Source organism: Enhydra lutris, unplaced genomic scaffold (assembly GCF_002288905.1).
Source record: "Enhydra lutris kenyoni isolate GAN:26980312 unplaced genomic scaffold, ASM228890v2 scaffoldscaffold21, whole genome shotgun sequence".
In the NCBI taxonomy this organism is placed as follows: domain Eukaryota; kingdom Metazoa; phylum Chordata; class Mammalia; order Carnivora; family Mustelidae; genus Enhydra; species Enhydra lutris.
Window position 1 is genome coordinate 27,289,623 of NW_019154105.1, and position 71,654 is coordinate 27,361,276.

Genomic DNA, 71,654 nt, shown 5'->3' on the forward strand with positions numbered 1-71,654 from the left:
CTCTACCCTTTATATGCTACTCTGCCTGGAAGTTTCCCATGAAGATGCAGCTCACATTTCCATTCCCAGCATCTAGCACAGAGAGACATATCATAAACTCTGCAAAAATATTTTGTTGAATGAATTAGTTAATCAGTAAAGGTACATTGCCAAAAGTGGGCGCCTGGGTGGCTCAGTGGGTTAAGGCCTCTACCTTCAGCTCGGGTCGTGATCCCAAGGTGCTGGGATCGAGCCCACATTGGGCTCTCTGCTCAGCAGGGAGCCTGCTTCCCCTCTCTCTCTCTCTGCCTGCTTCTCTGCCTACTTGTGATCTCTGTCTGTCAAATAAATAAATGAAAATCTTCAAAAAATAAATAAATAAATAAAAGTACACTGCCAAAAGCGTACATATAGAATGTCTAGGCCAAAGGTTCACACAATGCAGAAGTTAAGTAACAGTTTATTGAATGAATTATTAAGCCCTTAAAAACTGGCTCAGTTCTTGGTTGAACAAGAAGAGATTTTCTATGGCCCTTTTGTCAACATTCTCAGTAACCACACAGGAGGAAAAACAATTCTGAAAGTTACATGTTTGTACCAAGCTGTCCTTGAACAGCCAATGCAATCCAAGGTTTAAAGACCAAGTAATACAATACTTCAGCTTTTCTTTAATAACTAAAAGAAAGTGAATTTGCAATGTTTGCTTTTGTTTTTATTGTGTTTCTCTAGCAAGGTTTGGAAAAATATCCCTTCTTGGAGTCATTTTAAATAAATAAATCTTTTTAAAAAAATCAAGCAAATAGTGGTTTTGTGTAGGGCCCAGAAGATTGCTAGATGTTGTAGGATTAAAAACTAGCCAACAAATAAAAAACAAAGGCTTTGGGGCAGAAAATTACATTTTTTTAAAAAATTTACTGTGTCTGACAACATACATAGGACACAAGGAAAAGAGTGTTGGTGGACAGATTAAGGCAGAGGAAATGGGAAGCCCTATGAAGGAAATTAAGAGAAATAAAAAAAATTAACTAAGATCTATTAATCCCAATAATGACTCATTTAAAGGAAAATGAAAATTTTGCATTGTGTTTTAGAACTAATCTGTTCAAATCATTGATCTTTTTCACTGAAAATAACTTTTTCCTAAGGAGATAACTTTAATCACATTCTTAATTCTAGAGTGGTATTTATGGTCTTTTATTTTGCTTGAGTTAACTAGAACTAAATCAATGTGATCACAGTCAGCAAAATCAACTTTCCATAGCAAATATAATTTAAAGCTTTTAATGAATAAACCTCTATAACCAACATTTAATAAACAGTTTGCTACAACTACTCTTCATCTTAAGGTTTCAAGGAAAAAGTCCTCGCAACTATTAAAACAAACTTGCTGTATTACAGAGAACCTCTAAGCCATTGACCAAAACCCACCCTGTAGGCGACAAGTTACTGAAAAAGTCTAGAGGTAACCTTAATTTTGGTAGGTGTATATACATATTTTCTTATCCTCTCTCTTTAGCTACACATACATACAGAAACACACACACACAATTAAAAACACTTGTACACTCTCAATTGTGCCCCTACTTGGAAATCATGGCTTTGGTTTCAAATCAATTTTAATAAAGGCTGAATTAAAGATATTTGGGGATCACCTTTAATTCTACACTGGATATGAGGTTTTAAGAAAACAAATGTGTCCCAGAACCCAGGTGTGTGGGAGAATGGTGGTGGCGTTCAGTCAGTCATTATTTAATTGAACAATTTCTAGGAGGCACACATTATTCTAAGTGCTGGGAATACAGAGATAAGCAGAAAAGGGAGAACTCTCTGCCCTCTGGAGCTTACATTTTAGTGGGAAGAGAGGGAGGAAAGATTGACAATAAAATAAAAGAATGAGTAAAAATAAGAAGATGCATTTATTACAGAAGAAACAAAGCAGAGAAGGGACACAGTGTGCCAGGGGCAGGGGTAGGAGATGGCAGTTGTGAACAGGATGGTCTCTCCTGAGAAGGTGATATTTAAGCACACTTGAAGGAGGATAGAAAGCAAAGCTGTTGGTAGCTTACTGAAATACCCACAGGCAAAAGTTTTCCAGGCAGAGAGGAACAAGAAGTGAAAATGCCCTGAAGCATGAGACCAGCTGATGGGCTCTAGACTCTTCTGCCCAATAGAGTAACCACTAGTCATATGTGACTATTCAAATTTAAATTATTTAAACTTAAATGAATTTTAATTTTTTTAATTTAAATGAAATTTAAAATTCATTTAAATTTTAAATTTAGGGGCGCCTGGGTGGCTCAGTGCGTTGGGCCTCTACCTTCGGCTCCGGTTGTGATCCCAGGGTCCTGGGATCGAGCCCTGAATCGGGCTTTCGGCTCAGCAGGGAGCCTGCTTCCCACCCACCCACCCCCCACCCCCGCTCTCTGCCTGCCTCTCTGCCTCCTTGTGATCTCTCTCTGTCAAATAAACAAATAAAATCTTTAAAAATAAATAAATTTAAAATTTAAAATTCATTTCTCAGTTTGTACTTACCACAACTCAAGTACCAAATAGCCACCATATTGGACAATGCCTGTATAGAACAAGTCCGTCATAGAAAGTTCTACTGGACAGCTTTGCTCCAGAAACAGCAACTAGATCAGTATTGCTAGAGTAGATTGAGGAAGGGAGTAACAGATGAGGTCAAAGTTTAAAGGAGCACAATTGTGTAGGACTTTAATGGCCATTGTAGGAACTTTGGCTTTTATTCTGAGTGGGACAGAAGTCTGAGGACTCTATCAGAGAAGTAACTTCATCTCACTTGACATTTAGAAGAATCTCTCTGAAATATGTTTATATCTAGATGAACAATGATGGAAGATGGACAAGGATGGTTACAGCATAGGTGGTGAAAGGGTTCTGTGTGAATTTCGAAGTAGGTACCAACAGATTCAGCTGGTGAAAAGGTTGTGGGGTGTGTCATGCTGAAAACAGTGAAGGAAAGAAGGAGGCCAGTGTTCACGGCACGGGCGTAGCTAAGGTTAGGTTTTAGACTGATTTGACTTCAAGATGATGATAGTACAACTAAAAATGTCTAATGGGCAATCAGAGAAGTGAGCTCAAATGAGAAAATGTCCTGAATATAGATATGAGATTCGTGGACATATGTGTAAGAGAGAAGCAAGAATGGAGGCCCCAGAGAAGATTCCTAAAGTCTTAAAGAACTGCCATAGAAGGAAAGTGGGTAAGGCAAGGAGACCAATTATTTGAGCCTTAGAAGAATAGAGATGTCAACAGTCAAAGGCAACAGAAACACTAGATAGTCCAAGAAAATGATTGCATGGGGAAATGGCCACAGATTTTTTTGGAAAGGCATTGGTCTCCAAGACGGCAGTTTCTATGAAGGTGGGGGAAGAGCTTAGCCTGGGGGAGAGAATCTAGACTGGAATGATTTCAGTGACAATAGAGGAGCAGGGGGGTCTACCATTACTGAGAAAGGAAAGTGTAATAAACTTTGGCATTTCTCAATATTATTATACTTGGTCCAGTCAAATGTTAGTGTGATTTGTGTTAAACCCTGTCTTGTGACAAACTGAATATACATTTTGTAAAATATATATATATATATTTTTTTTTAAGTCATCTCTACAGCCAATATGGAGCTCAAACTTACAATCCCAAAATAAGGAGTCCCATGTTCTACCAACTGAGCCAGTCAGGCACCCCCAAACTAAATATCCTTTTTAACATTCAGAGTTTATTTAGGCCAAGGGGTAATAATGAAAGGAAGAGGGTGGGGTGGGAGGAAGGAAGGAAGGAATGGGGGAAGGGGAAAAGGAAGACAGAATAGGCTGTAAGAGGTAGGAAGAGGTAAATTCTAATTTTCCTGCAATCTTGATGGGGAAGGAATAGTCACAGTGCTAATTCTTTAAAGGTGGGCAAAGATAGTAAATATGAACACTACACAGTGGGCAAGGAGAAAGTTGTGGGTGTTCTTTGAGTTCTCCTCCACCACAGGAGCCCTGGTCAAAGGGTGAATGGGAAAGCCTAGAGACTCAGACCGCATCCAGTTGCATTCTTCCTGGTAGGATTTCAGAAACAAGCCAATTTAAATTCCAAAAAAAAATTGAGATCTGGTTGAGTGAATCTGTCCTATTTAGCAGAAGAGGTACTGAGACCCACAGAGGTGAAATAAATTCCCCCAGGGAATTCAGCTGGTACTATCTAGAGCCAGACCCAGAACCCGGGCTCATTCCGGGTCCACGCATGCCCAGCTCTGTCTCCCGGTTCCACTTTATGAGTGGGACCCTCCTATTTAAGACGGACAGATCAAACCCAGCAATTGCAACACCGAGTTGTACTTAATGTGCGGGGCAGGTTAACGCGAGCCGGAGTGGGGGTGGGGATTAATGAGACTTGAGGAGCTCTACGGGTTTGATGACAGAATATTGGCTTCCTACAAATGCCTTGGTAACAGGCCTCCTGAATTCTCTGCCTTGGTGTGGAATTGTGCCTACTTGCCATACTGACCAGCACACAAGTGAAACCCGCAACGTTGACAAGTGTCCATCTCACTGACATCTGAGTAATAACTCCTGGGAGTATTTTTATAAAAATTCATTGTGATACAATCCCTGAGTATCCTGAGACGTGAGGAGAGGCACGACCAGGGGTGTAGTTTAAAAAAAAAAAAATCGAGTTAGGGATAGAGAGGTGGGTTGCTAACGGAGGGGATGGGAGAGAAAGCCACAGGCTGGAGCTCTGGCGGACTGTGGTCTTTGCCGTTGCTAGGGCCGCCAGCGTCCTTGGTTACCGCTGGGCCGAAGGCGCTTTGTCCGCACCGACGCTGAGTCTGCGCTCTGCGAGCCCCGTCCCCCCCCCCCCCACCACCAGCGCCCCCTGGCGCGGAGGGGAGAAAACTGCACCGGCAGGCCCGTGCCCTTCCTCCCTCCCCCGCGATCCGGGTTCGAGACGCTGTCGCGATGAGGAATCTCGCCCGCCGGGGCTTTGCCAAGCGACCGCCCCGAGCCAGCGCTGAGAGGGCTGTGCCAGCAGCTAAAGAGACGGCGAGCCCGGGGCTGTCCCACCCGGACTCACGTTGTACTCCCTCAGCCAGCCGTCTAGCTTGTCGTGCATCAGTCGCAAAGTTTCGCTCGAGACCAGTTTCCTCAGGTTTTCTGCCATCGCTCACTTTTCCGCTCGGCCGCGCTCTGGGAGATGGAGACGTGGAGGGGACGAGGCGGCGGCCTCCGCGGGCCCCTGGGGCGATGCGGCGGGAAGGGTGTTCTTCTCCGGAGGGGCTCAGAGCGCGGCTGCTGCTGCCATCCTCCGCCTCGGGTCAGAGCCGGCAGGGTTCGGCAAGCCGGGAGGCGGGGAGGTGCCCTGGGCCGCAGCCGCCGCGCCTCATCCGCCGCCCGGCGCGGTCTCTCGCTCCCCCGCGGCCGCGCGCAGCCCCCGCCATAAATACCGCGGCGATTATTAAACAAACCTTGACGTGGGCAGGCGGCTGCTAGGGACGCACACCGCGCGCGCCCTGGCAACGCCGGCCTCTGCCGCCCGCCCCCGCTGCCGCCGCCACCCGCCGCGCTCCCGCCGCCCCCGGGGCCGGGCAGCCGCCCCGGAGCGCCCTGGAGCCGCTCCTGCTCCTGCTCGTGCTGCTGCTGCTGCTGCTGCTGCTCCTGCTGGCGGAAGGCGAAGCCGCCCAAGACCCCTGACGCTCGGGATGGGGCCTGGGGCGGGAGGGGCGCAGACCAGCGAGGGCGGCTACCCCATCCCTTGAAGGACCGCGACTCGCCCGCCCTGTGGGATGGGGGCACCCCGCGGCCTCTCGCCCGGAAAAGCGAAGGTGGTTTCTCCACGGACAGTTGGGTTAGGCAGTAGGTAAGCGTCTGACGGCGCCTCCCTTGATGCGTTAACTTCTCAGACCTGTAGGGCTTCATTTGCAGCACCGAGGAGTTGGTGGGCGCCCAAGTCAGGAGATCGGAAGCTCTCGGGCGTTCGCAAACCCGAGTTAATCCTCGGCTTAGACAAGGTTCGGTATAGTGTTGTTGTTGTTGTTGTTGTTGTTGTTTTAGATTTTTAAAAATTTATTTGACAGAGAGAGATCACAAGTAGGCAGAGAGGCAGGCAGAGGGGGGGAAGCAGGCTCTGCTGAGCGGAGAGCCCCATGCGGGGCTCGATCCCAAGACCCTGAGATCATGACCTGAGCCGAAGGCAGCGGCTGGGTGTAGTTTTAGAATCACCGAGCACTCTGAAGCTTCGTTCAAGTCTCATTCTCTAACTGAAACTTGGTGAAAGTTCAGGCCGCGTTTCGCACTATTTCAAAAGGGTGCGTGAAGCTACGGGGATGGTTTCAACTGCTTAAGAAATGAAACAATTTCAACCATCATGAAGCACTTTAGAAGCCCTTATTTTAAATGCATCAAATGATGAGCTGATTGCAGATCATTCTTATCTAGTCGTTAACACAGCAGGAGTGGAGCCCGGCCTCAGCGAGCCAGGTAGCTAGTTTATTTCAGTGCCGTTTCTTTAGGAACTTGAAAATATATGAACTTTGCACATGTCCAAATATGGTAGTATTATCTAATATATGGTAATCTATGGTAATATTCAGAGGTTGTTTCTCTTAATTATGGTGGTTTTCTGTCCTCCAATGAAAATGAGAGGCTCATTTCTGGAGCCTGCGTTGCTACTATCTTCTATAGGCTACAAAATAAGAACTATAGAAGTTCTCATCACAAGAAAAAAAAATTGTGACCATGTGTAGTGATGGATGCTAACTAGATTTATTGTGTTGGTCACTTCACAACATATGCAAATCCTGAATCATTACATCACACACCCGAAACTAATATAATGTTATGCGTCATTTAGATCTCAATAACAACAAAAGGAACAATAAGGACCATAAGGGTACATAACATATTTTATTAGAGTAGTGTATATAGTAAAAGAAAAAAAAAGCAAAAAAAAAAAAAAAAACAAAACCCACTAAGTATTCATTAGACACTTTCTTCCTTTAAAAAATGTGTAAAGAGGGAGGAAGGGAATGGAGAAAAATCCCACAGATTTTTTAATTGGGAGCCAATAATTGCATATTTCAATAGGCAGTTGGAGTCTTTGAGCAGTCCTATTTACTTATCCATAAAAAACAAGTTGGAATATTTGCTTATGTTAGATTAGGGGTTAAATCCTCTTCTTTGCTGTGGACTCTGTAACTGCTACTCCTTGGTTACGCTATCTATAAACAAGAGACAATAGTTCTTACATCACAGGATTATTATGAGACTAAACTAAAAAATTCGTATGGCATTCTCCTTTTTTTTTTTTAAGATTCCATTTATTGATTTGACAGAGAGAGATCACAAGTAGGCAGAGCAGCTCTCGAGGTGGGTGGAAAGCAGGCTCCCTGCTAAGCAGAGAGCCCGATGCGGGATTGGATCCCAGGACCCTGAGATCGTGACCTGAGATGAAGGCAGATGCTTAACCCACTGAGCCACCCAGGAGCCCCTCATGTGGCGTTCTTTTTTTTTTTTTTAAAGATTTTATTTATTTATTTGACAGACAGAGATCACAAGTAGGCAGAGAGGCAGGCAGAGAGAGGTGGGGAAGAAGGCTCCCTGCTGAGCAGAGAGCCCGATGTGGGGCTCAAACCCAGGACCCTGAGATCACGTCCTGAGATGAAGGCAGAGGCTTAACCCACTGAGCCACCCAGGCACCTCTCATGTGGTGTTCTTAACACAGCACTTGGCACGGTGCTTCACAAACGCATGATCATTATTACTACAATTTGGATCACAGTACATTTAGTAGAGATAACAAGGCTGGAAACAATCTAATCTCCAGCCATAGGGTGAAGGTTGAGCAAGTCCTTCAGTGAAATGTTGCACAATAGAAATCCTGTCACTGAAGAGTATCTGTTATCTAGGATTCTCACTGCATAAAGTTAAGTGAAAAAAGCAAGGACACTAAATAATCTACATTGAGTTATATTATACAATATCAACCCAAAGCATGATTATACACTATTTTAGTTTGCTCCTTTACACTTTTTTGATTTTCCAAATTTCTACCATGAACGCTGATTCCTTTTTTGAAAACTTATTCAGAAGCAGAGTTACCCAAAGAGTTACCTTCAGGAAAAGTGTTAGCCAAAATAACAATATTAAGCGGACTCAAAACAAAATGTGCTTTAACCAAACGTCCAAATTACTAATGTAATAGTCTTAGAGTCTTAGGATAGAATGGATCTTTGAAATTACTTTAGAATTTGCTACCTGATATTGTTTATCTCTACATATGCTCGAGTCCCACAGCTGGATTCAAAACCCTAATGGCCTGCAGTCATTTCCGGTACCTCTTGGTGTCCCCAGAACTCCGAAGTGTGTGCTGTGTGTAGCAGGAACCTCACGTTTATCAGTAACAAACCAGCATAGTCATCAATGACTCAAAACAAAGGAAGTGTTCTATGTATTTATTCATTATTTTCTCCCCACTACTTCCAAAAGAAGACCTGAGATAACTTATAGTAAGAGCCTTGTAGAAAATATCATTGTTAGATTAGAAATATTTTTTTAGTGGAAAAAGCAGGTATACCCCCAATTTAAGCTTATGTATGAAATTGAGCTTCATTTAACATTGAATCTGTTCTTTGTGGAAGCCTACACACAAAGGAAAATGACTTTTATGATTATTATTACTTGAGTTTAAAAGTATACATACCACTTCTTTGAGTGAAACACATTTTCCTGCCACCAATTACAAAATATGTTTATCTTTTTCCAAAGAGCCTAGAACAACACAGATGATGGTGTCTTTAATACCTCTTATTAAAAAAAAAATATATATATATATATATATAGAGAGAGAGAGAGAGAGAGAGAAACAATCTTGATATGATTGTTTCCTGCAGTCAGCTTCCATCAATGCCAAGGGGGTAACACTAGAACTCATGTCATCAAAGAGAGGGCCAAGAAACTGACATGCCATTTCTTAGCTCTCTGGTGATGTTGCCTGATACAAGCTTAGAACTTCCATACCTGTAGGAATAAGCGGACATCCTCATAAGTGCCCTTCATAATGATCCCCTCCACAGAGATTTGATGAGTGCTAGACAGCAATCAATTTAAGAGAGAGCTGGAGCCTGGAGTGCAAAATGGTCTGTGTTTCTGATGAAAGAAGAATCCATATGCTTCATATTACAAGCTTGCAGGCAACAAGGTTGAGATTCTATTTTTTAAAGCCTACTTTTTTTATACATATGGAAGAAAACATCAGATTAGTAAAGGCTCTATTTGGACAGCACTTTAATTTTGTCTCAATTTGATTATTTTAGGATCTAATCACTTGGCAACTATTTGTAAAGAAAAGAAAAAATCAATTTTTTCTTTTGTGGTATGTTGAAAAAGTTGAAAGAACAATAAAGTCGGATCATGTTGCACACCCTTGTTTTATCTCACCCTCTGCCAATCAGTGGTTTCTTGTGACTTTACATAGGTCTTTAATGACCCTGAACTTGAGGTTTTTTCCACCTACATAATGAAAAACATAGATTAGATCAGCTCTAAGATCTCTTGCAGTTCTGACATCCTTTAATGCTTTTTAATGCTTCTTCCTTGTTTCTTTTAACATACTGGTTATGGCTCAGATTGAGCAAATCTTGCTCTTTGTTTCAACTTATTTCCCAACCATCACCTTATTTTCAATTTTTGGTTCACAGTTCCGCTTAGGTCAAGTCTTGACTCTGAGAGCATTAGTCAATCACCAAAAGCTGAACATTTTTTCTTGAGTACAATTTATTCTTCAGCCTTGCCAGAATAACTAATACACCTAGCCTCCAGGAAATAAGCAAGTGTTTTCTTTGTAGTTGCACTTTAAATAAATTTAAACCAGCTGAAACTGACAAAATCTTCCCAACTCCCCCCAGGCTCTCAGAGCTCATCGCGACTCTTCTTTATGCTTATTTTCTTTCACTTTTGGACATGCTGATACTGTTGCAGTTATCACAGGACATTAAACTTATTTGTCTGCCTCCTATATGAGCTTCTTGAAGAAAGGGACAAGAGGTTTAAAAGCTTGTTGGACTTGAAGTGCCTGGGTGGCTCAGTTGGTTAAGTATCTGCCTTTGGCTCTAGTCATGATCCCAGGGTCCTGGGATCAGGCCCTGCATTGGGCTCCCTGCTCAGCATGGAGTCTGCTTCTCCCTCTCCCTCTGTAGCTCCCTCTGCTTGTTCTCCCTCTCTCTGCCAAATAAATAAAATCTTAAAAAAATAAAAAAAAAAGTTTGCTGAACCAAACTGTTAATAAAAAGTGGAAGAAAAAAGGAAAGAAGGAAGGAAGGGAGGAGCCCATTGGCTGCTTTATATCTGATGTCATAATCCTGTTGAGGCAAAAGAAAGCAAAGTTTTAATAGCCAGTTGGCGGTTCTTATGGCATCATAATTCTGCCACCCAGCCAGGAGCCACTCGTTCTAGAGAAGTGTCAGGTGACAAACATCTGGATGGAATAGGAAAAGTCCTGACTTGTAGAGTCCTTAACTCTGAAGTTTACATGCATCCCTCAACTGGGGAGATTTTCAGCTGGGGATTTTAAGAAGCCACTGAGAGGTTCACTGAAGCCACTCAGTATAGTGAGAGGTGTGTTGGTGTGGAGTTCCATGCTGCACTAAGCATAAACACATGCGAGGATATACAGTGGCATCCTCGTCATTTTCAGTTCCTCACTAAGGACAGTTGCCCATCCCCCCACCCTTAGCCAGTGTGGCTGAAAGAATGTTCTGCCCAGCTGTGGCCTGGATGCTTTTACAGGTATGCTGTGCTATTCTGTCCAATTGCTTCTTTAGGGTAGGGCCTGGTGCCATCTGAAGAAAATCTTTTAACCTTTTCTCGCCCACTTGCATGAAGCTTCCTTTAAACCCAGTTTCATTGGTGATCTTGCCGGGGTTCTCTGTCTCCATTCACGGGGAGCAAAATGCTCGTTTGTCCATGTACTTCATGTTCTCTAGTCTGAGACTCCGTGTACTCATTTTAGCAACCTCACTGGGTCCTTTTTGTTTTCTGCTACATTGCAGGGAAAGATTTTAAATGATTTTAAAGGGAGAAAAAATCCTCCAGTTGGTTGGGATCTGAGCTGAAGGCAGGTTCCCCCACTGCACAGAAGCAGGGATGCTGTCGCTGTGTCATGCCAATAAGCATTCCCTGCTCACAGCAACAGTTCAGAATGTTTCTGTCAAAGTATTTCATGCCCTTTATTGGTTAAATGACAAAAACAAGAGGAAAATTTTCATATATCACAACTGTATCACCTTAGCACCTAAACAAACTATAGACTTTTTGTAGCAAATACAACTGAAAAGGGGGGGGAGCAATTTAGTGTGACTTTTGAGAGTTACAGGTACCCCTCCTGTCGCAACCCAGGTTTCCATCACCATTGTGATGGAATATTGAGGCATCCCTGCCCTCCATGTTTTCAGCTCACTAGCTAAATGCAATGGCAGATACTTGGCTCTGAAAATGGCCATCGAAGGGGTGCTCTTAGGATACTTGAAGGTGTTGCAGTGTACATGGATTGTGATCTACACTGTAAGATCTCCTTAAACATCCCAGGAGAGGACCTAGGACAGCATGATGGCAGTCCCTAAAATGAAGGGTGTTGAAACAGGTTTTTTCATCACATCTGATAAACATCGACTGAATTGCTAGGTGACAGAAACATCTGCCTTAATCATAAGGCAGGATTAGACTTGGTCTCTGCTCCCTAGCATCTCACAATCTATTCAGAATAAAGAGACATAACCACAGATCAATGTGACAAGTTACAATAGTAAACATAAAATTCTATGGAAACACTAACCAACCCTTCCCTTACTTCCTCCTCCAGCTCCCTGAAGAAAAGATCAAAGGAAATTGTAGAAGAGAGTGCCATTTAGAGCCACATCTGGATGGATAGAGAGGAGTTTCACCAGGAAGAGAAGAGATGATGGAACAGAATGGACAGTAGCAAAGAGGCATGAAATTGCATGGACAGGCGGGAAATGATGAATGCTAGTCCAGAGTGGCTTTAGGAAACTCGGGGAATCAGAGACAAGACTGTGAAGATAGTCCTGGGTTCAACTGCGATAAGTCTTGTAGAGCAGGCTGAAGAAGTTGATTATGACTTTGTAGGTAGTGGGGAAGCAGCAAAGAGCTATAAACAGAAAAAATGATATGTTTGAGTCTCTTTTTTATATTGTGTTGGTGCTCCAAGAGGTGAAATTTGGAGGAGTGATGGACCCAGCAAGAGCACTTACAGGACACAGATTTCAGAGTTAATAAGGTTCTTCTCTGGAGCAATGCATGGTGAGCATTAAAGTGTACATATGTCAGAGACACTCAGATGTAATATTTTTTACCCAATAGAAGAAAATTAATCCAATATTCATTCATCAGTTATTAAGTACCTATTATTTACTTACTTCCTAGTATGTTCAGGAGCATAGAAGTTGTAATGTAAGGGCCTGTTTGGCCAGAGGGAGCCCTCTCCTTGTGGGCTTGGGTTGACCCTGCCCCTCCCAGAGGAACTTGCTTGCAGGCCCTGGATATGGGGGCAGGCCAGGCTGGATGGAGACATCTAATCAGTGGGGCGTGCATATATTTGCTATGGTGAGTTGGAATTCAATTGGCCACCCATATTGCTGACCGAGCATGACTGTGCAGTTTTCCCTGTGTGTTGCAATCCCATTGGCCACCTGTGTGTGGGCCGGGCTCAACCACCTCTATAAAGGTTAGTCTGTGAGGCAGGGGAGGAGTAGTGATAGCATCTGGGCATGGGGGACCTCATCGCTGGGGAGCGGCAGTCGTTGGGTAGGGGAGTCGTAGCCTCTTCGTAAGAGACGGCCCCAACTTGTTGGTTTGATTTTCGATGCTTGGCGCAAAATAAAGCTTTGCTTGACTTTCGCTTTGTGTCAGTCTCGTTCCTTTGAGCACAGACCCTAACAGTAATACATTGCCCCTGCTTTGTAACGAATTTACGGTCTACTCTGGAGCAAGCTATACATGCAGGAAAAGTAAAATAACACAAGATCGTGTATTATTAAGTATCAAAGGGTCATCATAGCAAATCAGGACAATAACAATTACTGAGGGCCACAGAAATCAGAAATTGGTGATGAGGAAAAAAATTAAGAAGGGCTTTCCAGAAGAGATATTCCTTGAGCTGAGTTTTGGTGGCCAAGTAGAATTGCTAGATAAAATACAGAAATAGCCACATCTGCAAAACCACCAAGACATTAAGAACTTGATACATTCAGGGAAACAGTTGAGAACTGCAAATTAGACACATGGCTGAAGTGTAGGAATAGTTTGTGGAAGAGGCAGGAATTAGGCTAAAAAGAGGTAAACGGGGACCAGAAAATATAGAACTTTATGTGCTAATATAAAGAATTTTCATTGCAAGAGTTATTGGAGGATTTTCAAGTTCAGGATGAAGAGTGTCATGATTGGGTTTGTATTTTAGGAAGGTCACACTACAAAGAGTATAGAATAACTCTGAAGGTTGCTAGCCGGATGATGGTGTCATTTACTATGGGAACATGCAAAGAGCAGATTGGGGAGAAGGATTTTAAGTCCCAATTTTTTTATGTGTTGGGCTTGAAGTGTGTGTTAATTTCCTAAGGGCTAGTATAACAAATTTAGTCCCTTCAAACATCAGAAATTTATTTTCTCACAGTTCTGAAGGCTAGAATTCAGAAAATCATTAGGGTTGGTTCCTTCTGGAAGCTTTGAGGGAGAAGCTGATCCATGCCTCTCTCCTAGCCTCTGGTGACAAATCGTGGCATTTCTTGCCTTGTAGAAACATTACTTCAGTCTCTGCCTCTGTCTTCACATTGCCTTCTCCTCTGCGTGTCTTTGTCCTCTCCTTCTCTTTTAAGGACACCAGTCGTGAGATTTAGACCCTAACCCAAATCCAGGGTGATCTTTCTTGAGATCCTTAACTTATTTATATAAGTTAAAACCCTATTCTCAAAACCCTATTTTGAAAAGCCTATTTCCAAGTAATATCACATTTGCAGGTACTGGTGACTAGGACTTGGATATATTTTGGTGGGGGGACACTATTCAATGAAGGATAACTGTCTTCCTCATCTGACTAGTACTCTAGCCTTGGTTTGCACTTCCAAAAGCAAAAGGAAATGCAGAATTAAAGACTGTGTTATGTTGTAGAAAGAGCAAAAACTTTAGCCAGAAGAGGGGCGCCTGGGTGGCTCAGTGGGTTAAGCCACTGCCTTTGGCTCAGGTCATGATCTCAGGGTCCTGGGATCGAGTCCCGCATCGGGCTCTCTGCTCAGCAGGGAGCCTGCTTCCCTCTCTCTCTCTCTCTCTCTCTCTCTGCCTGCCTCTCCATCTACTTGTGATCTCTCTCTGTCAAATAAATAAATAAAATCTTTAAAAAAAAAAAAAAAAACTTAAGCCAGAAGAAACTGGGTTCAATCCAGGCTCTATATTAGCTGAAAACTTAGGTTTTTAACCTCTGAGAGTCTTGATTTCTTTATTTTTAAAATGGGGATAATATGACCTATTATAAAACTGGCAGGGAAATTAAAGACTCATTCCCAGGTGTATGGTAGACCCTACTATTTAAAAAAAAGCTTAAAGATAAGACATTTGGAAATGACCCACATTAAAGATGGGGTTATGTGCGTATAATGTGTGCTCAGACTATAGCAACAGACACGAAGAACGGGGAGGTGACCTGTCAGAGAGATGGACGTCAGCAATGAGGGCTCCCAAGAGAAGGTGACTTTTCAGATAGTCAAAGGGGCATTTGGCATCAAGAAAATCAATTACCAGGTATCTCACCACCTAAGTCAAAGAGAAGTTAGCAAAACAAAGGCAGGGCTTCTAGTCTTAAAAACTGGGGTATCAGGCAGATTTCTAAGATGTTATGAAGTTTCTGTGCTATGCTAGGCATTCCAGGTAAAAGGACAAGTAAGACATGGACCTTAAGATAGAGCTCACCATCTTTCAGATGACATAGACAGGTAAACAAGATAAAATACAATGATGTGCTACAAAAGACAAGCAGAGTTCAAGGACAGACCAGCTAAAAACTGCCTGTGGGAGCCTGGGAAAGCTTTAGAGAGTGTGTGACATTTGGATGGATTCTAGGAGGATGGCTAGAGTATGCTTGCCAGAGAGAAAAAGAGGAGCTCTTTCCAAGCAGAGGAAAAAGAGGCAAAGCGTAGGAAGTAAGGCCTATGGTACCAGAACTGGAGGATCAGTCAGAAGCCCTGGACCAGAGCCAAAGTGTTAACAGACTTACTGCTGACTCCCAACGCTTTGTGCTACAATTTACAGTTATCCTGGTTAAGATGCAGGTTTGTCCTAGAGATCCTAGCAGGACTGAGCACAGAGATGCGAATCAGTAGTCCTAGCATTTGGGAAAGAAGATAAACACATTCATGACCAGTGAGCTACTGACATTAGCCAAAATCAGAGAGAAGGGGAAAGTTTGTGAGGGATTTCTTATGCAACATATGATCTAATTTAAACTTCACAGCCATGTTCTGATGGAAAGCAGGCAGAGCCATGAAATAACAGTTACAGTCATCAAAAAAAGCAAAATTGAGCTGGTTCCTAGAAAAAGAACATTTTTGCCAGCTGGTCTCTTTGCTCTTTCCTGCTGACTTAGGCGGCCCTGGGGCCCAAAGGTGCTTTCTAGAAGTGGTTTCAGCTCCCTGAGAAGCAGCTCTTACACCTCTGTTGCTACCCACCCATTGCATTGAAAACAAACAAATAAGTAAATAAATAAGATCAGCGTTGGGTTCTGGTGTGCAATGAGCATTTGTTAGCTTGGGTTTCCCACAATGTGTACCGACAACACTGTCTCCAATAATAAATGGAAAATCCACCCCCAATACCACCGAAGAAAGCATCAGACTTCACAGGCTCTCCAAAGTTAAGAAGCATCCCTAAAGCGACTTTACGTCCTCCTTGAGCCCTCTCACTTCCCAAGATTTTAGCTGGCTAATCCGCAACGTACTAACTTCCATGCACCAGGTCACCACCCTCGTCCCCATGTGTTCTCCAAAACGCCTCTTCCCACCCTGGCCACGGAGACCCCGGCCCGTAATGCAAGGAAGACGCCACAGCTCGAGACCGCGCCAGCCCTCGGTGATGGGAACCAACGGCGAAAGAAGGGGCGACGTCGTCTTTGAAGCGCCCCTTCGGGAGAATCCAGACGCGGCCGGGGCTCGCGTGAACACCCCCGCGCGGGAAGGCGCGACCGGAGGCCACAGCGCTGGAGGCGGGGGCGGGAGAACTCGCCCGCGGGCAGCGGGAGGACTCGGAGACTTTCCCCCGCCGCAGGGGCGGGGGTGCGGCGAGCGGAACCCCCTCCCCCCCCCACCCCGCGGCCAGGGCGCAGGCGCAGGAGCGCGGGGTGCGGCCGCGCCGGGGAGGGCGGCGGCGCCGGGCGCGGGAAGATGGCGGCAGCGGCGGCAGCGGCGGCGGCCGAGCAGGTCTGGGAGCCATGCTGCAGCCGGGGGCAGGAGGGGATGGGGAGGCCGCGGCCGGCCGGTGGGGACCGCCGTGGGGCGGGTCGGCGGAGGCCGGGACGCGAGGGCGTGTGGGGGCCGCCGCGGGCCGGGCTCGGGGGGGGGGGGGGCGGAGCGGGCGGGAGGAGCTGTCCGCAGCCGGGGATGCTGGCGAGGGCCGGGCGGCACCGCGGGCAGGGGCTCCGGGTCGCTGAGGGGAAGCAGGCGGCGGCCCTCGGTCTGGCCGGCTGCCCCTCGGCGGGGCTGAGGAGGGGTCGCCGCCTGAAGGGCGGGGAGGCGGCCGTGGCAGCCGGGAGCCTGCGCCAGGACGTGCCGGGGACGTGCCGGCTTCGGTGGCCAGCGGAGATGCGGGTAAAAATAGCCTGAGCCCCGGAGCCGGGAGGCTGTCCCGACACCCGCCGACAGCCGTCAGCTGTTGCCGGGATGTCAGCTGCGGCCCTGCCTGTGCCTGCGGTCCCTCAGACGCAGGCCCCGGGTTTCTCCCCACCGCTTTGGTTTTGGAGATTCGGTCATCAGTTTAAAACTGCCTCCGTCCACTTGGTTTAAAATTATTTTTTTAATGCTTTATCAAGTATTTCCTGATCTGAATTGTAAACGTGTACCTCCGAGTAGTTTAAGAGACTATTTTCCCCCAAAAGCAAGCTAAACATACACATACACATACGCATGTTGCGTGCACATACCTAGAGTTGCTGGAGTATTTTGTTGTAATGAAAATAATTTTCATGGTGACTTTTTCCCTTAACTGTTATTTCCCTTTACGAAACCATGACATGAGAGTTTCCTTAGAAAAAGTCTCATTCTACAGCATTGCTGAAAAAATAAATGCAAGTCAAGTTGTCAGCATTCTGTTCTCGGAAAACTTAACTGCTTTGTATGTCACTGGAACAGTCATTCTAAAGGACCCCAAAAATAGAGGAAATCCACCTTCAAGAAGCTTAAAGTCAGACAGCCAAATAAATACAGAGAAATCAGCTAAGAGGGCAAGCTACAGATCATAACAGTAAATTAAAATCTAAAGGAATAAGTAAAAGTAAAAGGAGGCAAAGCTTCTTGGGGTTGTTGAGATTAAAATTGTTCCTTGGCTTCCCTGATTTCCCTCCTGACTTCTCAGCTCTTGTTTTAGATGGTTCTTTTTTTTATCTGCATCCCCTGTTGATGCTCTGGGGGTTCCACCAAGGTTCTATTCTTGCTTTTCACACAAACTGGGCAATCTGGTTCATTCCTTCGTTTCCACTCCAGAGTTAAACATAGGTCTCCAGCCTGAACTGAAATTTCCACAAGCACCCCAAACACAAAAATGTAGAAAACTGGATTGCGTCGTATTTACCATTAAAAGGGCTACAACCATCCGTCCTTGGTTAACGTAGCTAGAAACTTGAGAGCTGGACCCATCTAAAGGAGCTCAAAAGGGACCCACACTTGGTTTGATGTTCTGCTGTTCCAGGTGTGATATTTGAACAAAGGGCCCCACATTTCCTTTTTCCTCTAGACCACACATGAATATAGCAGGTCTCTACCTGAGAGTCATCTTAGATCCCCTCTGGGTCACAGTCACAGCCAATCAATCACCAGGTTCTGTAGTTCTTCCTCTTAATGCCTCTCCCCATCTTCTCTTCTTCTAAAGCTCCGTCAAGCCCTCCTTTGGACTAATATCAACACTTACCTGACAGCTGATATCTTCATCTGTAAACTCTTCTGTTCCAGTTCATCTCTTTTCAGTACAGACTTTGATTTTGCTGTAATGCAAATCTGATTGTATCACTAACCCACTTTAAAATTTTAGTAGTTCCCCATCACCTTTAGGACAAAGTCCATTGTTCTTGACACAGTACTTAGTCCATTCATTTGCTGGCCCCACACCATATCTCAGGCCTTATTTTTTGCACCATTTCTATACTCATCCTCTTCCCATCCACAGAAACTACCAAAATTAGTTCACACTGAGGTAACTTGTATTCAGAGTTTCCATGCTCTTCTCTCTGCCTGGAATGCCTTTTCTGTGATTTTGCCTGGCTTATTCCTATTTATCCTCCCAAGGTTCAGATGAAATCTCAGTCTCTTAAAAACCTTCCCCGGCTGCTTCTGCTTGCTAAGTAGAGCTGCAGTCCTCTTTTGTACCCTTTCAGCATTCTGTTCATTTGCCACCACTGTTGAACTGCCATTGCTAGTGACCCGGTCTGTCTACTCTCCTGGCCTGTCAGGAAGTTCACTGAGGGTAGGTGCTTTGTCTGGCCTGTCTTGGTGATCTGGGGCATTTGGCATATAGTAACTCTTCAATAAATCATAAATGTATCAAATTGAATATAATAATTTACATGAATTGGCAGAAAAGAGTAAAGAATGCATCCCAGGAGGGATCAATTTTGTCTTGTCTCTCTTTGTTGTAGACCTTTTATTCAAGCTCCGACTTTTAAATTGCCCATACCATGTCTGTGACAATTAGAGGAAAGCATATCTCCCTTAAGGTATTCTATGCCTTCTTGCAAAAAGTATCAAAGTGCACACTCCACTCTAAGATGTCAGCAGCATGAGTGTACCCTCACGCAGACACACAACCTACACAATACTCAACAACCTGTTTTGAAAAAAATCTGGTGAGTAGACTGAATTATCTTCTATAGAGCCTTCCTTACTGCTTTGTGGAATTACAAAAATTGTATCTGCTGCATTATTCACAATGATTAGTTCTGTCATTTTCCATTTTCCATAAACCCCTAACCAGCCTGCTACCTCTGCCACCACAGTAAGATTCCAGTAGCCTTCTCCATTCTTTCTTAGCAGATGATCTTAGCTTTCACATCCCAAAGAAAAAGAAGGTTTTCTCTCCTGGGTGTGAACTGTTTCATTAAAGTGGGAAGCCTATACTGAAAGCCTAGTCTTTTCTCATGTACTCATATCACTTTCTTTCCTGCCTCCTGGAGGGTCTCATTTCCTACATTATCCTGCCCTACTGTGAGATCTTCCATCTTTGCCCCTCTTGGCATCTTTCCCTCCATCATCAAACATACAACTCTCACCCCAAATTGGCGGGGGGCAGGGGGAGGGGAGGTGGTTACTTACTAACAGCAACCACGAAAGCACAGTTTTCCTCTGATAGTACATAATTCTTTAGCTATAGTCTTCTCTTTTTTCTTGTCTTCTCTTTCTAGACTGGAAAGTAGATGCATACATGTGATATCTTTTTAGACTGTGCCCAGCTTACTAGTTTGCTTCCCAGAGTTCATCTTTGAAGGTTGAAGCACTTCTTGACAAAGCAGGTTCAGCAACACTACTATCCTTGGTTTTCCTACCATTAATTGTATTTCTCATTTTCCACCATAGCTGCACATTTAAATTTTCCCAAGACTGTGTCCTTGGTCCGTTGTTCTCTTTCCTGTATGCTATTTTTCATAGTACATTTAATTTACCTCGGGGCTAAGCTCTCAGATCTGTATCTCTAGTCCTAACTGATCTAATACCCCATTCCGTCCTTCCCCTTGCCTTTGAGCCATGTGGTTCTCATTTAGTTTAAGTGCGACATATGCAGAATCTTCTGCCTCCTCCATTCCCCATATTTAGCTAGTCACCATTCAGTAAACATGAGATTCTTTGAAGCTGGCTGCAAATTCAGGCAGCTCCTCTCACGAAGTACGTTTTTAATCTTTCCTTTTTCATCCCACGTTAGTTTAGGCCCTCATTACCTCATTACTTCAAACCTCCATTATGACAACATCCCCAGCAGCCTGCTCACTGATAGTCCTGTTACCTCTCTCTCCTACAAGTACCCACACATTTAGCATCTTGAAATGTATGTCATTCGTGTTCAGGAACCTCCAGGGACTCCCAGTTAAACAGACAGAAAGACTAGGATTTGTACCCAGCAGTCCAAGAATTTTCTCAACCTGCTGTACTTTGCCACTGTATGCTCCCTGTGTTGCCCGCTCTGACCCACCTACTTCCTGTTTCCTGGAAAACAAATGCAAAGCCATCCTGTGTCTCCTCCGGTTGGACTCCATGGCCTGAATTGGCCATACTGGCATCTGAACATACAGATTACTTTATTGTATTGCTAACTATTTTATACCCACATCACATTTGTGATATCTAGAGAATAAGGGTCCTGTCCTATATTTCTTTAGTATTCCTATTTGTGGTATTAGTGTTTAAGCATAAAATATTTCATAAGTGCCTATTCAATAAGTAAGTTTTCTCAGAGCTCTAAAATATATGTAAGTTGGGCAGTATCCATTTCTATCCATTTTGCATTCATGACATATTACCAAAAATACCATTCAACCATAGTCTAAGTTAGAGGTCCTCAAACTTTCTGGTCTCGGGTTATTTTTATGCTCTTAAAAGTTACTGAGAATCCCAAAGAACTTTTATTTATGTGAGTTATAGTCATTGATATTTACCATATTAAAAATTAAACCAGAGAAAATTTGAAACACAGGAATACACAAGCACACATTCCATTAGCTGTTAGAGCATTGATATCACATACAGTCATTTAGCCTCTGCAAAACTCCACTGAACATTCATGAGAGAAGAAGAGTAAAAAAGGTAAATAACATCTTGGTATTATTTTGAACACAGTTTTTACTCTCCAGGCTTCTGTAAGAGTTCAGGGAGCTTCTCCTGGTCTCCCTTGCCTATACTTTGAAAACTGCTGATAGAGGATAATGTTAACTTTAGCCAACTGGGGTGATAAATAGCGAAGAGTGTCAGCCTTTCTAAATTTTTTCTTACAAATGAAATAAATAAATATATATATAATGAAACAAATCACTATAAATCATTAAAAAAAAAAGATGAACCATGTGGAATATATATGTCAATTCTTACCCCAGATGAGCTAGCTGTACACTTCAGGTACACTGGAAATGTTCAAAGCAGAGGGTAGAAATGTGTTATCAAGAGTCACACTAAAGGTTCTCCACTACCCCTCTAAGCATAACAACGTCCTGACTTGGAGCCTACAGCTCAACATGACTTCAAGTTTATCCGTGGAAAATATATGATTCAGCAGTTCAGCAGTTTGGCTTTCTTTCATTAGGAATTTGCACTTCATAAATAAATGCATTGAAAAGAGTGGGTATGGCTGTTCCATTGTGTTGCATTTTGTTTTTAGCAAAGTTCCAACGGTCCTGTAAAGAAGTCCATGCGGGAGAAGGCTGTCGAGAGAAGGAATGTCAATAAGGAGCATAATAGTAATTTCAAGGCCGGATATATTCCAATCGATGAAGATCGCCTCCATAAAACAGGATTGAGGGGGAGAAAGGGCAATTTAGCCGTCTGTGTCATTATCCTGTTGTTTATCCTGGCTGTCATCAACTTAATTGTAAGTATGTGGTACAGAATTTTCTTTTTTTAATGACCATGGGGAATTTTTTAGTGAAATCATGGACTTTGTTTCTATAATTTCTTTCAAAACCCTCTTGCCTTCTGCTTTTCAATACATGTTTTCTCACTTTAAGTTTTTCTTAGATGCAGAGTTACCCTTCACAGCATGTGCAAAGAGCCCCTGACTTGCTTACTCTCCAAATATTGTCTAACAGAATCCTGTCTTCCTAATTTCACATGCAACAGTGCCTTTTATCAAATGTTTTTGAAACAGGAGATTCCATCTTTTACACACATAGAAAAGACCCACTGGCCTTTTTTTTAAATTTATTATTGAAGTGTAGCTAAGATACAATGTTATTCTTAGTTTCAGGTGTATAGCATAAGGGATTGGACAGTTCTATACAGTACTCAGGGCTCACTGTAGGCGTAGTCACCACCTGTCACCAAATAGTGTTATTACAGTGTTATTGACTGTATTCCCTATGCTGTGCTTTGCATCTCTGTGACTTATTTTATAAGTCTGTACCTCTTCTTACTGAGTTGCCATAAATATGTTATTTATTTTTAAAAACCTAGTATGCTAGTATTGCCACATGTTAATTTTGTTTAGAAGAAAATGTGCATGGAACATTCCCTTTAAAGAACTTAGCTTTTGGAAGGGTAAAGTCAGCTGGGTAGGAGACACTTGACTGCCTTCACCTCTCCTAAAAAAAATATAATCCTTTCTGTTCTCATTCAGCTTTTCCTAAATTTAGTATTACCTCCTCCACCAGATTTTAAAATCGTAAACCCTTGTTTGATAGCAGAGAGTTATCTTTTGTAGTGTTTCTATGTTGTTATAGACTGGAAGGATCCGGTAGGCCAGTTTACTCTAAGGTGCTGAAGACCTAGTATGTTGCCTTTTCCAAAGAGACTTGCTTTTCTAAAGAAGAAGACTTAATCCAAGGTTGTAACTACCTGAGGGTTAAACTTGAACCCCTCTGGCATGTGCGTAGATGACATATGCCGAGGGTCGTTATTGGTCTACCTGTGACGGATGAACGTGGGCCACAGTGGATCTAAAGAAATTCCATTTATTTTTATTTTTGGCTACTAATACTTTTAAGCCAGTCCTTTATACTTTATGTTCCTCCCAAACCTTTGTGTCTCATTCTTCCCGTACATTGGAAAGAGCTGGTACTATAAATAGTTTTTCTAGGAGCACATGTTCTGAATTTATTTTATTTTATACATTTTCGTTGTTGTTGGAAACTTCTGGTTAAGATGGAAGAATGAAGACATTTTTATCCCCTTCCTCTTTAAAAAGCTCATCGCAAGGTAAATGTCAAGAAACAGAAATACCTTGAAAGAATGTGGGAGGCAACCGAAATCCTAAACCATAATGTATGAAGACAAAAAAGCAGGAGGAGAAATGGCAGTTCACTTACCAGAGAAGGGAACCTGTTCCTTTGTGTTGGTGACAGTGCCTTGCACAATCATCAGGAATTGGAAATACAAGTACCGTGAAAAGCAGGAGTGAGGCAGGAATGGAAAACAGCTTTTCGAGAACCCTGTAGAAGCAGTCAGAGATCCCTAGCCTTCCTCTGCCTTCCAGCCAGCAGTTAGGCAACCTTGCCTTGTAACCCCACACAGCATGTCATGGAAGGGAGAGGATTCTTCCTGCCTGAGGAGGGGAGGGATGCTGGAAGCGGGCAGGTCTGAATCCTGAGTGCTGAGACTCTGTTTCCCAGCTCTCTAGCTCTCTTCTCAGTCTCTTTCTCTAGCTCCCTGGTCCCAGGGGGATGTCCCCCAGGCAGGAGATGAAGTAGCCTGCTCTGGGGAAACTGAAGCATCTGGAGGAAAAACCTGTAGATACTGACACCTGGCAGGTCCCAGTGGAAAAGCCACCTCATCTCCTACTGTGAAGCCTGTCTGTCACAAGCCTCACCCCACACAGAGAACTTTCTGTGCACTTTTTTAAACTTCACTGTTCAATATGAACACTGAGCCACTAGGGATCCATGGATCTCTTGGCAAAGCTCCCAGAATTGAAAAATGATGGAGCCCAAAAACAAACAAACCATGGGGAAAATAGGAATTCAAGGAGATAGAGAAAAATACAATGAATGACAGAAAACTTAAAAAACTAAAACCAATATCTTCAGAGAAAAGAGAGGATATTACATCCACAAAACAAGGATAACATGCCATTAAGAAGGAGCTATTAAAGAATAAGGAAGAACTTGCAAAAATACATAGGGATGGATGGATGGATGGATGGATGGATGGATGGATGGATGGATGGATGGATAGACAGAGAGATTGGAAGATAAAGAAAAGGAACCCTTCTAGAAAGCTCAATAAAATTAAAGAATCCAGGAAGTGTAACATTCTGTTAATAGGAGTTTCAGAAAAAGATAAGAAGGAACACTGGGGAGAAAGTTATCAAACATGTAAATCAAGAAAATTTCCTAGAACAGATTGAAAACTACCATTCTAGGTCCAATGTCATGCATAAAAGACTCACACCAAGGCCATGACTGAAATTTAAGAAAACCAGGGATAAAGAGAAGATCCTAAAATCTTCCAGAGGAGAAATAAAAGCAGGTTATGTATGAAGAACACAAAATCAGAGATGTCAGACCTCCCAAATGCAGCCCTGCCAACCAAACAGCAAGACAGCAAGGGCCTTCAAAATTCGGAGGGAAAATAGCACCAACCCTAGAATGTCTATCAAGCTAGACTAGTAATCAAATGTGAGGGCTTATAGAGACGTTTTTTAACTGTGCACACTCTCAAAATTTCCTTCACGTACATTCTTTCTTTTTTTTTTAAAGATTTTATTTATTCATTTGAGAGACAGAGAGAGCATGAGAGGGGAGAAGGTCAGAGGGAGAAGCAGACTCCCTGCAGAGCTGGGAGCCCCATGTGGGCCTTCAGGATCATGACCTGAGCAGAAGGCAGTGGGTCAACAGACTGAGCCACCCAGGTGCCCACATACATTCTTTCTAAGGAGGAGCTCACTGCCGGAAGGCACTAACTCCCAGAAAACTGAAGGCAGGGATGCAGGAAACTGGGTATCCAGCGCGGGAGAGAGACAGAGAAGTTCCAGCACGAAAGCGAAGGAAAAGTTTGAGGTGACTGCTGTGTCATCGCAGACCTAGGGGGAACAGTCCAGATTGGAGCAAGCTCAGAGTCCCAGCAAGCTTTCCTGAGACAGAAAAATAGAACTCCTAGAATAGATTATCCAAGAGGTTTGGACTTTGAGAACCTTTTACTGAGTGACCTTTTATAAAGACTTTGGAGGTTTTGAAAATTTTCAGTCGGGTTTTCAAAGAAACTAAGCAAATGTGGTCCAGTGCCGAAGAAAGACAAGTATGAAACTCCAGGAGACGCAGAATACAAAAAAGGAACTGCTCTCTTAGTTACAGTATTTGGCTTAGCAATGAACAGTACTTATACAGTTGCAGTACTAAAAATACTGAACCTGGGTCTAGCTAGCATTCGAGACGGGTGCCAGTGGAGAAGAAATATAAATGAGATAAATTCTCATCTGCTAAAGTAAGAAATTAATAGGTAAAACCTTAGATTGATGAGTGAAGAAATAATATACTCACATCACTTAAAAATCTGGAAAAATTCGAGATGAAATACCTAAAATTGTTTGAAAGTAGCTGTCACCGGACAAGATGTGGAGGAAGCAGAAAAAATAAGAAACTGCTCTTCTAGCACTTTGACTTTTAGCTATTTGCCTGTAATACCTTGATCAAATTGAAATGGGTTTAATTTTTAAGTGGAAAACCAGGGGATGTGTTCATGTCACTGGTGAGACATCTTAGGAAGTTTAATCCTTTGGCAATTGTCTTTTCTGTTTGTTTTCTAATTATGTTAAATGTGTGCTACCAATTAACAGGGGGCTTGTTTTCTCTTGTAGATAACACTTGTTATCTGGGCTGTGATTCGCATCGGGCCAAATGGCTGTGACAGCATGGAGTTTCATGAAAGCGGCCTGCTCCGGTTTAAGCAAGTATCTGACATGGGAGTTATACATCCTCTTTATAAGAGCACAGTAGGAGGAAGGCGAAATGAAAACTTGGTTATCACTGGCAACAACCAGCCTGTAAGTTCCCACATCAGTCGAGGGACATTAGAGGAAAATTCTTTGTAAAAACCTAGAGTGGATTATTGGAAATGGATATTTTCCTCGAGAGAATATTCATAAGCATATTTAATAATATTGTTGGTCTTGTAATCTGTAAATATTACATGCTTTCTTAATATCTTAATATGGCAGCATTTTCTGTAATAGATTAATGACTCTAAGAATAGCGTGTTCTTTCTTCTCCATGCAAGGTAACCTGCAAACAGAGCACCTTCCCAGGTTGGAATTCCCTGTACTTTCTAGGAGTCTAGAAGGGAATATGCCAATGGAGTCAGTGGCAGCCATGCAGGTGGCTGCTGTAACACAGGTTTTCAGTGGACCAGAACCTTAAGGAGGTATTCTTATCACCCCCTGCCCGCCTTGGATCTGGGTCCGTCTGTCTGCCCTGTGACCCATGGATTTGTGCAGCATAGTACAACCAAACAAGCGTATAGATCCTCATTTTAAGAACTCTTTTCCCAAGTGGATAGAGAGATGCCATTAAAATTATTGGAAGTTAGTCTGTTGTAAAGTGTTTTTAATAATGTTCTTGATGAATTTTGGGTGCAGCCTCCTTTGAAAACATATTCATGATAAAGTGTTTCTCTGTAGATTGTTTTCCAGCAAGGGACAACAAAGCTCAGTGTCGAAAAGAACAAAACTTCTATCACCAGTGACATTGGCATGCAGTTTTTTGACCCGAGGACGCAGAATATCTTGTTCAGCACAGACTATGAAACTCATGAGTTTCATTTGCCAAGTGGAGTGAAAAGTTTGAATGTTCAAAAAGCATCTACCGAAAGGGTATGATTTCTTTTGTTTGCTTTATTAATGGAAGAGAATTACTCTCTAAAGTTACAAAGCAGGAGGGGAGTTTTGCTGGTTTATAGTGATGTGAAAGAATAAGTTCTGGAACAGTGGGAAGGACTAATTAGTTCTAGATTCGTCATCTGATCATTATCAAGTCACGTCTCTTCATCTCAACCCCTATAAAACGTGACTGAAAATTCTTGCCTTTCATATTCCATGGGTGAAACTCCTATTCCTCTGTCTCTGATAATAATTCTCACTTTAATTTAGAAATGCTTTTTATTACTTTTTTTTTTGTAATTTTCAGATTACCAGCAATGCTACTAGTGACTTAAATATAAAAGTTGACGGGCGTGCTATCGTGCGTGGAAATGAAGGTGTATTCATTATGGGCAAAACCATTGAATTTCACATGGGCGGTAATATGGAGTTAAAGGCAGTGAGTATTTCTTAAGAGTTTTAGAGAATAAGTAGATTCTTGGGCATATAAATTTATATGTGGAACAGTATACAATTATTTAATATGGTAATGTAGTTGTATATTTTTTGACATGGGGAGATGTTCAAAATGGACTCAGAAGTCAAAGACAGTTACAGTTTGTGAAATGTCTTATTTTTATTTTTCAAAACATATGTACATTCATAAAAACCTAGAAGGGTATGCCAGAATGTCAACAATGGTTGACTATGGGTAGCAGGATAACAGATGACTTTAATTTTATTTTTCATTCTGCTTGCCTCTTGTTTTCTAAAAAAAATTTTTACAACATGTTACCTGTATTATTTTAAAAGGCAAAAATAAATAAACTTCCAAAATTCTGGAAGAATTCTCAAAGTAAGAATTATCAAAGTAATTATCCATTCCCTGAAGTTGTTGGGTTTTGGCTTTTTTTTATATGTACAATTTCTTATTTTTTTATTAACATATAACATATTATTAGCTCCAGGGGTACAGGTCTGTGAATCGCCAGGTTTACACACTTCACAGCACTCACCATAGCACATACCCTCCCCAATGTCCATAACCCCATGTTGGGTTTTTTTTTAAATTAAATATTTTTCATGCCCTTTCCCAAGTTTTATATCCAGCGATGTGAAAATCAATTAGCAAATGTACAAAACATATTTTATTTACCCATCTATTATTAACTGCAAAGGGAAAAGATTTTGCCTTTATTATAGCTATTAAAAAGTGAAGTTGTGTTTTTTTTTTAAAAGATTTTATTTATTTATTTGACAGACAGAGATCACAAGTAGGCAGAGAGGCAGGCAGAGAGAAAGGAGGAAGCAGGCTCCCCGCTGAGCAGAGAGCCCAATGCGGGGCTCGATCCCCGGACCCTGGGATCACGACCTGAGCCGAAGGCAGAGGCTTTAACCCACTGAGCCACCCAGGCTCCCCAAAAAGTGAAGTTTTATCCTTCACAGATTATATCTGAACTTCAGTAGGTAACGTATCTCATGTAAGGGAGCCGGAAATCCAAAAACTGTTTACCTGCTTAGTTTTGATCAAAGCATATTTATTCAAAACGTCCTTGGCCACCAGCTATGTGCTACTTAACTAAAGCTAATTAAATTATTTTACCAAGCATCATATATGACAGAAATAAAATTAATCCTAAGAACTTATAAAAATAAAATAATTATTTCCTTTTATTTAAATTTAACTTAGAAAAAATAAGCTTTAAAAATTGAGTTTTCCATTTACATAAATAGCGTTCTCCTCTAAAACACATATTACAATTTCTAAATAACAAAGATAAACACTAATGTGTTTCTTGCCAGAAACTCAATAGCAATACTGAATATGTTTTGCCTGTATTGTAGTAAGAAGCCATTCCTCTAAGAGCATAGTGTTGAGGAACCATCACAGTGGGGCTATTATTCTCAGCACTGGAAACTCAAAGAAGCAAGAGGTGTGATAGCTGGCATATAGCATATGTGATAGCTGGCATATAGCATATAGCCATTAGCAAGTTACCTAAATCTTTTTTTTTCCTACCTGAAAATTCTGCCTGTTGTTGATATGGGAAATATTAAGATACTTTGAAATATATATACATATATACCAGTTTCTCCACAATTAAAGAAAAACAAGGCACCAGTATTGAAAAGATAATTAGCTTTATAATCCAATTAATATCAGTGGTTAGTTTTTAAATGTATAGCTAATTATAAGAAATTTTTTTTATAAAGTAAGAATTTTATCAATTAAACTGCATTTAAAGAAATAACTGCTCTAGCAATTTAAAGAAAGTAAAATTAAATGACCACAAGATGGCAACATTGAAACAAAATTTCAAAATTCATCACAAGGACTCTGTTTATTTCATATGCATACTGACACTACATAGTCAGTTAGCTGTCAACATTTCTTCAAACCCAACTTTGTCTCATTGCTTTGAATGCCTTCTATAACCCAATGACTTGGAACTCCTGCTTTAATCTCTTCTCTGAACTAAGACTCACATACTCAGCTGAGTTCTTCTCCACTCCAGTGCGTAATAGGCATCTCCAATTCAACAGGTCTAAAATCTTCATACCCTCTCTCTCTCCCCAAACATGCCTTTCTTTCAGTGTTCCCATCTTGTTAAATGGTGCCCATCAGTCCGTCAGCAAAGCCTTAAAAAATAGAGTCTGACTGCTTCTCATTGCCTCCACCACCACTACCGATGTTATAAACCACCGCATCCCGCCACACTGTTGGAATGGCTTCCTAAATGGTCTGGCTGCTCTCTCATTCACCCCTGTAGTCAGTTCTCTGTGCAGCAGCCAGAGTGATCCTGTCTCAGAGATCACATCACTTCCACATTCAGACCTCTCCAAATGGCTTCTCATCTAACTAGGGATAAAACTCAAAGTCCATTCCGTTCCCCAACATGTCCGGCCCTGAGTTATTTCTTTGACTCATTTCCTACTAGTCCACTCCCTTGTGCTCTCTGCTTTAGCCACACTGGCTTCCACCTGTTCCTCGAACACCTAGCACATCTTCACACTGGGGCCTTGGCATGTACTGGGTCCTCTGCCTGAAGGGCCCTTCCCCGGTTGCCCACATGGCTTACTCATATCATCTGGTTTCTGCCACACTGTGACCACATCAGAGAGGCCTTCCCTGACCAGCCTGTGTAAATAGAGCCCCTGCCTGGTCACTCTCTCTGCTTACCTTTTTTTCCCAGTGATGTTATATTTATTTTACCTGTTCACCTGTTTATTTTCTGCCACTCTCCATTAAAACGTCAGCTGTATGAGAGCTTGGACTTAGCTCTCTGTTAATTGCTGGATCCTCAGCACCTAGAATAGTATCTAATACATAGTAGACACTGAATAATTATTTGTTGATTGAATGAAAAGAAAAAAAGAAAGAAGGAGGAAAGAAGAGAGAGGCAGGCTTAGGAGTTCCCAAAAATAAAGGGGCTACAGTACAAGAATGTTCCTGAAACAGTACGCATGGAGAAGAGAACCTCGAGGCAGTTTTCTTTGAGTGCCCAGTCTTCAAAATTATCTGGTTTGAATCTTGATTTGTGGTGTGTAAAAACATTAGAAATTAAAATTAATTTTTCTATAGGAGAAAAACAGTGTTTTTCTTCTCGTCATCAGAAACATACCAGTCAGTAATTTTGTAAAAACTCTCTTAAGAAGTAACAATTGAAAATGACCTGTATCAGTCTTACGCACTTAGGAATTTTGATATAATTTTAATAGAGGGTGTTAAAACTGTATTGATACACACTAAAGAGGTCACTAGTTGAATCTTGACATTGGTTTTGTTTTCCCTGTTGTTGTTTTGGTCATGACTTTACTGTTTTTTTTACCACTTATTTTCCTGGTTACTATTCTAAGTTTTGTTTATTAATTTTGTTCTATTTCCATTTGTGGAGGTAAATAAATCATGTTATTATTCTCCTGATAGGAAAACAGCATCATCCTAAACGGAACTGTGATGGTTAGCACAAGTCGCCTACCTAGTTCCTCCAGCGGAGACCAGTTTGGGACGGGCAACTGGGTGCGTTACAAGCTGTGTATGTGTGCGGACGGGACGCTCTTCAAAGTACAAGTGACGGGCCAGAACATGGGCTGCCAGATCTCAGACAATCCCTGTGGAAACACTCACTAGAAGAGCCCGAGAGGTCACCTGCGTGTTCATATCGTGACTTTTTTTAAGAGTGTGCATGCAAGTCATGTTTTTAGAGAGTTTGCGGTAACTCTCACCTACAGAGCACTACCGCACCTATTATGTAATCTCCATATTTAAAAGATTCTCAGCTTAAATTTGAATACATTTCATTAAGTTGCACTGATCTTCAAATTACAGTTCTAAAGTAATTATCAGAAGTGAATACAAGCAAAATTCATCTTCAAAGGATTTTTAAAATCCCACGGTTCCTTGTCTAAAGGATAAAGGGCTGAAGCAACCGTTTATACTCACTGTAAGTACATTTGGTAAATGGGGATACACCCATTTAAGGGGTTTGAAAGGTGGCGCCGTTAGTAAATGTTACATGCTCTGTCTTTTGGCTTCTAAGAGAATGGTCTCAGATTTTTAGTGCATTAATTTTCAGCTGTGTTCTCAATGCAAGTGAAATCATTAAAGAACGTCGCATATGTGATTGGTAAGAAACTAAGGTTTCTTAGTTTTGCACTAGGATGAAAATACTTTGTAATAGAATATTTACTTGCTAAATATTGATGAGTATGAGATGTTCACAATGTGGTAGAAATTGAAACACCAGCTTTGTTAGATCCTGATGACAGCTGTCATTTACATGACTCATTCTAGCCACTGTCCCAGGCACTGCGTCTGTAACATTGCTGATTCATTACAGCTCTGGATGTAGGGGTTATTATCCCAGGTTTTCCCCTTAGGAAACTGAGGATCAGAGGAGTTAAGAGATTTACCTTATGTCACACAGTATAATAACTGCCCACGTTGGGACTGGAGCTCACATGTGATTCAAACCTAAAATGTACCTACTTCCAAATACTGTGTCCTTTTCACTATCTGCACTGAAGTCTTAATATTTAAAAATGGACAGAGACAAATTCAGACTCACCCAAGCAGGTAAGGATCAAATAAAACAGCCATGCTTACTCTAGTTTAAAAAATTAAAAATCAATCTCATGTCAAAAAAAATTGGCCAACTGCTATCAGATTTTAAACTAGCTTGTGCCAATCCAAAATATTATGTGATAGAGAAGTCCAGTTAGCCTAGCTGTAGGCTACTGCAGTTTCCTAACTGATGGGCCTTGGCCCCTGGGGGTACCTGAATTGGGTAAAAGGGTCACTAAGATATTTAGACCCTCAGGGCAACGCAGTGCGAAGCAGGAGGCCGTGGCCCCAGGCAAGTCCGCCCCACTGCGCCATTCAAGGAGCACCCATTGCAGTGTGTGCTGGGCCTGAACAAAGTTGGGCAGCATGGTGTGAAGGGTGCTGATAGAGAAAATTCGTCTTTAAGTAGTTTTGGAGTAAGTATGAGAACTGATCTCTGCTCCTCATATCCCAATCCCAAATCATGACAATCCCATTGTCATGATTTACAACCCTGAAAGCCGGTTGATTTTTAATGTATTTTATAATTGACTTAAAAGGAACTCTCTGGTATTATTAATCACACACAGAGCATCAGGGGCCAAGTTTTTAAAATAGTTTGCTGTAAAATAAGCAGTAGAGATAAATCATAAGCCCCACTCTGCGTTCAAGTCTAACAGTATTCTGCCGTGGTCACTTTGAACTGTGTAGATAAGAAAATCGATACAAAAATGGATCTGCATTCAGCCTATGCACAGTTCTCTCTGATAGAGCAACCAGATGCCTTAGAGATTACGAGCAGTCATTAAAGTGTACTGAAGGAGATGAGCTTACTATCTAATACTAAGTGCAGTTTTTAAATGAAGGGGGAAAGTGAACTTTATTTTTTTTATTTAAATCCAGTTAGCCAATTTATAGTACATTAGTTTCAGATGCAGCGTTCAGTAAGTTATCAGTGATATACGACACCCAGTGCTCATCACCTCACGTGCCCTCCTTAATGCCTGTCACCCAAGAAGTGAACTTTCTGACCTTTGAGTGGTATTAATTGTTGTGATAGTCAGAACTTATTTGAATATATGCAGTGTCATTTCATATTTGAATGATGTTCAGAAAAATCCGTTGGAATTTTCATTCAGACACATAGTCTATTTTTAATTTCACATTCTTGTCTGTTCTATTTAGATTTGCTTGGAAAGTCTAAATATTTTTGCAAAAACCACAAAACACTACGTTACAAAGTATTATTTATTGAGTATAATTCACGAAGCAATCTATTTTTACTCCTCTTTGAGAAATACTTGTGTTTTTGATACATCTCCATTAAGTGCTTTTAACATGAGAGGATATTTTGATGTTTTTATGGGACTGTAAAGGTAACAGGTACAGTATTTTAGGACACTTTGCAGGTAGCCTTTGCCTTTTCATTGAGATGTAGACCTGGAAAACTCACAGGAAATGAGATCAGGAACAAACCGTCTATTTCACTTGCGATCTACTTTGCATAATGGTAAAACTTCAGCTCCTCGTTCTCACCACCAGATGGTATTTTTCAAAACCCGAAATGTTAACTTTGCCTCTTTCTCCTGGTTGTTCATCCCCTGCCTTGAGCACTGATAGGACAAGAAGCAGACTCGGGGAAAGTAGATAGACAAAGACAGGCTCCCAGGAGAGGGGGGTAGATTCTTGCTTGTGTAAATAACCGCATTACTTCAGAGAGAGGTCGCAATGACGAGGGAGACAAATGAAATAAAAGCAAAGTATTTCAGAAACCGTCCAACAGGCAGCTGGGAAAATGCAAAACAACACAAGGGGGGACTGTCTATATATGGTCTGCAAGATTTAAATATATCCTTATTTGTATTCTTTGTGTGTTATGACAAAAATGAAATAAATTTTGTGTGATAGTTCTAATGATGAAAGGTGGAAGTTCTACCTAGCTTTGAAAGAATTTTTTTTAAAGAGGATAAGAACATTATGGTGCTTAACTTGATGAAAAAGAGACCATTGAAATGCTGATATTTTTAGTAGTCTTTTAAAAAGTGTTGAGGGGGCAAAGACTACAAATTATGCCATATAAAAATAAACCTCTAACTGTTTTGGATTGCTAACCTGAGTTTCAGTTAATTCAGTTTGTAATTACTATTAATGATCTCTCTTTACAATAAAGATTCTGTAAATTGCTGTTGATTTTTTAATGATTAAAACTCTGGCGGGTTTCTGCTGAATCATACAAACATGATAGATTTAACTATACCTTGAGTATACTTAAATACATTGGTGTTTACGTAATCCGTCTGGAATCCTAGAGCTCATCATTCGAAGCTGTATGGTTGCTATTTGGATAGTCCTACCCTCTGTGCATTGCAGACTGTCTCTCTCTAGTCTCTTCCCTCCGTGTCCAAGGGGAATGTGCACACTGTCACTGTGGCAAGAGGCCAGAACCTGGAAGACGAAAGGGCGAAGGTTTCCAGGGGCAGGGAGCCTCCAAGGGCAGATGGGTGGAGCTTTAAACGCTCAGGTCTAAATCCCCACCCACCTGGCTGTATCCAGACAGAGACCCATTTGAAAACCACCCAAAGACCAGAAGGTATGCCTTAGAAACTGTTACTGTTGTTGTGTTCTTTCTATACCTTATCAAACATGCCTTCTGCTTTCTTCCAATTGTTTTAACTTCCCTTTTATAGAAGAATGGCCTCTTGGTTTCTGTTGTACTTTCTGTTTTTTTCTAGAGCCTTCCTATCTCACTCTCTGACACACACACCTCCAATATCTCAGCTTCCTCATACTTAGGCTTGAATGTGTCCATTTAAAGACTGACATTTTACCTAATTGTTTTCCAGTTTCCTTAGAAAGTTTTTCTAGAGTTCTCAGGAGTTCTTTACCTATTACATGAAAGTCTGTATATAATACACATAATTTTTCTTTACAAATCAGTGTTTCATTTTAAGACATAAAGTTATCTAGCTTTTTGAACTCAAATTTATTAGTTAACATATAAACCTCAACTTAAAAAGAACCAGGTCAGTGAAAATTTTTAACATGCCCCCATAAGTATTTGTCAATCATATGTTTCTCTTCAGTACTGCAGAGTAAGGTGCCTGTGAATGACCGTGTTTTGGGATTGTTCATATTGTTACATTCACAAGGTCTACAATTGTATTTACAATGATTGCAGCTTTGAATATAGAGACATATCTTTCTGGCTGGACAAGTTAATTCAATGTCTGGTATTGTGTAAGAAGTACGTTATCAAAATAAATCACTGCTCTATGCTGTAGGGCACCGTTACGGTTCGTTGACACGTGTACCTCGATTTAGGTGCCCTTTAAAATGTAGGAGAGTTGACCTTGTATAAAACCAAAGTTTAAAAGTTACATGTTTCATTTCATTCACTCCGTGCACTTATTTATCCAAACGGCACAGCCTTGGGACAGACTACAGACTATTGAAAATATAAAACATGGGGAGAAGGGAGAGGAATTATATATATATGTAGTTCTTCTAGTCATAAAAAAAAAATTAAGAGTCTCTTGTGAATGGATCTCTCTCTCTCTCTCTCTCTTTCTTTCTCTCTCTCTCTCTCTAAATACACACATATATATTTGGAAATATGTGAAATATATATATTTGGAAAACACGGCCCTTCTGGGAACTTACAGTCTTTTGGGGAGTTTACTATCCATTTTCTTTGAAAATTTTTGTGTATACACATTTAGCCATTGTAGATACTTTAAAATTTTCAATTGCTTCTCAAACTTTGATGAAAATGAGACTTGATATTTATGTATCTCATTAAATCCTGATGGTGCTGATGCAGACCATCATTTTTAAAACCCATTTTGCTTATGTTGTGTCTAAATAATTTCAAAATTTTTAAAGTCACAAAAAATGTAAATTTTTTAATTTTTTAAAAAATCAAGAGTCTCCTTTGAATTGAACTTGCCCTTCATATAGTTCATAGTTTAGTGTAACTGGATGGCTTGTCACTCACATAATAAACCACATAGCTGATTACAGGTTGTAGATAAGCATAATAGACTTTGCTCAGTACTAATGACCAGCAAAAAAACAGAAGTCTTTAATCTTGGTAGGTTTTCCTCCAAAGCAGACTGCACGGTGAGTGTTCTTGGAATAACAGAGGTGAGGCCCAAGTGAATATTTTCTAGAAAATCAGGGGAGTTATTTATTTAAATTGTGACATAAATGTAATTGCTTACTATGGCTTTACCATTTTGTTAAAGCCTTAGAGAGAGAGAGAGAAGTCGAGCATGTGTGTGGTTGGGGGTGGGGAGGAGGGAGAGGAAGAAGCAGACTCCGGGCTGGGATTGGGACCTGAGCCTAAGGCAGACACTTAACCGATTGAGCTACCCAGGCACCCCACAGCTTTACCATTTTTTAAGCTACATTTTAATGCCCCAAGTTTTAAGAAATCAAATGCACTTAAATTGGCAATCAAGGCAAAATAATTTTCCTAAACCTTAAATTGAAAATTGAATTTTCTGCTTCTTCGATGTTAATTGTCACATACGTTATTTTGAATAAGTCCATTCATTTTTCTTTCTCTAGGCATTATGAAAATCCTACATTTCCGAGTCCTAACAATGCTAACAGGTCTTCATTTTACTGGAACAATGACAGGCCCATCCAGAAAAGGCAGTATCTTATTCAGTCTGGAGTGCCGATGGAATGGACATCTGACAAACTGTTCTTTTACTGCAAGGCGTGATACCCGTGCGGACATGCCCCAGCCAGCGGCCACGCTGGATGCAAGTGCCGGTTTCCTTAGGGATCTCGTACAGTCTCGCGTGAGAAAAGACTGGAATATAAAACATCTGGACCTCAGTAACAATCACATTTCGAACATCAGCTTAAGCCCTCTTGCCCACTTCCACACTTTGGAAATACTAAACCTCAGCAACAGTTCCATCCGCTCGCTCTCTCTGGATCTACCCAGTGCCAAGTCCTCGTGGGGGAAACGCCACAGAAGCAGCAGCAGGCATAGGCTTCCATTTCTAAAGTTGTTAATTCTTCAAAGAAACAAACTCACTGACATTCCCAAGGGTAAGTACGATTTTAAGAGATGGGCTAGCCCAAGAAACAAGGAGATGTTTTATGCCTGTAAGAATTCCATGTTTGTTGTCAGTTTTGAGGAAATTGCTAAAAGTAAAGCAGTTTCATCAGGACAGATAAATGAGTTTCTTAGCGGAATTTCAAGTTAAAATATGTGGAATTCATAGCCAATGCAATTGAATCTCTCATCATTATAACTTACATTAATGTAATAGAGCTTTGTTGAGAGAGACTAGGAAGTATTTGAGTGCTAAATAATCATGACTTCAGATTATCTACATTGATTATCATATATTTGTTACTAAATATAGAAAGTACTAAGAAATAACTAGTTTATATGTTTTCAGTGTATAGCACAATTCCAATTAAGTATGTTGCCATATTTATAATTTTTGTTTTCTTAGAATACGTTTTACATCTGCTTGTCCAATTGTCCTCCAAGTGTAGACGAGAAATATGCTAATGTTGTATGATCACTATGTAAACTTTCTTATTGTCAAATCAAAATCAGAATTCTTTATCCTGGTTTCTGACAGGATACTCCACATATCCTGTTGTTTAATAAATTCTCATGGCTTCTGGCATTCAGTAATCCACATGCTGGACCTCCTTAACTAATCACCAATATTTTATTAAGAAAAGATATCAGGGGGCGCCTGGGTGGCTCAGTGGGTTGAAGCCTCTGCCTTCGGATCAGGTCATGATCCCAGGGTCCTGGGGGAGCCTGCTTCCCTCCTCTCCTTCTGCCTGCCTCTCTGCCTACTTGTGGTCTCTGTCTGTCAAATAAATAAACAAAATCTTTAAAAAAAAAAAAAAAGAAAGAAAAAAGAAAAAAATATATCAGATTCATAATCAGATTCATAATCTGCAACTTCCTTTGCCTTTTTTAATATCCAGGAGTGCTAGACAATTTCCTTTCCTTGTTTGTTTTTAGTCTTGGTCACTATTTGCCAAGTACTTACCTTATATAAGACATTCTGCTAAAAAAAGAAAATGTAAGGATATTGTCTTTTTTTTCTCCATCCCAAGTTATGCATATTTAGTTTTTTTTATTTTCCATTCTTTCCTTTCATATTTTATTGTTTTGCTTTTTCCCCAGCTTTTGGTCTTGTTTGAAGCATCATTTTGGCAATAGCCTGCCAGGTGAAGGAATGACTATCCCAGTCATCAGATCAACAGAATTATGTGGGAAAGGGAAGCGTCTTCCCTCCCTAAGCTTTTTCATAAAAGCAATGTGCAGGATTTTCAGTGTGAAGTATAAACTAATTGCACCTTATTTTATAATTTTTATTATATTCTTATTTTTAAAACCCTGCTATTTGTAGAACACTAGTAATTAAAAAAATTTTTAAAGGAGAAATCTTTTAAGTCCTTCATGTTATACAGTTGACCTTGGTACAGATCTACTTATATATGGATTTCTTTTTGTAAGTACCACAGAACACTGTAAATATATTTTCTCTTCCTTACAATTTTCTTAATAACATCTACAGCATATAATACATACAACATACAACGTATTTGTTAATTGACTTTGTTATGGGCAAGGCTTCCAGTCAAAAGCAGGCTTTAAGTAGTTAGGGGGAGCTAAAGTTATATGTAAATTTTTTACTGTGCAGGGGATCAGCACCCCTCAATCCTGTGTTGTTCAAGGATCAACTGTATATATTCTTTAAGTCTATTCCTCATGCCTATGTACATATTTTTCTTTCAAAATTGGATCATACTTTCCATAATATTTCATAATTTGTATTTTCATGTCACAGTCCATTTTGAACGTCTTTCTATAATTAAGCAATCTCATAAATAGTATTTTATATTATTGAATAGCTTTGATATATACATATGTTATAACTGGGTTAATCAAACAACATTTAGACTACTGCCATTTTTTTGCTATAACTCTATGACGATCATGATGGTAGCTACACATATGCATATGATATAATTTTAACTAGTATGGTAGATGTGAATTTCAACCCATAAGTTCAAGTGTACTAGAGATATAACCTTCTGTTGCCTATACCCCAACATAATTTCTGATTCTGAGCTCGCATTCTAGTAGACTCAGTTGGGGATGGGGTGTGAGATACTTGTACTTAATATCAGTCTTCCATGAGCTTTCCTCTGCTTTTCCCCAAATTTGTACCACAGCTGTAGAATCTTATACCCTGACAAGGCATCAAAGTGTGCATGTGCATGTGTCTGTGTGTGTGTGGGCACGTGCACACATGCATGTCTGTGTGTGTGTCGCTCTCCATCTATGTGTGTCCCTTACCAACCCTGCCAGCCGGAGAAAATTTCAGTTTTTTCAGTTCGAAGAAAATTCTTCACATTTTTTTGTTTCTTCAAAACCCTCTGTCTAGACCTAGAAATTCGTTTCGTCTAAAGGTTTAGGCGTTTGGAAACAAAAGCCAGAAAGACTTGTAGACTCCTCTGTTTTCTGCCTTGCCCTGTGCCTCCCCTGGGGTAGTTAACACAGAGCCTACTTTCTGGTTGAATGGGGAGAAATGGAAAAAGAGACATGGAGATAAAAAAGTAATATGTCAAAATATTATCCCACCACTTATCTCCCTAAGGCAGATGTATTCCCCAGAGCTAATTGGAGGTCAGAGGGACTACAATACCATTTAAGGACCAAACACCCCTAACCTATAAAATGCATATACAACCCCATCTTTCTTTTCCAAGTTGAACTTCTGCCTCCCCAAAAGATCAGAAAAAATGTTACACTTACAAAGGAGAAGAAAAGGTGATGAGCCAGTCATGTATCTGAAACTCTATTAGAACTCTAGCAGATGAAACCGTAGAGAGATGAAGAAACCAGTTGATGGTGGGAGGCCAATGTAAGCTCTGAATCTAACTGGATATAATTCAGAGTTCTTTTATCCATAGCATTTTGTGATTTGAATTATTTTCCTCTAATCGCCACATCCTTCAGTTGAGCCCCCCTGTAACATCCCTTTGCCATTCTACGATTCTGTGACCGTGGCTCAGTCACCCTGACTTTGAAATCCCATTTTGGAGGGGGAAAGCTGGTAAAAGAAAGGGAGGTGCTGCCTGGAGTACCATTCTATTTCTGACCCTCCCTTTGTTCTTTGATTCCTTTGTTCTAAGCCTGTGTAAAGGCAGCATCTGGGGGCCCCTGGCTGGCTCAGTTGGTACAGCATGCTGCTCATGATCTTGGGGCTGTGAGTTTGAGCCCCACATTGGGGGTACAGTTTACTTAAAAAAATTTTTTGTTACAAAGGTAATATATTGATAATATAATATTTACTCATAGAATTGTAGTGAGGATTCAAGGAAAAATATTTCAAGAACCTACTGTAACATGGCATTTGGCATAGTAAATGGTAGCTATTAAAATGTGGGAAAAGTACTTTGTATACGTGTAAAGTACTTTGCAAATATTAGTTATTTCTTCTGTCTTGATAGAAACTGAGGATAACAGTCTATTTAGAAACAAATTATCAATTCAGTTTTGTCTAAATCTCAAGTTATCTTCTAAAATGTTCAATAGCTATTGCAGTGTGGAAGGCCTGGCCCACATAATTCATGAGCTGAGACTCATTTGTGTCTGCCTGTTTATAGAAGTGCTTGCATTCATCGAAAATAATAATAAATCAGAGATTCTCACAAAGTAGCAATCAAACAACCGGCCTTGTAACACGTGTGCTTTTATAAATACTGTCCCACATCTTCAAATGGTGACAGCTTACAGAAGCCATGAAAAGTCACTTTCACTCAGGAAGGCCCACCTTTGTAGGAGCGAAAGCTCACACTGACTCACCCAGACTCAACTGATCCCGTGTCATCAGAGTGAGCTGTGATGTCACCAACAAGCTTCACGCTGGGGTAACACCCAAGGCAACTGCCAGCCAATGCAATTTACAAAACAGTTAGCCGGCTCTGAATTTAAGCTTTCTGATTTGATTCCACCTTGCTCCCAGATCTTTGGAGTACAGTATTAATAGCAGAAAAATCAGTTTTCAAACAATGGGACCAATCTCCAGTTAAACTCTCCCACAAGCAGTATTATTGGAGTGCCCGTAGAGTACCTGGAAATGCAGAAGGACCAACATCTTCCTGGGATTCCAATTAGGTTGACAGACCAGATTTTTGACAGCCTGACATTTAACACATTAAGTTCTGGAACCCAAGAGATAAATGTGTTAAAATGAGACGAAATAATACCTGACTTTTGAAACTGGTGGAGGGAAAAAAAAACAAAAAAAAACAAAAAACAAAACAAAACAAAAAAAAAACATAACCAGTGTCTGGTAAAAACAAAAGTATGTTATAATCTATTTCATATTTCTTCCTGATTGCTGTTGAATTATGGAAATACCAATAAGCTGTATTCTCAAAACCGGGTCAGGTTCTAAAACAGCCATGTGAATGTATGTCAGTAAGCTGAGAGGGCCTGGTGTTTGGCTCACCTATACAAAACTGACCACATTGAGCGCTGACCTAATGAATAAAATATCTTGTCTAAGACCATTTCAGACTCTTTCAATTCTAAATACTCTTTGAACTTGAAGCCAGAACTCCCTGAATATCATTGTTCTATGTTATCAGATTATCACTCTTAGGAGAACATTTAAGGAGTTCATAGTCCAAAGGAACATTCCTAAGGCAATTTAGTGTCTGGGTGTACCCTCTATGGCCTTTCTTCTAAGAGACACTGAGACAATTTCTTAGAAATAATAAAAATGCCTCTGGCTGCTTAAATGCAAAAATTAATCAGATTCCTGCCTCCTATGGCTTATGTGATCGTCGGAAAACAGTTCAATAAATAGTTCCTTCCCCACAGAAGTGCCTCCATATTTTCCTCCCAATGTTCAACTCCCCTCTCTTGAAACATGGAATCTACCTTCCGATGCCCATGCCCCAGCTGTCACTGCCCCTTCCAACTTCTTTTGTTCACCTGAGTACCCCCTCAACATTGATTTGCCATGCAAAATTTTTAAAAGAACACATTTCCCCATTGAGAAACGCACCCAAGTACTGTGGAAGATTTACTCAAATTTCCCAACTCTACTCTGGGAGACCCTAAGCAAACGATGTCATTTATAGGACCCCACCAGTTCTCTTAATAGAATTAAACCTTAATTCTCTAAAATTAGAGGTAGATGGAAATTGTTCAGGTAGGAGGTGTAACTGAACTTAACAGTCTTAATTCTTATCTGCAGAGTTTACCTTTCCTCTTGGGGATCTTAGCTTGATATTATGAAGGGAGTCAAATAAGGGGGTATCCTTATAACTCTCTGCCTTCAAAGTCCCTATTTCCACCCCCACCCCCTCTGCCAACCCATGCTTAGGATGTTCTGGTCCCATTCTTCTTATTTACCCTTATACCTCTTATATTACTCTATTTACCTGTTAATTGACCTTAAACAAGACACTTAACCTATAAAAAGCTGCCTGGTTCTTATTTTTAACTGAGGATGATGGCATTTATGGGGAGGATATGAGGGTTAGCGATAGTGCTTGTAAAAACTCTAACACATAGAGTGATGATACATGTGAAACATTTCTCACAGCATCTGGTACGTAACGGGTGCTCGAACAATGTCAGCTCCCCTCTAGTGCCTTTTGATCATCCTGAGTTTCTAATTCTCTGTTCCCCATCCCAGTCTTTGCTGTGATGGTCACTTCTGTGATCTGAGGTACAATGGGTACAATGGGTGATTTCCATTCTCTTTCTGCAAAAGTTCAGAGTTCATGTGAAGTTCAGAATACCCATCAACTATCTTGTTGTTGGTCGGACTTCTGTAAGTCTGTACGTTATCAGAGGCCCCTGCTCGTCTGTCTGCTAAGCGCTCTTTGATCTGTCCTTTGACTCACTGAACCACACTGACCCATGAGACCATCACCACTGTTGGATAATGAACTAGCTGTATCCCCAAAGTTCCTCATGCCCTTTATGATTTATCTTTTCCCACCCATCCTCTCCCTTCAGTAACCAATGATCTCCTTCCTGACACTATACATTAGTTTGTATTTTCCATAAGTTTATATTCATGCAATTATATTATTTCTTTTTTTTGGTATAGCTCCTTGCATTCAGCATAATTACTTTGAGATTCATCCATGGCATTGTTTGTATTAAAAGTTCATTTCTTTTCATTGCCAGAATTCATTGCATGGATATACATTTACCTCTTTGTGGGCATGTTGGCTGTCTTTTTTGGTTATTATAAATAAACCTGATAGCTAAAGGGATGGAGAAAAATAAACCATTAAAGGTTCCTAGGTGACTCCATCGGTTAAGGGTCTGCCTCTGGCTCAGGTCATGATCCCAGGGTCCTGGGATCAAGCCCTGAATCAGGCTCCCTGCTCAGCAAGGAGCCTGCTTCTCCCTCTGCCTCTGCTGCTCCCCCTGCTTGTGCTCTCTTGCTTCGCTCTCTCTCTCTCCCTCTGTGTCAAATAAAATCATAAAAAAATGATAAACTATTAGATAAACACTAGTCAAAAGAAGAGTGGAGTGACTATATTAATTTCAGACAAAGGAGACTTTAGAACAAGAAAACTATCAGGGATAAATAAAGCACTATATAAAGGGGATATAGGGGCCAATTCTTGAAGAAGATGGAATAATTTTAAATGTGAATGTGCCTAACAACAGAGTGTCAAAATATGTGAGGAAAAACTGACAACTGAAAAGAGAATTTTAAAAATCCACTATAGTTGGAAACTTCCAGCACTCCCCTGTCAGTTGATAGATTAAGCAGGCAGGTAATCAATAAGGATGTAGTTGACTTGAATATCACTATCAATCAACTTGATCTAATTGGCATGTATGGGATACTCCCTCCAACAATAGTAGAATACACATTTTTTTCCACTGTACATGAAACATTTACCAAGACAGCCCACATTCTGGGCCATAAAGCACAACTTAACAAACTTGAATAAAAAACAGAAAGCATGCAAAGTATGTTCACAGATTACAATAGAATTAAACTGGAAATCAGCAGCAGAAAGCTACAAACTCCCTGAAATTAAACAACACATTTCTAGATAACACATGTGTCACAAAAGAAGTCTCAAGAGGGATTTAAAAATATTTTAAGCTAAGTGAAAATGAAAATTCAGTCTATCAAAATTTGAGGGATATGGCAAAAGCGGCAGTTCGAGGGAAATGTATAGCATTAAAAGCATCCACTGGAAGAGAAGTCTAAAATCAAAAACGTAAATTTCCATCTTGAGAAATTAAAGAAATAAGAGCCATGTGTGCCTAAAGCAAGCAGAAGAAAAGAAATAATAGAAATTGCAGAAGTAATCAATGAAATTTAAAACAGGTGAAACAATGGATAAAATCAACAAAGCCAAAATGTGTTTCTTTGAAAAAATAAAATAAAATTGGTAATTCTCTAAACTAACCAAGCCAAACTAACCAAGAAAAAAAAAAATAAGAAGACACAAACTGCCAGTATCAGAGATGAGAGAGGGATTATTGCTACTGTTCCTATCAACGTCAAAAGAATACTGAAACGAAGTCTTTGTGGTGATATGTGCTTTCATTTCTCTTGGGTAAATAACCTAGGCAGACAAGGACTGAGTTGTATGTCAAGTAGATATTTAACTTTGGAAGAAATTGCCAGTGTTGTATGTAGTGGTTGTATCATTTTAAATCCCCACCAGCACTGTGTAAGAATTTCAGTCGTCCTACATCCTTACCCATACCAGGTATGGGCCATCTTTTTAATTTTAGCCATATGTCATTGTGGTTTTAATTTGGATTTCCCTAGTGACTATTGATATTGAATATCTTTCTGTGCGCTTTTTTGCCATCTGTATGTCTCTAATGATGTATATAAATCTTTGGCCAGTTTCTAATTTTTTTTTTTTTAATTACTGAGTTTTGAGTGTTCTTTATCTCTTCTGGGTACAAGACTTTTCACAGATATGTGATTTGTACATATTTTCTCTCCCATTCTGAGGCTTGAGTATTTTTTTATTTTAATAATGTCTTTCAAAGAGCAGAATTTTAAATTTTTGTGAAATACATTTCATCACTTTGTTAGTTTATAAATTGTGTTTTGGTGTCATATCTAAGAAATCTTTGCCGAATCCAAAGTCACGAAGATTTTTCTATGTTTTCATCTAGAAGTTTTGTAACTTTACTTTTTTACATTTTATATTTTAGGCTTATGATCTATTTATATTTAGGTTAAAATTTAGGATTTTTTAAAAAGATTTTATTTATTTGACAGAGAGACAGAGAGAATGGGAACACAAGCAGGGGGAGTGGAAGAGGGCAAAGCAGGCTCCCCGCCAAAGCAGGGAGCCCGATGCGAGGCTCGATCTCAGGACCTTGGGACCATGACCTGAGCCAAAGGCAGACGCTTAATGACTGAGCCACCCAGGTGCCCTAAAATCTAGGTTTTTACATTAGGTTTATGACAGTTTTAAAATAGTTTTGAGTTAATTTTTTATATGTGGTATGAATAACATATAGAAGTTTTTAAAGACGGGCGATTATCCCAACACCATTTATAGAAAAGACTATTTTTTCTATCCTTCTACATGTATGCTGCTCATGTTCCTATATTTAAAGTAGGTTTCTTGTAGGAACTGAATAGTTGACTCTTGAATTTTTATACAAACTGGGAATCTTTGCCTTTTATTTGGTATTTTTAGACTGTTCTTTTTTCTTTTTTTTTTTTTTTTAAAGATTTTATTTATTTATTTGACAGAGAGAAATCACAAGCAGGCAGAGAGGCAGGCAGAGAGAGAGGAGGAAGCAGGCTCCCTGCTGAGCAGAAAGCCCGATGCGGGGCTCGAACCCAGGACCTGGGATCATGACCTGAGCCGAAGGCAGCGGCTTAACCCACTGAGCCACCCAGGCGCCCCAAGACTGTTATTTCTATCTATCATCTTGATATTTTTTCTATTTGTTTATTCTGTTCTTTGTTCCCCCTTTTATCTTTTTCTGATTTTTTTGCATTAATTGTGTATCTTTAAAATTAATCCTCTTTAATTAATTGATCCTCTTTAATTAATCTTAAAATTAATCCTCTCTATCTCCTTTGCAGGCTGACTAGCCATACTTCTTTGCCATTATTGTGTTGTTTTGTGGTTGCTTTGGGATTCGCAATACACACCCTGACATCACAGACTGTTTTATGTCGTGTTATACTGTTGGCCTGTAACACAAGGAACTTACAACTATATTCTTCCACCTCTTTTCTCCTGGTGTTTGTGCTAGCATTGTCATACACTTGACCCGTACATATATATTATAAGTCCCATGGTACATGTTTACTATTTTTGCTTGTGTGTGTGTGTGTGTGTGTGTGTGTGTGTGTGTGTGTGAAATGTTCATGGTTAAACGGTAACAGCTAAAAGATCTGAGTTCCGATCCCAGCTCCACAGCTCCACCTACTAAGACACGGGGCAAGTTCTTAACTTCACTGCACCTAGGTTTTGTCGTTGACAAGATGCTAACAATGTCCAGGGCTTTGTGATGATTTAAAGGAGATGTCTGTGAAGTGCTTAGAGCATAAAGAGACTATACAATTAAACAAGAATTTTAAAATGATTTCTTCCGGGATGCCTGGGTGGCTCAGTGGGTTAAAGCCTCTGCCTTCGGCTCAGGTCATGATCTCAGGGTCCTGGGATCGAGCCCCGCATCGGACTCTCTGCTCAGTGGGGAGCCTGCTTCCCCCCACCGCCTGCCTCTCTGCCTACTTGTGATATCTGTCAAATAAATAAATAAAATCTTAAAAAAATAAAATAAAATGATTTCTTCCCTCCACTGAACTCCTAGGGTCCATGTTCCATTCAAATTAAGCAGTGACACATTACAGGAACTATGAGCTCACAGCCACGTGGAGCCAGGCAAGTGCCGTGCCAGTGTTAAGGAAACTACGGCTTCTTGTATATTGATGTCTTATACTGCATTTTTTTAACAGACCCATATGTTTGCATATTAAAATGTGTAGGAATACTCTTCACTCCATGAAGAAACATATTTTCTCTAAGGGTTGTATTCAAAATATTTAACAACTGGCCTGTAGCCTGGGCTTTCCAGCTGGGTGCCTAGGGCCATGGGGCAGCACACGGGAACCCGGCAGTGGTTATTTACAAACCAATACAGAAGTATTTCTTACCAGCCTGTGCCACCTCAATATCAGCCTTGGTTCTCTCCAATTTTTTTTTTAAGATTGTATTTATTTATTTGACAAAGAGGGAGAGAGAGAGAACACAAGTAGGCAGAGCGAGAGGAAGAAGCAGGCTCTCTGCTGAGCCGGGAGCCCAATGCGGGAGTCAATCCCAGGACCCTGGGATCATGAACTGAGCCAAAGGCAGTCGCTTAACCAATGAGCCACCCAGGCGCCTCCCTACTTTTTTTAAACATGCAGCTTCTTGGCCTGTCCTTTGTTTTCCTGTTTTTGATGGAGGCTTGAGTACAAAGAAACCATCTTCTTCTGTAAGCGCCCGCCCCAGCTCAAGCAGGCAGCCCTCCTTCAGCTCCAACCGAGCATTATCTCGTGCCAGTTGGAACCTCTGAATTTTCAAGAGAAGCTAGAAATGCAGATTTTTGTACTGAATCTTTGTTATCTCGATAATTTTTAAATTCTGTGCAGGTCAAAGACTGTGACCTCTAGCTTATTATATATTCCAGACATTGCAAGAGTTAACAAAGATGTGAATTCCTCCCCGAAGGGACTAATCATCTGACTAAGAGGCTGATAGGCAAACACCAGTTCCCTGTAGAGTAGGATGCTGGGGTGTAAGGGCTCAGATAATCAGGAACTTTTTCTCGTGTGTATGTCTTATCACTCACTCCAACACGAGGATGCTGTGCTCTGTTTGTCCTCAGCACTGAGTGCCTGGCTCCTAATGTTTTGATTGAGTTGTCCTAATGATCTCTTAATCAGTTCAGCTGTTGTGAACATATGATAACATCGATGTCCAACTATTTACATTAAGTCATCATCTCTGCATAATCAATTTGGTAATGAGTACCTTGCAGACTGTAGACAAGCAATACTCCCTTCTGGAATTGAACCAACCTATTCTGCTAAGTAGCAGTTGGTTGAAGAAACAGACGACATGTGAGGGGCACCAGGATGGCTCAGTCGGTCGAGCGTCTGCCTGCGGCTCAGGTCATGATTTCCAGGATCCTGGGATGGAGCCCCACATCGGGCTCCCTGCTCAGTGGGGATTCTGCTTCTCCCTTTCCCTCTGACCCTCTCTTGCTCATGCTCTTTCTCTCTTGCTTGCTCTCTCTCAAATAAATAAATAAAATCTTAAAAAAAAAAAGACACAAACTGTGATAACAGAGCAGAAGGGAATCGGGAAAATGCAGGGCATCCTTATGAGACTCATGTGGGAAATCAGATTTGGAAGCCGACTACAACTGGCACCTCCTTCCCAGCCTTTGTGTTCTGTGCCAAATGGGCCTCCTGGTTACTCTCCGGATACAAAGACAGAGACTAAAACCCAAGTAAACAATTTTGCCAGAAAACAAAACCTCGCTATAGCTTATTACCTGTGAAAAATAAGCGAATGCCTAGAAGTGTTACAGGACCAACAAGAACTGTGGAGTGTTACTACTACTGACCGATCAGTTCATCTCCCTCCTGGCCTTTTACCTCTGGATGCTCAGAACATGTGTTATCTGTCTGTGTGTGGCTCTTTTTCCCCCCAGAAACGCTGGAATCCTACTCTGGGCTGTCCTGCAACCCGCGGTGACCGTACACAGAATCCCGGTCTGCTGCACCGCTGAGCCGGCCCTCCACGGACAGCCCCGCAGGGTGTCCCCACAGTTTCACCGCAATCAACAATGCTGCAGTGAACATCACCCCTGGATATTTTAATATGCTTTTTTCTCTTAACAGGACTTCGGAACCTGAAATCATTACAGAGTCTGGACCTGTCGTTCAATGGGATAACGCAGATCGGTCTGTCGGACCTCTGGAACTGCCCACGGCTGGAGAACCTCTACTTAAAAAGCAACAAGATATTCAGGATTCATCCAGAAGCCTTCAAGGACCTCAAGAAGTTACAGGTTATAAAGTGACTTTTAGAGGATTTCCAATACGCAGGCAGCTGGACAATTACATTAGAATATTTCTGCCAGAGAGTTTCTCCACACCCAGGAGTGCTGGCTATTAGTTAAAAACTAGAAGCCTATTTTAAGTCTCGGCTGAAATTGCTGAAGTCTTTCTCTTGCCTCAAAATCAAATGCCTCAGTCATAGACATGAATTTCACTCGAACATAATATTCAGCCGCAAGAATTGGCACATTATTTTTCTAAATCAAATTAAACCCAACTCCCAGTTTCCACTTAACCGTTGGCAGGAAATTCAATCCCGGTGATCCCCGAGGCTCCCGCCCTGAGCTGCAGGGTGGGTCACAGGTCCCCGGGGCTTGCGCAGTCTGGAGCACTTGAGGCCGCTCCTCCGAGCCACCTCTGGGTGATGCTTAGCAGCCTTGGACGGGACATTGTGGGGCCCTGAAGGCCAGTGACTCCGCTGCTTCCAAACCCACACGGGGCGTAAATAATAAAAATAATCATAATAACAGCCCATACTTGTAGAGTACTTACTATGTGCCTGTCTCTCAGGCACCTTGCGGTTAATCTCACGTGCTGACAGCTGTGAACGAAAGGGTCCCCCCGCCAACCCCCCAACCAAAGCCCTGATGGGGCTTGGCGGCTGCAGCCCCTGCCCCAAGCACTTTGCTCCACCCTCCCCACTCTTGGTGGTGGGTGGGGGGCGGATTACAGTCTCCCTGCGATGCTCCTTTAGAAAGGCCAAAGGGCTTCCAGTGGGACACCTACCGAGGTCTTAGGGAAAGATTCAGTCCCCCATACCCTCCATCACAGACCCTCACTTTTTACACAGCCCTGCATCATTTGGTAGAAACAAACTGCGAGCCCCATAGGCAATTTTAGACGCTCTAGTAACTAGATTCAGGAAGTAAAAATAAGCAGATGAATTTCGTTTAGTAATATATTTTTTAACCCAGTATCACCAAATATTATCCTTAACCCATGTAACCAATATACAGATCATTAACGAGATATTTTACAGTGTTGTTCATGCTAAGACTTCAGAGCCTGGTGAATATTATCTGTACCCACAGCCCAGGGGGATGAGTCACAGTTCAGTGCTCGAAAGCCATGTGTGGCTAAAGGGCCATCATACTAGAGAGCATCGACATAGCTGATTTTTCCCAGTTTTATTTAAAGTGTTATTCAAGTATAGGTGGGAGACAAAATTCCAGCTACCACCTGTAGCCAGAGCCCCCCAGGTCCCTCCTCTACCGAAAGGAGGAGAGTGAGGCAGCGGTAAGGTCGGTGGGCTCTGGGCTCAGCTGCCCGGGTGGAGACCCACCTAGCTTCTGTCACGTTGCCGCCACGCAATCTTGGGCAAGTCACCGCGTCTCTCTGTGCCTCAGTTTTCTCAGGTAACGTCATTCCTTTCTGATAGAAGTTCGTGAGATTTAAATGTTTTAATGCACATAACATGTCTTGAATGGTACTTGGAATATAGCAAGGTCTTTCTGAATGAAGACTGCATAGAGAAATTCGAAAGTGGCCACAGCGCCCCACCCTCTGAACATACAAAACTGTGCCACTTCTTGTTAAAAATCCTTCTAAGCTTTCCCAACAAGGGCTGGCCCCTGCCTGCCTCTCCAGCCTCATTGCACAAGACACTCCCTTGCTCCCTTGCTTTTTCCTCACTGCTGAAATCATTTAGTTTTAGGTATCGTTCGTTGTTAGTGCCTCATCCTCATAATCTCTTTGAGGATGGACATCATCATCTATTTTGCTTTCTAGTGCTTAACATATATCTAATTCATAACGTGTATCAAAAACACTTGCTGTACAGAGGAATGGATAAATGAATGATGCTCATGAGTAGGAAGGTCACAAATTACTACCAAGTTGGCAGTCCAAAACCACACACATACTGTCTCATAGAACATTCTGATCTGGGGGGTCAGGAAGCCAGGCAAGGCCCTGGGTCCTTTGCTAAGGGTATTTCAAGAGGCCAAAGTCAAGGTGTCGGCCAGGGTTGGAGACTCCCCTAAAGGTCCAGCTGGAGATGGACCCTCTGCCAAGCCAACATGGGTGTTGACAAGAGGCAGGTCCCAGTGGGCTGTGGCACTGAGGGCTCAGTTCCTTTCAGCCTCAGCCTGCCCTCAGTCCTGGGCCACATGGGCCTCTCCATTGAGCCTCAAGGAGAGAGCCTGCTAGCAAGAAAAACATGACAAGCTAATACAATGTCATCATGGGAGTGACATCACATTGTTCTGCCACATTTGCTGGCTTTGAACCAAGTTGTAGGCTCTACCTCCTCTCCATGGGAGGAGACTCCTCAAGGGCATGAATATCAGGAGGCAGGACCATTGGGGACCATCTCTGCCACAGTAATTATCAGAGCAGATGAGAAAAGAGCACTTGGCAGTGCTCCCCAATGCCCCACAAATGAGCTGTCGGATCGCCTGGGAACCACATTTCACATACTGTATACTGACCGTAAGTGTATTTGTGTGTGCAGTTGCCCTATGTCTGTTGTTATTTCCTATGCATTTTTACCGTGCTTCGTAAGTGTTCAGCAGCTCACAGGGAAGAGATGCTACAGGCAAACTAAAAATGTTTTTAGCATAAAACATTTAGCCCCAAGAATGTTTTAAATCATCTGCAATTCTCGCCCAGGATCATACAATTTCTCCTTCTCCATTATCCTATCTACATGTTTGCCAATGACTCTAAAAACTGGTTTCGGAACCTGATGAAACCATCTGGTATCAGAAAGCTAGAATATCAAAAGAGATGTTGATTTTTTTTTTCTCTCTTTCAGGAGAATGTATTTAGTACTTACACTACACTCCGTGTCTTCCCACGTGGGAATCTTTTCAGAAGCCAGATCGATTTTTCACATCATAAAGTCATCATCGTGTTTTGCTGGAATGAAATAAGTTTCACTGGCATTTCAAATTAGCATTCCTTTTCTTAAGCTTTCCCATTCTTCTTGGATACTGCGATTCGTGTAGCAACATTCGTTGCCTCCCAATCTTTCTATCATGCACACCCCTTTCCAATGATGGTGGATGGCTTTTTCTTTAGGCAAATTAGACTGTTCTTTCATCTTTATTCCTCCTGAATCATTTTATGAGTTTTCTGTCCTTGCTTCAGTTTTGTTTTCGGTTCCATGGTTTGTAACATAAGACGCCGGGATGAACAAAATGCAGATGCACTAAAAGGAAAATCACTGGCCGAAACACACCGGAGTATTCCCTTCTGTTGTTGGGGGGGGTGGTTCATAAGAAAGCTCTTGATCGCAGGCAAGGCCTGGCGAAGCGAAGTAGTTTTTTCTCCCCCAACCCCAAGTCTCCTTCCTTTTCTCGGCAACCTTTCTTTGGGAGTCAAGACTGCTTGGTTACTCAGCACTAAAAAGGTTACCCTCACTACCTCAGTTCAGGGAGAATTCTGATTCTACACGTGGTGGTCTTGGTCATGGTGCTGTTTGTTTGAATCAGCTCTTCTTAGGAATTTATAGAACCCAAGATGCCAATGCTGTTTTTTCCCTGGTGTTTATAAAACAATTGACCTGGGTGACATTCAGACTCTCTGACTTTCATTCATGGCCTACTTTTTTTTTTTCCCTTCCAGCAGGGTTTCCATTTTCTCTTTTGTGATTTTCTGTTCTTCTACCTACCACCTGGCCCTCCCTAAGCCCCATGCCCCCCACCTCCTGTGGCCCACTGCTCCCGGCCTCCTCCCCCCAGCCTCCCAGGCAGTGGGAGCCCAGGCTCTCCAAGACAGCATGTTCCAGAGGGAAAGGCATGCAGCCCTGGTGCTGGATTAGATCTCAGCTCTGACACTCCATTCATTCAATCCTTTCTCCTTTACTTACTGAGCACCCACTATGCACCAGGCCCCAGTACTAGGGGCTTTGTGGTGTGTACTATGTGACCCAGCCCAGTTTCCTCCTCTGTGAAAAAGGGGAGGGGAAGGTCAAAGCACCCAGTAGAATGCCTGTTGCACAGCAGCACTCTGCAAGCAGTAGCAAGAGCTACACCAGCTACCTTCCCCGCCGTATCATGTCATGGCCATCGCCAACTTCTGCAGTTCCCTGCTCTCTGTTTCCAGAGCCACTGAAGACTTTTTGTTCCCCAGGTCCCCCTCATTTCTGATTAGACTAGAAAAATTAGTCATCTGGGATATGCCAGGTGGCCATAGATGCAGGGAAATGTACTACTACCCTTGAGATAATTGTTGATCCAAAAGATCTCTCTTTGCTACTTCTCAACCACAGTTCTTTTGTGTTCTATGTTCTCATGGCCCAGGATCCTTGGTCACTTTCGAGATCACAGTGCTTCCAGAAATTCTAGACCTGGTATCTAATTCTAGACCTTGATAATCACAGGGAGTCTCGATTTTATCTAAAAGTACAAATTACCACTCAGAGGAGAGAAGGAAGAGGAAATGACTGGGCATCTGATATAGGCACCATACTGAAAGCCTTCACGTGCATCTAACCCTTACAACCACCCTAGAAGGGAGGCTCCTAAAAAATGAACAGTTTTCTGAGGCTCACAGAGTTGCTAGGGGCAGAGCAGAAATTTAAACTCAGTGTTCCCTAACTGTCAAATCAGGCCTAAATTCGTATTGCCTCCATAGCAATGTAAGCAATATCTGTAACTATTGTTGATTTTGTCTCTACATGTCTTCATTCACAGACTGCCCTAAATTTGTTTCTTTTCAAACAGGTTGTAGACCTCAGCAACAATGTTCTGACCGCCATCCTACCCATGATGGTCATTGCTCTGGAACTTCCACATCTGGAGGTGGACTTGGCCGACAACCCGTGGCAGTGTGGCTACAGCGTGGCAGCCTTCCAAAATGTCATTTCTGACTCCTGGAGGAAAACGTGGAATGGCATCTGCAGCGAGTCTGTGGGTAAGTCGGTGGTGCCTCTTCTCCCGGAGATGGTGTCAGCTGAACTGAGAAAAGCACGTGAAATAGTTAGTCTCCTTGGAAACCACGACAGTCCCCTTGAAAGCCAGAGTGTCGATTCGGGCATTTAGTCAGCCACTGGCTGTGTCACGGAAGACTCACTGGTACCTGTCTCCCTCGGCTCATGAATGATTGTCCTCACGTGATCAAAGAAACGTAGTTCCAGTGGCTCAGAAATCATTGGATTTGGTCAAAAACAGTAATTTCACAGGGAGACAAAGCCCCAAAATGTCACATTTTTTATCCCAAGTCTTTTTTTTCTTTTAAGATTTCATTTATTTATTTGAGAGAGTGTGTAAGCAAGAGCACACACAGGAGCAGGGGGAGGGGCAGAGACAGGGGGAGAAGCAGACTCCCTGCTGAGCAGGGAGCCTGAGGCTGCTGGATCCCAAAATCACAACCTGAGCTGTTCCCAGGACCCCGAGATCACGACCTGAGCTGAAGCCAAGTGCCCCAATCCTAATCCTTAACAAATAATTGATCAAAAAAGGAACTTTTAAAATGTGAGACATGATTATTTAAAGGGTTTGCCTCTGAAAACACTGTATGTTAACTATACTGGAATTAAAATAAAATGCATGCTAACCCTATGAAAGTATAATCCTATTTTATGTGTGTGTGTGTGTGTGTGTGTGTATACACACAAAACACACATATTTCAAAACTATGCTTTTCTTTGATTTATTCCCTGACATTCTCCCAAATTGCTAGACTAGGTTACTAGAGTTGAACATTTTGGAAAACTTTTGTTTGCCATTAACCATCTGGGCTAAATCTCCCAACTCCTAACTGAATATGGGGGTGGGGAGTAGGGTAAGGTTTTTTTGTTTTGTTTTGTTTTGTTTTTAAAGATTTAATTTATTTATTTGACAGAGACAGAGATCACAAGTAGTCAGAGAGAGAGGGGGAAGCAGGTTCCCTGCTGAGCAGAGAGCCTGATGCGGGGCTCGATCCCAGGACCCTGAGATCATGACCTGAGCCCTAAGGCAGAGGCTTAACCCACTGAGCTACCCAGGCGCCCCAGGGTAAGGTTTTTTGTAATGAGTTCTAGACCCCGTTCCATTCATGACTCACGACTGCCACTTAGGTAGAAAAATGGCCGTGCTTACCAGGTTCCAAAGAAATCAAGATCACAGAGAAGTCTTTTTTTTTTTTTTTTCAAGATTTATTTATGTATTTGAGAGAGAGAGCATGAGTGGCCAGAGGGGCGGAGGGGCAGGGAGGAGACTCTTCAATCAGACTCCACGCTGAGCACGGAGCCCCACTTAGGGCTGGATTTCCCCACCCGCGAGATCATGACCTGAGCCCATTATCAGTCAGTAAAGCTGCTCTTTGTCACGCAGTGTGCCCTTGAGACATAGCCAGGTGAGGACTGAGGGGGACCCACAGAGCCTTTCTTCCATGTCCACTCACTGTGTTTCCTCCCACCCCGCTTGCAGGGGACGAGGAGGCCTACCGGTGGACCCCCCAAAGCAGAAGTTCCAGGGAGACCCACCTTCCTCATCATCCCACGAAGCCTGTGAAAAGCCTCCCACCCAGCAGAGCCGAGAGGCCCCAGGCAGGCGGGTCTGAGCGCTCCGACACCCCGGGAACGGAGGGCGCCCCGGCCAGCGGGAGGCCCCACCGGCGGTCCAGGTGGGCTAGGAGCCCCAGGGATGCGCCCGCGGCTGGAAGAAAGGGAGACCCTTCCCAGGACCTCGCCCTGGCCGTCTGCCTGGCTGTGTTTATCACATTCTTCGTGGCCTTCTGCCTGGGGGCTTTCAGCAGGCCTTTCATTGACAGACTGTGGCACCAGAGATGCAGACGCAAGGGGCCCAGCTCGGACCGCGCGGATAACGCAGATAACGCGTACTGGAATGAGGGCTTCTGCGGCGACATGGAAGCTTCGGGGAAGGCCCAGCACCGGAGGACAGATCGGCCCCTCCAAGAGCCTGCCGTCCTCCACGCTGCTGTCATCCCCGATGGAGCCGCAGGAGAGGGCAGACGGGAGCAGGACCACTGGCGGAGCGGGGAACTGGGCAGTGACAGCAGAGGGCCAGGAGGGGGGAAGGATGACATACTTCTGAGTGACCGTGCAGCCCGTTCCGCTCCCCCAGGACGTCCAAATGCTGATCATAACCAACGAATTCCAGCAGGACGGGATCACATCCGCAAGGAATATGTTCTCGGGGAAGTAAATTATGCGACTGGGGCCCAGGAAGGTTCTCCCCGCACGCCTCCAGGAGAAATGGCAGCTTCTCTCTCCAAAATGCAAATGCATGTGAACGCAGAGAGGGCTGGAGAGAATGAGAGGTTCCCTTTGGAGTTTTCCAAGGAAATGCAAGGGGGCGGTTACCTGAATTTGCTGGACACACAGCAGCAAAGGCTCCAGGAGACCAGCACTGAAGAAGAGCCTCCCACCTCCCACAGTGCAGTCCCACTGAGGGACTGGGGAGAGCAGAGCCCAGCGCCACCCGTCTTTCCTCCAGGCTGGGGCCATGACGTGCCGGTCACTCCCACTAACATGGAACCGGTGCAGAAACAGGCTCCTTCGAGCCCTCAGTATACAATGGACAACAACTATGGATCTGATTCCGATGAAGGGTCTTTATTTACTCTAAGTTCGACAAGTTCGGAGGATGCAAGAAATGAGACCGAAGAAGAGACACATGGCGGGGACAGCCACAGAGCCAGCGAGCCCCCGGAGGATGGGGACCCAGGGGTGAGGAGGGACCATGTTACATCACTGGAGGATCCTGACGACCATATCCCCTGCCAGAAGATTCTGGAGGAGTGTGAGAATCAGGAGGATTGTTTTGAAAAATCTCTCATTTCTGGTCCAGACTCTGGTTTGTGTGAGAATTGTCTAGAAGGTGCCTCTGACACAGATACATGTGAGGGTGAACAGACCTTGCCTGGATGGCTGGGAGGTAACAGCCCCTCCAGTGATGAGCTTCCAGGCACCGTCCTCGGTTATTACGCCGCAGCTCTCCTATCGGAGACGGTAACGTGGCGTCACTCACTGAGAGACTTAGAGTTTTTCAACGCAGATGTTGTACCACAAACACCGCCATGGTCGGCTGAAGGTTCCTCAGACCCTGACAAGAGCGACAGTCACGAAAGAGACTCAGACATTTATAAACACGAAGGCTGCCTTCAGGAAATAAACACAGTTCAACATGATATTCCTCTCAAGATCACTGCAGGTGAAACCTCGCAACCTGCACAACAACATTCGGAAGGGGGCCACAGGAACTCCCACCTGATGGACACCGATGCGAGCCCTCTGGAGGACTCGGTTTCCAGAAAGGTTAGAAGCCGAACACAGGTGTTACAATCCAGTAGCGATGAGCCGACTCTCCAGTGTGAAAGAGGAGAGGGGGGTTGTGCTGAAAACGGTTCCAGGAGCCAGACACCGTTATTTCAAGAGCCCCCAGATGAACCCAGCTCACCAGGAGCACGCGAGCCCGTCGCTGATAGACAGGGGAGTAAATACTCAGAAGCGAACCTGCTACAGTCAGAAACAGACCACGTCCACGTCCACGTTCAAAGGCAGACCCGGGGCCACCTGTGGGGAGCTGGCCGGCTGCACGAGGGCCTGCTCTACTACGATGCGGAACTTGAAAATCAAAGGGAACTCAAGTAACATTTTGCGTTCAGATCGAAGTGCTTAGACGGACCCAGATTTTCCGTCCGGGTCTGCTGACCAGATCTTCAACACATTCTGCACAGAGAACCGTACAGCTTTCTGGAGGGTGATCATCAAATTATAAAGTGGTGGGGGGGAGGGTTCAGAGCAACTCAATATTTTTTCATAAGTGATGTCAAGAGAGACCATTTTGTAGACGGAACTGTAAATTAAAAATCAGTCTTCAAGAAGAGAAGTGGCGTTTTTTGTAAAAAGGAGAAGCTATCCTGCCATTGTCCTTAATTTGCCCTTCCTTGGTGGGACTCTCCAACCTGGGCTGTCAGGAGCTGTGTTCTCCTCTGTGTATCCACCTGCTTCTCTGGCATTTTCTCCACTTCCTTCCCGATACTCCTTGTCCACCTCGGCGTGCCTCTCAAAGAGCATTCCTCAAGGATCTAATCCCAGTCTTCTTGATGTTCCGCTCTCCCTGGGCCCCACTGCTTCACAACCAGTCCCACACAGACCACGCCCACATGTGCCCCACGAGGCCCCGCCTCCCTCCCAAGTTCCAGACTCACATTCTCAACCCCAGTAGCCCAAATCCACATAGATCATCCCGGCACCTAAAATTCATCATTTTCCTTTACAAATATGATCTCCCACAGTCTCTTTCTTGACCAAAAATATCATGACATCCACCCAGGAAAGAGACTAAACTTGCTGTCTTATCTCTGACTCTCTCTCATGCGTTTCCTGTATCTGAGTGACCTCTGAGCTCTCTGCCGGGGAAGTTCGTGTATGTCTATACAAGGAGACATTTCAGTGCGGCAGTCTGGAGAGAGCTAGGCAGTTGTTGTCAAACCAGGGTTTGCCCCGAAAGCACCCTTTTTCTTCTCAGAGTGTATATTTAGGGTGGATTAGGATGGGAGTGGACTGAGTTTGGGGGAAGGAACTAACCATCCCCCAATCCACGTGGTGGCATCACCACTAGCCTCCTAGGACCTGGCTTCTCAGTGACTCTTAACTTTGCCATCTCCACTCTCAACCCCCAAATAAGGCACACCCTTATCGAGCTCCTAGATCATTTGAAGGCTTTTTGGTGACCTTTAGTAATTCTCCTGGCCCACACTCCTCACCCCAAAAGTCTTACATTCTCTTCATCTCCCCACTAATCAAAAAACCTTCAACGCAGGCGCCTGGCTGGTTTAGTGGGGAGAGCATGCAACTCCCGATCTCTGGGCTATCAGTTCAAGCCCCGCATTAGGTGTAAAAAGACAAACAAACAAAAACCCAAGAACCCTTTGATGCGCACCATTGCCTATATAAAGACCGAATTCCATAATCTAGACTTTTCTCATGACATTGTCACTTCTGCACACATTCTGCATTCTGGTTTATATCATGTAGACCAATCATTTATTCATTTATTTTGCCAACCTTTGAGACCTTCAGTGGTCCCTGATAAGTTTCTCCCCTGTTGTTTGCCATTGCTATTTTGAAATCTTGTCCTTGAACTTTCACTGCGAATATTTAGGCTGTCAGGAAGGAAGCCCCCTCATTCCCCACCCCACAGCAGTACACATTATGACTATCCATGTCTACACTCCTCAGTTCTGAGCTAAGAAGTCAGCATTCTATGGTCAAGGTTAATCCCTCTGGTCAGCTTTTGCTGCAGTCCTGGGCACAGATCCATTCGTGTTTCCCATTCCTTCACTTCCAAGCTTTCCCTGTCTAGTGGCTCCTTCCCAATGACTAAAAGCATAGCCAAGTCCCTTCAACATTAAAATAAAAGGAAGAGGGGTGCCTGGGTGGCTCCATTGCTTGAGCATCCAACTCTTTTTTCTTTTTTTTTAGATTTTATTTATTTATTTGACAGAGAGAGATCACAAGTAGGCAGAGAGGCAGGCAGAGAGAGGAGGAAGCAGGCTCCCTGCTGAGCACAGAGCCCGATGCAGGACTTGATACCAGAACACTGGCATCATGACCTGAGCCGAAGACAGAGGCTTTAACCCACTGAGCCACCCAGGCACCCCTCTTTTTTTTTTAATGACTTTATCTATTTATTTATTTGAGAGAGAGAGAGAGCACAAGCGGGGTGAGGGGCAGAGGGAGAAGCAGACTCCCTGCTGAGCAGGGAGCGGACGTGGGTGTTGATCCTAGAACTCCAGGATCATGACCTGAGCCGAAGGCAGATACTTAACCGACTGAGCCACCCCAGACGCCCCCAAGCATCCGACTCTTGATTTCAACTAGGGTCATGATCTCAGGGTCCTGGGGTTGAGCCCCGAGTCAGGCTTCACACTCAGCAGGGAATCTGCTTCTTCCCCTCCTTTACCCCCTCCCCCTCCCCCCATTCAAGCTTTCTGTCTCTAAAACAAATAAAATATATTTTCTTAATATTTTAAAAAATCAAAGGAAGAAAACACCACCCTACAGCTCCCTCGATACTGCCTTCTCTTTAAATAGCTAGGCTCGGGGCACCTGGGTGGCTCAGTGGGTTAAGCCCCTGCCTTCGGCTCAGGTCATGATCCTAGGTCCTGGGTTCAAGCCCCACATTGGCCTTTCTGCTCAGCAGGGAGCCTGCTTCCTCCTCTCTCTCTGCCTGCCTCTCTGCCTATTTGTGATTTCTCTCTGTCAAATTAAAAAAAAAAAATCTTTAAATAGCTAGGCTCCACAAACGAAGGTGAAGGACCAGCAACAGGGGACCACCTTTCCCACCCTTAGGTCTGCAGAGACAAAGAACCTCTGCTACGCACACACAACGGGAGTGCGGACCTGGGCAGAGGTACAGAGCCACCAACAGTCCAGAATCCAGCAGGAGGAATCACCCAGCTTTGCTCTCTTCTGGCCCTTGTCTGTCATTCTGTCAGTACGTCCCAGCTGCGGACCTCTAGAAGCCAGAGAGCGAGAGAGCTCACACATGTCGTTCCCAGCGGGGTCACAAAGCAGGATGGAGGAGGGAAGAATGCAGAGCGGGAGCGGCAAATGGAGAATATCCAGCTGTGATTTCTTCTGATTCTTCTACTTCTCTGGTCATTCTTCAGGCTCCTTTCTACCCTTTCTTTCTATGCTCACCTGTGAAATACCTGCATTTCCCAGGGTGTGGTCTTGGAAACTCTTGTCTTCCCACTCAGTTCTCAGTCCCTGGGTGAGCCATCAATTCCACCACCACCGAATTGCTGAAATGCTTCGTTTCTGGGACTCCAGCTTTGAAATCCTCCTGGAACTTTACACGCACATCCCGCTGCCCCTGGGACGTTTCTGTAGGCGCTTCCAACCAAGTGTGTCCAAATGGAACTCCTTAGCTCCTCCTAACCCTCCAGCACGTCTGATCTCTGTGCCCCATTTCACTGTCCACTCAGTTGCTCCATCCAGAAACCCTGGAGTCACTCTTTTGACTTCCTCCTCTTCCCTTCCTCCCAACCTAATCCGTTGGTCATTAAGAGCAGCCATTTCTGGGTGCCTGGTGGCTCGGTTGGTTCAGCGTCTGCCTTCAGCTCAGGTCATGATCCCACGGTCCTGGGAGCGAGTCCTGCATCAGGCTCTCTGCTTGGTGGGGAGCTCGCTTCTCCTTCTTCCTCTGTTGCTCCCCCTGCTTGTGCTCTCTCACTCACTCTCCGTCTCAAATAAATACAAAAGTTTAAAATTTTTTTAAAAAATTAAAAAAGAACAGCCATTTCTAGCCCTTTAACTATCAAATCTAGTCCCTCCTCTCGGTCCATACTGTTACAGCTTTTGATCTCACACTGACCGGCTCACCGGGCTAGAATAACAGGGCAGGGCAGTGTGGTCTCTACCTCCAGTCCAGCAGGCTGTTGCTATCCCCCATGTTTCCACCAGGGGGCGGTTTATAAAATGCAAATATGATCACGAGGCTCCACTGATTAGCATCCATCTGGAGGCTACTAGCTTTTCTGTTCCTCTAGGGGCCCTACAGGACTCCCTGTCCCCAGGCCTTTGCCCCTGTCACACCCGCCCTCAATGTTCTTTCCAACCCCACCCAAAAACTCCACCCAAGCAAGCCCTCCTCTGACTCAGTAGCTCCTACTCTGTTCTCAGGTTCACGGTCAGGTCACTCCCTCCGAGAAGCCTTCTAGGATCCTCAGATTAAGTTAGATGTCTCCGTTACAAACTCTCAGGACACAAGCATCGTCCTTCACGGACCAGAGCTTATCCAGTAAAATTCCCTAGTTATTTGTGTGATTGTTGGTTTAATGTCTGTCTGCCCTTTCTATACTATAACCTCCCTGTGGACAACAACAAAAAAATGTGTCTTATCTCCCCAAGGCCTGCCATTTAGTACATTTCAATATATCAATGTATTAAATAAAGGAATGAAAACAAACTCTTCAGTACAAGGTACGAGGATGTCCATGAATCTGGCCCGGCTTTCCGGGCAGCTCTCCACCCAGAATTTATTTCATTGTGCCCTACCTCCTTCCCACCCCCCAAAGTCACAAGCGCGCTGGACAATGTCACTGCCCCACCCCTTACCCCACCCTGCTTCCACTCTCTGGTCTGCACCTCCGACCTTTCCACTATGCCCGGCCTCGCCTACCTGGCAAATACCTTCTCTGCTTTCAAGATACAGAGTAAGAAAAAAGTAAAAAAATAAAAAATAACAATAATTTTTAAAAAGATACAGAGTAAGGATCACCTGGTCTGTGAGTCTCTTTCAGCTCATTCCACCAGAGCAGAGTGGACCACTTCCTTCTCCCCACCCCGCACTGCACCCCTGTGTATTGTGGAAGAAAAACCAGGCTTCGCGCGACGAGAGTTCTAGAAGACCTTCTGTCTGCCAGCTTGCAATGGTTGGGTGAAATTCAGTTCTGACCTGGAGTCTATGAAGCAGAAAATCATCTCAGGGCGGGCGGTTATTTTATGAAGTGAAAAATTACTTTCTATTCTGGCATCACAGAGCAAAGGGATACACAGTTTTGACTATTTTTGTTTGTTTTTCTTCACGCTTCCAGGAAAAAAAAAAAAAGGCTTCTGGAAATGTGGCATAAACACCACAGGCATGGCAGGTAAGTAGCTCTATTTCTCAGCAAGCGCTTGTAAAATAAGGGGTTTTTTAATTAAATATATTTTTTCAAGATTTATTTATTTGTCAGAGAGAGAGAGAGAGAGAGCAAGCGCACAAGCAGGCAAAGTGGCAGGCAGAGGTGGAGAGAGAGGCAGGCTCCCTGCCGAGCAAGAGCCCAATGTGGGACTTGATCCCAGGACTCTGGGATCATGACCTGAGCCGAAGGCAGCGGCTTAACCGACTGAGCCACCCAGGAGTCCCATAAAATAAGTTTTTATAGCCCCTCTCAATGTGCCTGCTGTAAGCGTGGCTGACACTGCCCTGTGACTTCCTTAGAGGCCTGTGACTTCCAGATTTCCAAAGCTGCTCACCTTTGGGCTCTGCCTGCAAACTGCCTCCAACTTCAAACCGCTGAAAGTTCCATAGATCTTCCTCACCTCAATTTTCCCCTCTATTTTAGTTTCACTTATTTTGATTAGGTCTCTGATTCTATGATTACATACATGACCTTTAACACTTATCTTACTTTTCATTAAGATAAATCTTTTTGCATTTTTTTCTAGCAAAGTAGCTCAAGTTTTTATCGGCCTAACCATTCTGTAATAGTGTATTTTCAGCCAAGAAACATTTGAAGAGTCCCTTGTATAATTTACCTTTACATGTTTCTAAAGCTATTAAATAAGTCTTGGACCAATGACTATAAACCCAAAATAGGAAACATTAAGATCTTAGTCTTCTTAAGTCAAGTCATTATGCTATAGACCTTAAATTACACGGTGTTATATGTCAATTAAATCTCAATAAAACTGGGGGATGTAAAGATCTATTTAGAAACTGTCCCTGCTCCCCTTCCCCTGGGGGATTTACTTGGAGACAAGTCCCGGAAACCAGCTTCAGGTAACAAAGCCCAGATACAAAGGTGGGTCAGGCCAGGTGGAGACATCCGATCAGTGGGGGGATGCATACTGTCTCTCGTTACCAAGGAGTATGGGACCCGTCCTTTGGGAGCCTTTTTGGGCGCCAATCCCAATCAAGGTGTAATAGGCTGGTTCAAATGTCTACTAGGGTCAATTGTAACTCAACTGGTCACCTAGCATCACTGTGGAGTTTCCTGTGTGTGTTACAATCTCATTGGCCACCTGTGCGTGGCCAGGCCCGACCGCATGGCCTTTGCCCTTAAAAGCTAGTCTGTGTTTGGCGACCATGGCCATTGCTGCTATAAACATTGGGGTACAGATGACCCTTCTTTTCACTACATCTGTATCTTTGGGGTAAATACCCAGTAGTGCAATTGCAGGGTCATAGGGAAGCTCTATTTTTAGTTTCTTGAGGAATCTCCACACTGTTCTCCAAAGAGGCTGCACCAACTTGCATTCCCACCAACAGTGTAAGAGGGTTCCCCTTTCTCCACATCCCCTCCAACACATGTTGCTTCCTGTCTTGCTAATTTTGGCCATTCTAACTGGTGTAAGGTGGTATCTCAATGTGGTTTTAATTTGAATCTCCCTGATGGCTAGTGATGATGAACATTTTTTCATGTGTCTGATAGCCATTTGTATGTCTTCATTGGAGAAGTGTCTGTTCATGTCTTCTGCCCATTTTTTGATATGATTGTCTGTTTTGTGTGTATTGAGTTTGAGGAGTTCTTCATAGATCCTGGATATCAACCTTTTGTCTGTACTGTCATTTGCAAATATCTTCTCCCATTCCATGGGTTGCCTCTTTGTTTTCTTAACTGTTACCTTTGCTGTGCAGAACCTTTTGATTTTGATGAAGTCCCAAAAGTTTATTTTGGCTTTTGTTTCCTTTGCCTTTGGAGACATATCTTGAAAGAAGTTGCTGTGGCTGATATCGAAGAGATTACTGCCTACGTTCTCCTCTAGGATTCTGATGGATTCCTGTCTCACGTTGAGGTCTTTTATCCATTTTGAGTTTATCTTTGTGTACGGTGTAAGAGAATGGTCGAGTTTCATTCTTCTACATATAGCTGCCCAGTTTTCCCAGCACCATTTATTGAAGAGACTGTCTTTTTTCCACTGTATATTTTTTCCTGTTTTGTCGAAGATTATTTGACCATAGAGTTGAGGGTCCATATCTGGGCTCTCTACTCTGTTCCACTGGTCTATGTGTCTGTTTTTATGCCAGTACCATGCTGTCTTGGTGATCACACATGGTGGGTATTAGAGAGGGCACGGATTGCATGGAGCACTGGGTGTGGTGCAAAAAACAATGAATACTGTTATGCTGAAAATTTAAAAAAATAAATTTTAAAAAAAATCTTTTAAAAAATTTTAAAAATAAATAAATAAATAAATGCAAAAAAAAAAAAAAGAAAAAAAAAAAAGCTAGTCTGTGAAACAGAGAAGGGTTGCCCTCTCTTGTAAGAGGTGCAGCCCTGAACATTCAGTTAGATTCTTGATGCTTGGTGTGAAATAAAGCTTTGCTTGACCTTCACTTTGTATCAGTCTCGCTCCTTTAATCACGGACCCATTATTGGGGCATAACAGGGGAAAATATCTTATTCTTCTTGAAGAGCAACCAATGCCATAAATGAATTGTCTTTTTAATGTTCCCTCCTATTAAACCCTCCGGTTTAATATATTCTTTTTTTTTTTCAAATTGAAATAGTTGACACATGATGTTACATGAATTTCTGGATGTCAGTAAACTCATTTTCAATCAAGTTGGTAAAATTTTTTCTTAACCCTCTAGAATGGTTCAAGATGTGAGGGGTTGGGCCTTTCTCCAGAAGCCTTTGTCTGGTTCTTTGCAGGGGTCATGCAGGGCAGAGGGAAATCAAGGGAGTCAGGACAGGTAACTGCTTGAACCATTCAACAGAAAATATATGCAAGCAAGCAGATGTCTCATTTCCAGTCCATTTAAAAGACAAAAATCATATCCACTCAAGGCTACTTCTTTGAAGTGCCTTCAGACCCAAGGGAAATGAAGGTGGGAAGAGGAGAAGGGGTTCTTATAGCCTATGAATGAAAGTCTTTGATGCATTTCATTAGTGCTTTACACTAGATTGATAGGTCATTAAACAAACATGAGTGGCAGGCCACGGTCTTACAAGAGGAGGCCTCATGAGCCTGCCCACCAATAAGCAAGGGAAGAGGGTACCTTTGAAGCCAGAGAGCAAGCTTCTTGTCTCGCGGAACTGAAGAATGAATCTCACAGACAACGGTGAGTAAAGCGGTAGAAGTTTATTAACTGAAGATACAGAAAAAGCTGTCAAGAGTGTGTGGGTTGGGGACGCCTGGGTAGCTCAGTGGGTTAAAGCCTCTGCCTTCAGCTCCGTTCATGATCCCAGAGTCCTGGGATCAAGCCCTGCATCGGGCATTCTGCTTAGCGGGGAGCCTGCTTCCCCACCCCTCCTCTGCCTACTTGTGATCTCTGTCTGTCAAAGAAATAAATAAAATCTTTAAAAAAATAAAAATAAAAATAAGTAAAATTTAAAAAAAAAAAAAAAGAGTGCCCGGGTCGCCAACAAGAGGGCCTTTAGGGTTGGTCTTTCATAGAAAGCTAATCAGGGACCTTAAATCCTTTTAACATCTCTACTAACAACACCTTCAGTGGCTTATTTCCTTTTTTGAGTCTGGTTGTTCTTTCTTGGTCACAGGTGATTATCATCAAAAAGAAACCCACCTCATATGCCTAGGGCAAGGGGGGCTGCTTGGTTCCCTTATCTCTGGCATCCGCACACCTCTACATTTTGGGGATTGCTGTGAGCGGGATCACAAAGCCTCCTATCTCTAGCTCTACCTAGCCCCACCGGTCCCTGACTCACCTTTCTGTTGCCTGAAAAATCACATAGGGATGAGAGTTTGATGACAAGACCTCTGGCTATCTGAATCTAGTTTCTGAACAAACTTCTGCCAATTTCTATTTTTCAGCAACTCACTATAATGTTCTACAACTATCTGAAGATTCTGGGTAATGTGAGCAATGAAAAGTGTTACTGAGTTTTTAAGTTTTACAGAGTCTTTATAATTTAGCATATAATGAATGCCCCTCAGTCACCATAATAGACAAGACATCCCAAACCTGGGGCTACATTTTTTTCCAGTCTCTTCCTGACATATACTTCATACCCCTTTGGGTGTCTATGTATCTACAGTCCTGAAGGAATTTGTACGATTAAGCATGAGTGACATCTTTGCTCATCTGAGCAAATACAATGCAAATATAATATTTGTTATTTAAAAAGAAAATTCTTTTTCTTTTTAAATTTTTAATTCTTTTTTTGACTCTTGCTTTTCATGACTCAACATAATGAATTAACCATTATTTTTTGTTCTTGTTTTGATCTTTAATTTGTTGTAACGTAGCCAATAGATCCACCTTTAACCTGGTTTGTGTCTTTCTCCAGAATTTCTAAACCGTTATTATTTTCTGGCAATAAAAGTACCACACCAGGCTAGACCATTACCCCAAGAACGGAATCAGCTTCTCTCCAAAGATTCCTGCTTTCTCTTAGCAGAGGATAAAGAATTCAGGTTTTTCTGCTATAATATGAAATTTGCATTTCTGAAAAATCTACCATTCTGTAAAGTCACCATTAAAAGCCACAGGACTAAGGTATTTACCCCAAAGGTACAGATGTAGTGAAAGGAAGGTCCATATGTACCCCAATGTTCCTAGCAGCAATGGCCACTATATCCAAAATGTGGAAGGAGCCAAGATGTCCTTCAACAGATGAATGGTTAAGAAGATGTGGCGCCTGGGTGGCTCAGTGGGTTAAGCCTCTGCCTTCGGCTCAGGTCATGATCTCAGGGTCCTGGGATTAAGCCCCGCATCAGGCTCTCTGCTCAGCAGGGAGCCTGCATCCTCCTCTCTCTCTGCCTGCCTCTCTCCCTACTTGTGATCTCTGTCTGCCAAATATGTAAATTAAAAAAAAAAATCTTAAAAAAAAAAAAAAGAAGAAGAAGATGTGGTCCATGTCTACAATGGAATATTACTCAGCCATCAGAAAGGACGAATACCCAACTTTTGTATCAACATGGATGGGACTGGAAGAGATTATGCTGAGTGAAATAAGTCAAGCTGAGAAAGTCAATTATCATATGGTTTCACTTACTTGCGGAGCTAAGGAATAACATGGAGGACATTAGGAGAAGGAAAGGAAAAGTGAAGGGCGGTGGGGAACCGGAGGGGGAGACCCATCATGACAGACTGTGGACTCCTTCGATAAACTGAGGGATTTAGAGCGGAGGGGGTGGGGGGATGGGTGGGCCCGGTGATGGGTATTAAGGAGGGCACGTATTGCATGGAGCACTGGGTGTTATACGTAAACAGTGAATCTTGGAACACTGCATGAAGAACTAATAATGTATTTTATGCTGACTAACAACACAATCAAAATTTTTAAAAAATAAAAAATAATAAAAGCTGCGGGACTTGGGGGCAAATGAAGCTGGGGAGACCACTCAAACTTTACGCAACCTTGGAACCAGAGCACAAAGGAAAACAGTCACTGGTACCTTGACGGTTACCTTGGGTGTCACAGGCAGGCAGGCAGGCATAGGTGGAGGCGGACAAAGGTACGTGAAAAATTCACGTAGCCCCTTGAGTAGAAACGCCGGCTGGTTTAGCTGGAGAGCGCTGGGCGTGCTGGGACAGCGGCGGCTGAAGAAGTCAGAGCTGGGAGCCTCCCGGGCACAGCAGCCAAGAGCGGCCCCAGACCAGCCTGCCGAGCCTGGTGCAGGTGGTCTTCGCTTTCCTAACACACAACTAACGGGATCCTGCAGCCAGTACAGCAGATTAGTTGTGGGATGTTTTTTTTCTTTCCTGCGCAAGGTTCTAATTCTGCTCTTGCTGTGCTAGATCCTCTCGAGCTGGGCGCTGGAGGACCCAGCTCCAAATCCCGCTCCCCTTTCCATGAAGCCTCTCCTGATTGTTCTAGCACCAAACTTCCTCCTTGCTCTCTCTCTCTCTTTTCCCTAAATGCATACCTTGTAATTTTCTCGAAACTTTATTTCATTCTGCTTTGAACTACCTTATTTTTCAGGCATAGCTGCATCTTGGAAGAGGTCCCGGGATCATCTCCTTCGGGAGCTTTACTCCTTCCCTGAAACACCATGCTTCCTTGAGTCATCCGACTGTCTTCCCAAAGTAGTAGACAAAAAGCTGGCTGATGAAACTTGATTGCTAAACAGCAGTTTAAATTTGGACCCCAATATCGTCCTTGTGAAATGTAAGCCAGGGTCTTACTTTCTGCCATTTATTTTTACAGGATTAGTGGGCTGTTGTACCAGCACAGCCCAGGCCTTTCAAGCTGGCCTCCCTTGATACGGACCAGGTCCACACCACTGGCCCCAACAACAGGGAGCACCCTCTGACTTTTGCTGCGGGGTAGCCCAGGGCAATGGGGTGTGCACTGGGAGACGCGCTGGGTGTAGCGTGGAGACTCGGGACTGTCAGAACAACCACTTCTCCCCTCCCTTCACTGACCACACTCTATGCTCTACCCAGAAGGGCTGGAGATGGCCCTGGAGCCTCCTGGGGTTTTACTCAGATCTCGTGGAAGCTTCGTAAGATCCACTCCTAGGGCCGCTTGTGACTCAGTTAAGCATCTGCCTTCGGCTCAGGTCATGATCCCGGGATCCCCCCTAGGCTCCCTGCTGAGTGGGGAAGTCTGCTTCTCCCTCTGCCCCTAGCCCTGCTTATGGCTCACTCTCTTTCTCTTCTCTCTCAAATAAATAAAATCTTTACCAAAAAAAAAAAAAAGAAAAAAAAACAACACCACCCCTTTAGAGAAAAAAAGAATCTGCTTCCAGTTCCATCCCTGGAACCAGAAGGTCAGTCCTAAAGCCACCTGTGTCCGATAGCGTCTGGGCCATAGGCTCATTGAGCAGGGACCATGTTTTATACATAAGTCCCACCCTCCCCCCTACATTCCAGTATCAAATAGTGAACAGAACTTAAGGAAAAATCCAATTTCAAATAATTCCTATTCGGTGAATTAGTTCATCAAAGTGAAGTAAATGTAGAGTTGACTCTTCAGTTTTAATGAAAAGTAGTTAGGTGTAGCTTATAAACAAGGAGAATTAGCACAGCTTTAACCAGTTCTGCTGGACGGACTGAAGCCAGGGGCTCCTGTAACTTTTACCTAGGATCTGGGGCAGAAAGTGGACATGGTTTCAATCCAAATGTAAAATACCAAAAGGAACAAAAATGAAAAATAACCTCTCAGTGTCTATTTTTGGAAAAGATAATGTTTTACTAATACTAGAGATTTCCTATCAATTCTTTGTACTCATATGAAGTCAAGTGTTTCTCTAGATTTAATGTCCTTAATATCTAGTGTCAATATTACAGTCATTTCTTATATCTTATTGATTTAAAAGCTCATTTTCCACTCAAATGCAATGCTTGGTTTGAACAGTGGCTACCCTGGATACAGCTGGGAAAAACTGAGAGTTACATACACTTTCGCTATTTTTAGATTCACTAATTATTGACAATTTAGCCATATTTGCTTTCATGCTGTCTTGAATGCATATGCACTCTATTTTCATATATAGATAGGTATTTACATTTATATTTATATATATAACCTAGAAACATGAGCAAATGTACTTAAGCTCTACCCAGAAGGGCTCTGTTGTCACAAACTTCTTCAATGTCAAAAACAGTAAAATGGCATTATCTATGTTTCCAGACTCTATCACTCTCTACATCTATCACTACAGATACATTTTCATTTTGCCTTAGCAACAGTTTACTAATGCTGGTCACCTTCTCTAAACGATCTCCCCACCCCGTTCAGCAAGGGCTGAGCCACTGATTTCTAAAGGAAGACGAGAAACGATGTTGATAATTATGCAGAAAATAATAAATTCATTTTTTCCCTTTTTGTCATTCTGTTCTTTCTTACAGATGGCATAAGTAACTGGCCTGGCTCTGGGGGAGCGTCGTTCCAATTTGAAGCAGTTTTCAGGTGAACAATGAGGTCAGAGCTGGACGAGCTTACCATGTACTCCAACTTATTCCGTAAACGAGGAAACCGACGCACACAGTAGTCAATGTACGTGCCCAAGGTCACTTAGCTAGCTCTTGTTTGCAACCACGATTCACTTTGGACATCCCCCGTCCCTGAAGATAGTCCTTACCTTTGGTCTACCAGTCCTGCCCCAGAGGGAGGCCCTGCCACCCAGGAGATTTAGAAAACATTCTTCAGGATGTCCCAGCATCTTCCAGACACTCCTTCCTAAGAAGACCACCTGCCTGCCCGTGTCCTCGCCTCCCACTCTCTGGGACCGGGTCGACCCTGGCAGTTGGGGTAGCCTTGTGCTTTCCATCCTTCCAGCCTAACCTTCCCCTGCCTGGCGGGGCTCCATACAGCCATCTTCCATTCTGACTCCCACGTTCCTTCTCAGTCTCCATCATTCCCCCTGCGCTTCTCCCTGTCCTCCATCCCCACAATGCCTTTCCCTTGGGTGGCCAGGCAGCGGGGACCTCTAGGGCCACATGAACAGTAACTGCTAAACTGCCTACAATGAGTTTTTTCTTTTTTCTTTTCCTTTTAATTTAAGCAACTGGAAGCTGTTCTGGACTTGTTCCTGCTACAGAGGTGGTGATCCAGCCGGCAGAGGCCCCTCTGCTCTGAAACCCACCTCCCTGCCTCCTCCCAGCCCCACATGACAGCTGCACACAGAGCGCCCCACTCCCCTCCCACAGAAAGACCAAGCACAAGCAGAAGACCACCTCGAATAAAAGAGAAATGCTCCATTCAACATCTCCCTAGTTACTGAAGTGGTCTGTGGGCCCGCCCGGCTGGCTGCCACCGTGATTGTAATCAGGGCTGCCAGATTTAGGAAATACGAATACAGAGTGCCCAGTTAGCTTTGCTTTTGGGTAAACAACAAATACTTCTTTAATAGTTCAGTATGCCCCGTGCCCTCTGGGGACCTATTTCTACTAAGATATCATTGTTTTCCTGAAATCCCAATTCAGCTGGGGGACCTGGAGTTTACCTACTTTAATATTCAAAGAAAATGATCCAAAAACGTCCCCAGGCCAGATTGGGTCTGCGGTTGCAGCAAGGGCAACGGAGAGCAAATACTGCTGAGATCCGTCCGGATCCGGCAGAGCAGTGAGCCGTTCAGGCACTCAGCCCATGCCACCCAGGCCTACGGAAGTGCCTCCTTCAAAGCCTCGGCAATGATTTACAAAGCAGTAAAAATGGAAATTC

The 71,654-nt window shown here is 42.9% G+C and overlaps 3 protein-coding genes across 3 annotated transcripts in view; 2 read left to right on the forward strand and 1 right to left on the reverse strand.

Moving 5' to 3' along the window:
* The window catches only part of LOC111149118 (spermatogenesis associated 18), a 36,581-nt gene extending 31,439 nt beyond the window's left edge, over positions 1–5,142 (reverse strand). The window contains exon 1 of the mRNA XM_022506042.1: positions 5,056–5,142. Within this exon, the coding sequence (XP_022361750.1) occupies positions 5,056–5,142 (87 nt within the window). The remainder of the gene's footprint in view (positions 1–5,055) is intronic.
* An 11,253-nt stretch (positions 5,143–16,395) lies between these two features.
* Positions 16,396–34,219, forward strand: LOC111149236 (sarcoglycan beta). The gene is made up of 6 exons (XM_022506188.1): positions 16,396–16,453; positions 21,603–21,812; positions 25,731–25,916; positions 26,550–26,741; positions 27,055–27,186; positions 30,655–34,219. Exons 1-6 carry the CDS (start codon positions 16,418–16,420, stop codon positions 30,856–30,858), a joined length of 960 nt encoding a protein of 319 aa, XP_022361896.1. The 5' UTR covers positions 16,396–16,417; the 3' UTR covers positions 30,859–34,219.
* A 2,120-nt stretch (positions 34,220–36,339) lies between these two features.
* On the forward strand, positions 36,340–57,504 carry LOC111149235 (leucine rich repeat containing 66). Its single transcript, XM_022506187.1, has 4 exons — positions 36,340–36,834; positions 48,696–48,865; positions 53,582–53,771; positions 55,268–57,504. The coding sequence occupies exons 1-4, from the start codon at positions 36,345–36,347 to the stop codon at positions 57,451–57,453; spliced, it is 3,036 nt and encodes a 1,011-aa protein (XP_022361895.1). The 5' UTR covers positions 36,340–36,344; the 3' UTR covers positions 57,454–57,504.
* The last annotated feature ends 14,150 nt before the right edge of the window (positions 57,505–71,654 follow it).

Excerpts from the sequence above, each read along its gene's own strand:
- LOC111149236 (XM_022506188.1), top strand. The coding sequence starts at position 16,418 with ATGGCGGCAGCGGCGGCAGCGGCGGCGGCCGAGCAG. Across the intron at positions 21,813-25,730 it reads TGGCTGTCATCAACTTAATT|ATAACACTTGTTATCTGGGC; the intron begins GTAAGTATGTGG and ends TTTCTCTTGTAG. Across the intron at positions 27,187-30,654 it reads GTAATATGGAGTTAAAGGCA|GAAAACAGCATCATCCTAAA; the intron begins GTGAGTATTTCT and ends TTCTCCTGATAG.
- LOC111149235 (XM_022506187.1), top strand. The coding sequence starts at position 36,345 with ATGAAAATCCTACATTTCCGAGTCCTAACAATGCTAACAGGTCTTCAT. Across the intron at positions 36,835-48,695 it reads ACTCACTGACATTCCCAAGG|GACTTCGGAACCTGAAATCA; the intron begins GTAAGTACGATT and ends TTCTCTTAACAG. Across the intron at positions 53,772-55,267 it reads CATCTGCAGCGAGTCTGTGG|GGGACGAGGAGGCCTACCGG; the intron begins GTAAGTCGGTGG and ends CCCCGCTTGCAG.